Genomic DNA, 72,089 nt, shown 5'->3' on the forward strand with positions numbered 1-72,089 from the left:
TCCCTCCCTCCTTGCTTCCTTACTTCTCATCCTTTAGCCTACATCCCTTCAAGGGGGTCCAAGGCCTTTTCAGCATTTTCCCAGAACCGGGATGGGGTTAATCTTTCTGGGGCTGAGGGTTTTTCTGCTGGTCCTCCTTCGCAGAGTTGTTGTCAAGGAAAACCCAGATCTTATGGGCCTCTAAGCCTAGTTTCCAGGTTGCCAGGGGGAAGGGAAGGAGTGCATCAGGGGTTCAGTAGCCTCCCCTTCCTTGCTTCCTTCTTTTGAGGAGATTTTGAAGAGGGTCCAGGAAAGGCAGGCAAGGAAGGCTCTGCTTTGGAAATAGTCTCTCTGTGTATACTGTATATACACACATAGATAGATAGATAGATAGATAGATAGATAGATAGATAGATGTGTGTTTGCCTCTGCTGTTCTTACGGCTGGGAATGTAGCTGAGGACTGAGGAGAGATGAAAGGGTCAGTTTTGTGCAAATTCACAACTTTTGTGTATTAAAGAGTCCAGTGTGTTGAAATAGCAAAGAACTTTATTGAAAACACATAGTCAGGAATTCAGTGTTTAAGCCAGAACTGCCCGCTCCAAACCAAAGAATATATTGAAACCCTAAAACCTAAAACTCCACCTTCTACCAAACCTGGCCCCCACCTACAATTCCCACCATCTATCCCCCACTATTAACCAGCCCCTCTTTGCCATCCTTCTCACACACACAATCTCTCCCTGTCCCAGAAGCTTGCTCCCTTTCTATTACTACTGGTCCCCAACTTTCTTCAGCCAACATCCCACAGATTGTGAATGCTATCATTGCTATTCTAGATAGCTGCAACAAATCCCAGCCCCCCCCCCCATCTAGCTAACCTATACCATGATCCATAATCCCCAGCCAAATTTAAAACCCAAAGCCATACTAGTAGCAATGAAAACCTAAACTTATGAAAATAGAACATAAACAGACATATGGGACATAAAAACCGAACAAATAAAATCATGAGGGCCTTTTGGTTGGACAGTTAGATATTTTTGTATTCCTTCTTTACAATAATACTGTTTGTTCACTGCTTGGATTTGAGTGGATTCTCTCCTGTGTAGCCTCTCTGGTGATTGAATAGGCCTGACCTCCGAGAAAAGCATTTTCCACACTGCTGGCATTTGTATGGCTTCTCTCCTGTGTGGATTCTCTGGTGTCTCACTAAGTCTCCCTTCAAAGAAAAACATTTCCCACAGTGCTGGCATTTGTATGGCTTCTCTCCTGAGTGGATTCTCTGGTGTTTCATTAGGGTTGACTGCTGAGAAAAACAGTTCCCACAATGCTGGCATTTGTATGGCTTCTCTCCTGAGTGGATTCTCTGGTGTTTCAGTAGGGTTGAATGGCGAGAAAAACAGTTCCCACAATGCTGGCATTTGTATGGCTTCTCTCCTGAGTGGATTCTCTGGTGTGTCACAAGGATTGATTTACGAGAAAAACATTTCCCACAACGCTGGCATTTGTATGGCTTCTCTCCTGAGTGGATTCTCTGGTGTCTCAGTAGGTGGGACTGCCGGGAAAAACATTTCCCACAATGCTGCCATTTGTATGGCTTCTCTCCTGAGTGGATTCTCTGGTGTCTCAGTAGGTGGGACTGCCGGGAAAAACAGTTCCCACAATGCTGGCATTTGTATGGCTTCTCTCCTGAGTGGATTCTCTGGTGTGTCAGTAGGGTTGACTGCTGAGAAAAACAGTTCCCACAATGCTGGCATTTGTATGGCTTCTCTCCTGAGTGGATTCTCTGGTGTGTCAGTAGGTGGGACTGCCGAGAAAAACAGTTCCCACAATGCTGGCATTTGTATGGCTTCTCTCCTGAGTGGATTCTCTGGTGTCTCAGTAGGGTTGACTGGTGAGAAAAACAGTTCCCACAATGCTGGCATTTGTATGGCTTCTCTCCTGAGTGGATTCTTTGGTGTTTCAGTAGGGTTGACTTCTGAGAGAAACATTTCCCACAATGCTGGCATTTGTATGGCTTCTCTCCTGAGTGGACTCTCTGATGTGTCACTAGGACTGACTTCAGAGAGAAACATTTCCCACAATGCTGGCATTTGTGTGGTTTCTCTCCTGTGTGGACTCTCTGGTGTGTCAGTAGGGTTGAATGGCGAGAAAAACAGTTCCCACAATGCTGGCATTTGTATGGCTTCTCTCCTGCGTGGATTCTCTGGTGTGTCAGTAGGGTTGACTGGTGAGAAAAACAGTTCCCACAATGCTGGCATTTGTATGGCTTCTCTCTTGCGTGGATTCTCTGGTGTGTCAGTAGGGTTGACTGCTGAGAAAAACAGTTCCCACAACGCTGACATTTGTATGGCTTCTCTCCTGTGTGGACTCTGAGATGCCTGACAAGGACTGACTTGTAAGCAAAATGTTTCCCACAGTGCTGGCATTTATGTGACTTCTTTCTGGTGTGGACTCTCTCATGACTGACAAGTTCTTCTGTAAACAAGGACAATGAGAGACAAGACTGAATCTCAGCATTAAGAGAGGAAGGTTTTACCCCACGTTCACCCTTCCCTATGTGAGATTAAATTAATTTGGGCGCGTTACACATGCACCGATAGTACGTGCTTGGTGCGTACTAGGGTTAGAAAGAGGCATCTATTGTAGATGCCCCTGAACCCGGGCACCACCATTTTGACGTCGTGGATGCGTAGCGTCCGGATGTCGCGTGGCAGACGTGATGCCGTGACTGTGCGACTAGTGCCTCACGGTACCACTTCTACAGTGCTGAAAGAAGCGCCATTTTCGAGCTTCTATTTTGCTGCGTCTGGGAATCGCACGGTTTGGCCACTCCGGTTCCCGGACGCAGCAACTGGCGGCGCCGGCAAACCGCCACTTTCAGGAAGTCTGTAATGCGCCATAGTTGGTGTGAGTGACCCGAGCATAACCCTGTTCTGGATGCCCCAAATCCATATAATAATTGTATCCTTACTCCTAGGAGCTAGCAAAGAAGAGATTGTAGGGGAACTGCCAAAAGGAAATCAGTGGAAGCAGATAGTCAGACAGTTGAAAAATATTCCAATAAATATATGTAAAAATACTTTGATTGAAAAGTGGCATCATTTCCTGTGAGACTTCCATAGAGTGTTGAGTCAGAGCACATGGCATGATGCAAGTGAACTGCAGAGGATGCTTCATACTGTGAGGCACGAGGAAATGACTCACAACCAATACAGTATACAGCTCACATGTGGATTGATGTGGGTTGGAGTTGTGTGTACAAGAGATTGTGAAGATGATGAAAGTCAGAGAGGAGAGCTGGTACATAGTTGTTTTATATTGCAACTCAAGCTAAAGAACCTCCAAGGACTTGGAGGAAATCAACTGTGTCTGTGAGTTATTTTTAAGTGTGGAAAGTGGTTAGTGCATTGCCAATACCTATATCTGGAGATTTGCTTCTGTTCTGGCTGTGTTATTATTGAGCTCTGGGAGTGTTGCCTTCAGACTGTGCTATACTTTGGCTTTGAATGGGACCAGAATTCAGAGCCAAGAAGGACCTGAGAGCCGGTGTGATAATCCTTTTTGGCTGAAGTATTTCCACCAAGCACCCATTTCATTTAATTCAGTTTCAGACATTTTTTTCCCCACCCAGGAAACATCCTAAAGCAATTTAAGCCTTTTTGAATGCTCAGTTTCTGCCCACAAGCAACAATTTCAGTATAAATATACTGTTGTTCAGCATCAGTCCAGTTGCAGACAGACCCTCTGTTGATTTACATTGCTAAACACCTCTCTACACTCGCCAGCCCCACTTGCCATTGAAGTTACTGTCTTCTCTCCGAGAAGAGAGAAATAAAGCGAGAAGAGAGAAATAACGAAAGGGATAAGAGGGAAAGAGAAAGTGCTAATAGGCAAAGAGAGGAAAGGACACAAAGGAAGGCTCAAGGAGAAAAAAGTAATCAGGAGACAAAGGGGCTGAATACAGACCATCAAGAAAACAAGAAAGCAGAAGAGGGCGCCACAGGAGGCACATAAAAATTAGTGTAGAAGGCTAATTGGAATATAAGGACCCGGGCTGAAAAGCAAAGGAAAAATGGGATTTAAGTTAATTTCATGGAATGTAAAGAGAATAAGTCAGGAAAGGAAAAGAAGGCATGTAATGCATTACTTGGAGAAAAATAATTTTGATTTACTATGTTTACAGGAAACTAAAATGAAAGATGGGGACATAAAATATTTACGTAATAGGAAACTGGGAACTTTATTTTGTGCAACAGTAAATAAAAGGAAAAAGGGCATTGCTATTTTTGTAAATCAAGATATGAAGCAAAACTTGTGAAAAAAGATAAAGATGGTAGATTGCTTTGTGTAGAAATGCTACTGGATAATGTGAAATATGTGATATGTAATGTTTATGCCCCACTAGAAAGGAAAGAAATGTTTTATAAAAATTTGGCAGAGAATATAAGGGAATTTGAAAACGACAACTTAATTATAACTGGGGACTTTAATGGCGTGATAAACCCTTTGAGGGACAGAAAATCCCAGAAAAAAACAAACCAACAATTCCAAGGAAAGCTGCCTAAAAGTTTCTTTAATATGAAGGACGAATTTAATTTGATAGATGTTTGGACACATTGCAATGGGGATAAAGAAGGGTTTACTTTTTATTCGGATGCGCACAAATCCCTATCAAGACTAGACTTAGTGTTGCTTACAAAAACAGTGGCAACTAAGGTAAAAAAAATGGAAATATGGCCAAGGACTTTTTCTGACCATAATATGATAGAACTGGAATGAAATGAGAAATGGAATAGAAATAAAGGTTGGGGATTAAATGAGGATATTCTGGAGAATGAAGATTTTGTAAATAGGGTTAAAAAGAGTTGAAGTTTTTCTTTGAGACAAATAGTGGAAAGGAGAATAAAATGAAAGTAGTGTGGGATACAAGCAAGGTGTTTGTAAGAGGATTATTTATACAAAGAATGATGGAAATTAAAAGGAAAGAAAGACAAAAGGAGGAAAAAATTAGAAATGAGCTTAAAATGAAAGAACAAGAGCTACAACAAGTAAAGAAAAATAAAAAATTAGTAAATGAAATAAAGATTTTGAAAGGACAATTGGAAAGAAAAATAACAGAGGAGATTGCCGTTAATTTAAAAAAATTAAAACAAAATCAATTTGAAAACGCAAATAAAATAAGTAGGTGGATGGCTAATAGAATGAGAGAGAGAAAAAGATGATAAGGCAAATTAATCAAAATAATATAATTATAACGGAACAGGAGAAAATTAAGAATGCCTTTGTTTCATACTTTAAAAAATTATTTGAGGAACAGGAAGGGGGTGTACCTGTTGAGAAACAGATAACAGAACTGCATGAACACAATGAAATAAGAATAAATTTGGATCAGAAGGAGAAATTAAATGCGGAAATAACATCAGATGAAATAAAAAACGCAAAAGCCTCTGGGATAGATGGGCTTACATCAAAATACTATAAAGTTTTTGAAACAGAACTACAAGAACCTTTAAAGAAAGCATACAATTTAATTCAAACAGAGGAGAAACCAGAAACATGGGGAAAAACTTTAATATCTTTGATACCGAAAGAAGGTAAAGATGAAAAATTAATGAGTAACTATGAGCCAATCTCCTTAATGAATAACGATTATAAGATCTGGGCGTTTATTATGGCAAATAGACTTAAGATAATATTGAATGATATAATAAAAAAGGATCAGAATGGTTTCCTGCCTAGGAGGAAGATTAAAAATAATATAAGAACTATAATAAATGTACTGGACTATTATAACATGCATAATAAAAAAAGGTGGCACTGTTGTTTGTCGACGCGGAAAAAGCGTTCGATAGTATCAGTTGGAAATTTATGTTTAATTTATTAAAGGTAATGGATTTAGGGGAAAACTTTATTAAATGTGTGGAGGAAATATATAAAAAGCAAACAGCATGCTTAATAGTTAATGGAGAACTAACGGAGGAATTTACTATAAGATGGGGGACAAGACAAGGATGTCCGCTGTCACCCTTACTGTTTATAATAGTATTGGAATATATGTTGAATAAGATAAGGAAAAATCAGAGGATAAGAGGAACTAAAGTACGAGGAGAAGAAACTAAAGTACAAGCTTATGCAGATCATTTGGTGGTAATCCTTGAAGATCTGATAGTAAATATCGAAAGTCTGTTATTTGAATTAAATTGGTTTGGAAAATTATCAGGATTTAAAGTAAATAAAGGTAAATCGGTGATAATAGCTAAAAATATGAATAAAGAGGAAAAAGAAATGTTAAAGAAAAAAACAGGATTTGAAATATTGAACAAGGTAAAATATTTAGGAATCTGGATTTCAAATAACAATATGAATCTCTTTGATAATAACTATAAGGCAATGTTGAATAGATTGAGTAGATGGGCAAAACTAAATTTGTCTATCCTAGGTAAGATAAATGCAATAAAAATGTCCACCCTACCAAAGATTTTGTTTATCTTTATGAATTTACCAATAACTATTAATAATAAAATTATAGATCAGTGGAATAGGGAATTTTAAAAATGTATTTGGAAGGGAGGTAAGGTGAGAATTAGGTGGAATAATATAAAGGAGAAGAAAGAGAACGGGGGATGTGCCATGCCAGATATTAAAACATATAGGTGGGCGTGTAATATGCTCTGGCTGGAGGATTGGATTAAGCTAAAAGATAAAAGTATATTAAATTTGGAAGGAGCAATTATTTGTTTTGGCTGGCACGGATACCTCTGGTATAATAAAGCTTTAGTACATCAAGATTTTTACTACAATCCAATTTGGAGGGTATTAATAGAGACATGGAATACAATTAAAGCCAAATTTTACTTTAAAATACCAGGATGGGTGTCAACTCATGAAGCCTTTGCTAATAGATGGGATGTACAAAATACTTGGTTAAGATATGATGATGTAGTAAAGATAATGAAAAACAGGAGTTGAGTATAAAAACTAGAGAAGAACTAATTAAAGAAGGTAAAGAAATAAATTGGTACAGTTACCATCAAATACCATCAAAGAAGATATAAAAACAACGGGAATTGAATTAAAACCAGTAGAGTTGGACAAAATAATAATGGAGGATGGAGGAAAGAAAATAACAAAATATTACAATTTGTTTAGAGAAAGAGAGTTAGAAAGAGAGCCAATAAAACAATATATGATTGATTGTGCGAAAGATCTTGGGCATGAGATACCACTAGAAGCGTGGGAAAAATCCTGGAGGAAAACAAATTCATTTACAAGGTGCGAAGATCTTAAAGAAATTTTTTTAAAGATCAGTAATAGGTGGTACTACACGCCTGCTAGGCTAAAGAAGATGTTTAAAACTGAAAGAGACATTTGTTGGAATTCCCAAAAGGAAAAGGGAACAATGATCCACATGTGGATGAAATGCGAAAGAGTTAAAAGTTTCTGGGAGGACATACATAAAACAATACAACAAATATAAAATACAAGAAAAAACCAGAGATTTATCTGTTGAATATTACACATTATTTGAGGGCAGAGGATGAGAATAAACTGAGGAGAAATATGTTATATATGATAACTCTTGTCAGGATGGTTATTGCAAAATACTGGAAAGCAAATGTAGAGTTACAAATAGACGAATGGTGATTAAAATTAAACGATATTAGAAAGTTAGATATACTCTCATGTAAACTTGAAGATAAGAAGAAAGATAAACTGGAAAAAGAATGTGAACAAATATTGCTGTTTTTTGGAAAAAAGATGGCGTCTGCACAAAAACCTGGTTGATTTGATTATGTGAATATAGAAACAGATAGTTATATAATTGGACCAGGATGTGAATATATACTAGTTAAACAAGGTTAAAATGTATGATGAGATAATTTTTGGAGAATATGTATGGATATACAACCAGTATATAACCGATGGGAAAAGTGATAACAGGATTCTGTTTTATATACCATAAGTAGGAAATAATAATAATAATAATAATAATAATAATAATAATAATAATGACTTTATTTCTAGCCCGCCTTTCCAAAGATCAAGGCAGGTTACAGCACTTAGACCATCCAACAGTACAATCCATAAAATACAATAAAAACATCAATCAATATAACATCAGTTAAAACATACTACAATAAAAATAACTGTCCAAACTAGCACAATAGTGCAACAGTGAGGGGAGAGAAGGGGTTATCTCGAGGGTATTAGGGGTATGCCTGTTGGAAAAGGTGTGTTTTGAGCCCCTTTTTAAATTGGTCCAGAGAGGCGGCCGTTTAATATTTGGTTTTTTTGGAGGGAAAATGGGTTGTATATGGAAAAATTGCAAGAAGCAAAAGAAGACAAATAAGCAACACAAAAGAAGATTTGTAAAGACAGGAAGTAAAGATACGAAGAACAAATGGTGATGTAAATAAATAAATATAAGGTTCACCATCATTCATCTAGGTAATGTATTACCATTAGCAAAGCCTCACACTATTCACCACTCCCACCTTTGTTACCTACTTTGTGTGTGTGTGTGTGCACACGCGCGTGAACACATATATGTATGTGTGTGTGTGTTTTACTTTCCCCCTAAATAAAACACAAAAACCTATTTGAAATGCCTCTGGAGTTCTGTGTGTTTCCCGGCCTGGTATAGTTGGGATGAATCCTGAGGTCACTGTTGCCCTAATCTCTCCTTTGAGCTAAGTATGAATTTTCCCTAAAATCATAGCACAATGATGGCGATTTGGGACACTTGGAGGGCAGGAAGAGTAAGTGGAGAGGAAGGGGGCTGGGCAGCCCCCCTGCCATCCTCCCCACGGACCTTTCCCTGCCTTCCAAGTGCCCGTTTGGGACACTTGGAGGGCAGGAAGGTTAAGTGGGGAGGAAGGGGGTTGGGAAGCCCCCCTGCCTCCCTCCCCACAGACCTTTCTCTGCCCTCCAAGTGCCCCATTTGGGATACTTGGAGGGCAGGAAGGATAAGTGGGGAGGAAGGGGGCTGGGCAAAGGGCCACTTCTGGCACGTGGGGCATAGGTTCATCATCACTGTCACAGAACTTGTGAGTGTCCTCCCCAGACTCCAGCATTTCGAGTGACAAAGAGCCTCTGGAATCAACCATGGAGCTAAGCAAGCTCAGGTTGGAAAAGAAACATTAGAGCAAAAGGAATTTAATAATAATAATAATAATAATAATAATAATAATAATATGTTTTATTTATAGACCGCTATTCCGCAATGATCATAGCGGTGTACAGTAAAAATCATAATGCAATACAAAATACAAGGTGACAAAGGAAAAAATTTATGTGTTGCCATTTCCTCTCTTCATATGCATTGCTCATAATTGCTAAATGGAACCCTTAAATATGTCTGAAAACAAGGGTCTGAGCCGGTTCTCACCAGTTCAGTTCTTAAAATCTGTCAGGTTGGTGGCTGCCTCCCAATCCCCAAGGCCCCTCTCCTGGCCCTTCCCAGAGGTCCCTTCCTCTCCGCACAGAGCTAGGCGATCCTGGCTTTGCTCCTGCCTTCCCCTCCTGGCTCCCGGAGGCCTGAGCCCCTTCCCTTTCTCCCTCCACTCTCCAACCTTCCCTCTTGCCCATCTGCACTGCTTCAGCATTTCACCTTCACCATCTGTTCCCTGCCTTTCTGTTTTTCACATTTCCTCCTTCTCTCTATCACAGACACATACCCACAGAGTGTGATCCATAAAAGGGACACTTTGAGGCCCATTTGTTCAGAATGGATGGATAATCAATATACAAGTGATTCATTGGGAAAGGCAGAGCAAGGGGGCTGGGAACTGGACTCGAATTTTGGTGAGGATCAAGCACCAGAGAGCAGCCTAAAGACATATCTAAGACAGGGATGGACTACTGTCACATGGGGGGGTCATATTGGCTCTCAGGGGCACCCCCACATTGTATTGCCTAAAAATATGGAATAATGTTTTGCCCCTCAGTATCCCATTGCATCCCTTTGGGGAAGTGGAGGCCGTTTTACCACTATTGTGCCCTCTCTGATCCATTGCATGGCCAAGGGAGATATTTTCCCCAAGAACCCTCTCCAGAGCCTCAAAAGGATGGAAGAGGGACCAAAATGGGTAGGAAACTTGCTGAGCAATATGCTAAGTACCATTTGGGTGAGGAAAACATTAATCTCCATGCTTCCTTCCCACAAAACCCTAAATTTCAGAATTAAAAAGTCCTTTGCTTGAACCAAAAGGTTTATTGAGAAACTCCGGCAGAAGTATCCATTAACTTGTCTAAGCAGTCTTTGAAGAGTCAGAATCTTTTCCCTCCGTCGTTTACTATCTCCACACTCCTCCCTTTCCTCTCCCTTCAGCCCCTAACCAACCCAGCTGCCAAGGTACCTCTTGCCTTCTTCTTCCACTGTTCTCATACCCCTCTCCCCTGGGGCATGCCTGCCACCCAAATCTCACAAACCAGTCAGTTAATAGCCTCCACAACAGATTCCCTTCCTCCAAGCTGTTCTAGGCCCCATTATACTTACCAACAACTTAAAACTACTAACATTCAAACTACTAACAATTCCCCCCTAAACCGCAATACCATTGTGGATGAACCACAGAAGCTGGTTCTGACAATTGGCAGTTTACGATGGGGTATTAAGAATCCTTATAAAGTGTAGAGCAATAGTACCTCACTAAACCACAAATTCAAATAATCTACAGGATGTTGTTATCTCAATTAAACTACACTTGAAAGGGATCTAGGACTCCCAGTAGACCACAAGTTGAACATGGACCAACAGTGTGATGCGGCAGTTAAAAAGGCCAATGTCATTCTAGGCTGCATCAATATGAGTATAGTTTCTTGATCAAGGGAAGTAATAGTGCTACTCTATTCTATTTTCGTCAGGCCTCCCTTGAAATAATCCTGTGTCCAGTTCTGGGCACCACAATTCAAAAGTATGTTGAAAAGTTTGAACATGCTGAGAGGAGGGCAACCAAAGTGGTGAAGGATCTGGAAACCATTAAGCCCTATGAGGAATGGCTTAGAGAACTGGGTACGTTTAGCCTGGAGAAAAGAAAGTTAAGAGTGGATATGATATCCATGTTTAAATATTGGAAAGGGTCGTATTGATGATGCAGCAAGCTTGCTTTCTGCTGCTACAGAAAAAAGGAGACACCACAATGGATGCAAGCTGCAGGGAAAGAGGTTCCACTGAAATATTAGGAGGAATTTTGGGACAGTAAGAGCTCTTTGACAGTGCAATATACTCCCTTAGAGTTTGATGGAGTCCTCTTCTTTGGAGGTCTTTAAACAGAGGCTGGATGGTGCTTGGAATGTATATTCCTGCATGGCAGAAGAGGGTTGAACTGGATGGCCCTTGTGGTCTATTCCAATGCTATGATTTTGTAATTCTAGTGGAATCATAGCACCATGATAATTTAGGATAAAAGGGACCTCAGTCTTCATAGAAAGGAGAATGGATTACGGTTCCTTACCCACAGAGGCCACATTCTGATAATTCTCCATCATGACATAACTGTACATCATTCTCTGTTTCTTCGTTAACAGTTTCCATTCCTCCTCAGTGAAATATACTGCCACATCTGCAAAGGTCACCTGCAACAGAAAATAGCCCTCATCCAGAGAGTGACTAAGCAGAAGGGGAGGAAAGCACATGGTTCATCCCAAATATTATTTCATCATTTTACAATTCAGTCCAGGAAATAAACTTTAAATTCTGTCAGCAAGGAAAAAAAAACAACCTACTGCCTTTGAGATCCAGTTTGTCTCGAATCCTTTCAATATAATATACAATATAATAAACATTATAATTTAGGCCATGGTCTAAATAATAGAGGATGGATTAGGATACTCACTATCCCAACACATACAGTACATTTAGATACCAAAGAATTATGTGCATTTAGACATTTTTGCCACATTTCAGAGGCAAAAGTTAATTTTAAAAAACTGTTCTGGGGAGCACTGTGGGCTTGAGGGCCACTGGGCCCACCACATATTTAGACCCAGAGATGTTCTCCCATATCCCCCAACATTTCACAGATGGGAAAAGAAAGACACATATGGAAAAGCAACACCAAAAGGTGGTCAAGATGGCCAAAGTTGTTTATGAGGAAGATCACACAAGCTAGGAAGTGCACAGCAGTTTGCTTTTGCTTCAGGCTCCTGGGAAGGGCAATATCCTGCCTCTTTCTTTCCTTTCCTCTCCCCACTTTTGAATTGATGGGGGGCAAACTGAATGGCACTCAGGAACTGAAGTGAACTGAGAAGGGGGAAAGTAGGAGGATAAGAGAGCAACCGGGACATTTTTAAAAGCCCCTGAAAAAGTGGGGTGACAGAAGATTAACCAGGACTGTCTCTGCTAAATTGGGAGAGTATGTTCTCCACTTGCTTTCAAGAGCTGTCCCAGCAGTGACACAGATGAAACTAATAGTCAAGAACCTCGACTCACCAAAGAGTTCTTGTATCTCTGCATCCTCTTTCTGTTAGAGCCCAACTCCCTCCGCTTGGCCTCTGTGTCGGCCATCAGGTGGGCAGGGGTCCTGGTGGTCTTGCACTTGGATCACTTCCAGCAAAAGGTGCCCCAAAGCTGTGTCCAAGGGGGCTGAGATGAAGTTCCTGAGAAAAGAGACCAGAGATTCAAAAAAGGACGCAAATTGGATCTCCTATAAAGAATCAATGCAAATAGATAGAACTGGTTATAGAATAATGAAACGAGAAGATCCTAATGATCAGGGCTATGATCTTTGATGGTTCTTTGACAGACAATTAAGAGAGCTCTTCCTAATGGATAAAAACAATATCCAATCTATAACTGAATGAATGTTGAATAAAGATGCCTTATTAGTAAGACTTTATAACTGTATTCTTAAAATCTATACAGAAGAAGTTATTAAAGAAAATATGATCAGATGGTCTCAAAACTTTGGTTTTGCAATTGAATTAGACCATTGGGAGTACATTTGGAAAAAAACAGATTGAACTACACTTGCAGCCAAAACATCAAAGAGAGTGATTATAAAACATTTTTGATGGTATTTAACACCAGAGAGAATAAGAAAGATGTATAAGTATTGCAGTAATTTTCATTGGAAATGTGAAAAGGAAGAGGGCTCAATCTATCAAATGTGGTGGATTTGTGGGAAAGAGATACAACTTTGGATGTTGATTTAATTTGAAATTAAGAAAGCTGTAACTTTATCTTTTAATTCTCGCCTGAAATTCTTTGCTTAATAAAACAGAACAATCCATAGGAAAAAACATGGTTTAATATTATTTTATATGTTGTCATCTGAAAGAAAAGTGTATGCTGAGAGATAGAAAACTAACAAAATACCTTGAAAAGAAGATTGGATATTTAAGCTGCTGGACATGATGGAAATGGACAAACTCTCAAGAGGAATTAGAAAGGAGCCGTCAAATTTATATAAAGGAGACTGGAATAATATAATTGAATATCTCCAGAAGCATGGAGGGAAAATGCTACTTTAGAGACAGAACTAATTTAAGTTGAAGTATTTTAATTTATTCAAAGAAGACAGCTGTATAACAGAAGTATGTTGGGAGGTTAAAAACCCAATGATGTTTAGTTTAATCTCATGAGAGCGATTTTGTATCAACTGTTTTACAATTTAAATGAGGACTGAAAGAGAAAATAAATGATTTGTAAGGATAAGTAGAACAATATATATTTGCTTTTTACTTATTAACAGATAATTAAAAAACAAATGAGATAGAAATGAAAGTTAGTCTGGTAGTTTGGAAGCAGCGGATGGTAAATGTGAGTAATAGGTTTGTCTTTACCGCTCAGTGCTATGGAATCCTGGGATTGTACCTTTGGACACTTAGCCTTCTCTGCCAGAGAGCTCTGGTGCCACAACGAACTACAAATCCCAGGATTCCACAGGATGGAGCCAGGAGAGTTAAAGCGATTTCGAACTGGATTATTTCGGCAGTGCAGATACAGCCTGAGTCGGTTGTAAAAGGGTCGAAGCACCCAAGTATGGTTTTTACCTTCCTAATAACGGTTTTCGTTTAAAAAAAAAATACAGTGGAACCTTGTTATACGCGGGGGATCCGTTCCGGATCCCTCCGCGTATAACAAATTCCGCCTATGCTCGAGCCCCATTGTTTCCAATGGGGCTTGTGCACGGCGGCACAGCGGTGCATGAGGCGCAATGGGCGCGCGCGCCCATTCAATTGAATGGGATGCGCCACCCCTTCCGCCCCACGTGCGCCCGCAGCTTTGAGCGCGTATGCTCAAAGCCGCGTAAAAAAAGCGCGCGTATAGCGAGGCGCGACTGTAAGCAGTTTGCTTTTCTGTCTAATCCTTATTTTTGTTGTTCTTGTTTCTTTCTACGTTTATTTGGTAAAAATATGAGATGCTCTGGTCTGCCTCCTTCCTTCTTCCCTGAAAATCTCTTAATAAGGAAACTGGGGAGACTTTAAAACTTCCCAAAGGAGCTCCTTTTAGCCTTTTTTGGGGGACAAGCCTCCTCTTACAAGCCTAAGCCCAATGTTTGTGAATAAGAAGAATAAGGCTTGTATTAAAACTATCCTCCCCATTTCTGATCCCTTTTAAAGCCCATGTTCCGCAGAAGGAGCAGAGCTGTGTAATAAGAAAACCCTCTCAGAAAAGAGACACAAATGTAATACAAAGGGACACACTTCCTTCCTTTTGGCCCCAGGAGCCTGGCCTCCTTCTCTCTCTGGAGCCTCAGGAGAGAAAGAGATGACTCTGTTCAACTGAGGCTCAGAGAAGGTTCCGGAACAATATTCTCCACAGTCACAAGCAGCACAAAATGGTCCCTGGAACACAAAATGCCCACCAGAACACAAAATGGCTGCCAGAACACAAAATGGCAGCTGAAGCATAAAATGGCTGCCTCTGCCACAGCGCTTGGCTGTTGGAAGTTTGAGGGAGGGAGAGAGAGAGAGAGAGAGAGAGAGAGAGAGAGGGGAAGGAGGTCCTGGAGGGAGGGGGTCTTGGGAGATACAGAGCCTCATGGGATATTCAGGGTTCACTTCCTAACAAAGGGGTTTCTGATCTCATAAAGGATTTGTGGCAAACTGGATCTGAAAGGCAGTAGTAGCCTTTTCTCTTCCCAATGGGATTTACAGTGTATTTCCTGGACTGGATCTCCCAGCATCCACATGGCCAGAAAGAGGAGCGGTCCTGCCTTGCAGTAAGCACCCTCCAATCCCTCTGAACCAAGGACTACAACTCCCATGTCTTTCTTTCTTTCTTTCTCCCTAGCTGCCTTGTGTTAGTGGTGTTACAGCTCTTGTTGTGTTTGTCTGCCTCCAAGTTGTTTCTGACTTATGGCGACCCTAAGGGAAGCTCTTCGCAGGCTTTTCTTGGCAAGATTTGTCCAGACGTGGTTTTGCAAGTGCCTACCTCTGAGGCTGAGAGAGTGTGAATTCTTGCCCAAGGGACCCAGCTGGTTTCATGGAGGAGTGGGGCACTGGATCCTGGCCTCCAGAGTTGTAGCCAAACACTGAAACCACTGCACCACACTGCCTCCCATTCCCATGTACAACCTGTGAAATAACTGCAGACTTTCTTCTGTTGTTCATTTGTGTCTTCAAGTAGTTTCCAGCTTATGGCAACCGTAAGGAAACCTTACAATGGGGTTCCCTTGGCAGGTTTCTTCAGAGAGGGGTTGTCATTGCCATCCTCTGAGTCTGAGAGAGTGTGACTTGCCAAGGGTCACCTAAGTCCAAAACACCCTGAAGCAATAATCCAATCTGAGACCGCTTTAACTGCCCTTGCTCAGTTGAAATGTAGTTTTGTGAGACATTGAGCCTTCTCTGTCAGAGAACTCTGATGCCACAATAAACTCCGATTCCCAGGATTCCCTAGCACTGGGACAGCGCAATTAAAGCGCTCTCAAATTGGACTATTGCTGCCATGTGTTTTGGACCTTTCTTGGCCGCAAACTGTCCATAGCCTGCAATGCATCTCCTGATTCTGTTGGCAGTCCCTCCCTCCCAACACTTTCTCATTTTCCCCCAAAACCAGCACAAAGCTGGCAGATGGAAAGAGGTTTTAAAGCAGCATTTAAATCTTTCATATTTGTTTTAAAAGACTAAATGTCCCAAATGCTATTATCAGTTTTGTAGCTATTATTACAGAAAGACGTAGAGTGCAAACTCCTCAAGTACCTTGATTTTCCGGAGTGAGATGGGATTTTCCAACTGACTCTCTGTGATGATCTCCGGTGGTCCAAGCAGCCAAACTGTAGCCCTGTAGTAATAGTAATAATAATAATAATAATAATAATAATAATAATAATAATTTTATACCCCTCTCTTCAGGCAAAAGGCTATCAGAGTGGATTACAAGTTGTTAATTAGACATTTAGACATTATGGCTCTTAGCCCAGCAGACCCTTAAATTCCTGAAATCACGCTGCCATCATCCAGTGAATTATAAAAGGACTTCCCTTAACCTACACTGGGACCGGTTAAGGAACCTTATTTCTCCTTCTTTACTGATCTTCCCAAGCACCAACTGAGCCAAAAGGAGCGTCGAGTAGTAGATACTCCAAGGAGAGATCCATTATAAATAACAAAATATAACTAAAATATAAGTTATACAAGATATTAAGAATCTTGCAGGTACAATATTTGTAAGTATATAATATTCAATTCATACAACCTATAAAATATTAAATACTGTAGACCTAAACGTCCAATTCTGAGACTAAGTTCCAAGATCCGCTCTTTAACTCTCTCTCTCTCGATCTCCAACCGACACAATTCCCCCAACTGTCTCTTGGTCTCTCAGGCCTTATATCTCCTTCTCACGGAAGCTTCCAGAAGAACCTTTATCTTGCTCTCTGATTGGTCAAGAGAGCCTTCCGTAGCAGTGATGTCACTCTGCATTTGCATAAACCTCCCTTTTCTGCCTGAAGAAGACCTCCATTGACTGGAGCCCAGTCATTACACTTGCCCAAGGCAAGGCTTGCACCTATTTCCCAATGTTGTTCTTGGGGTCTACCTCCCAGTTGTTTCCAGGTCTTATCGTAACCTTATGGGAGTCTCTGAAGGGGTTTTCTTGGCAGGTGTCTTCAGAGTGGGTTTCTCATGGCCATCCTCTGAGGTTGAGAGAGTGTGACTTGCCCAAGGCTTCAGTTCTTTTGGAAGCCTTTTTGCTTTATCTCCTAGAAGGCAGCTGAAGTGTTGCTTCTTGCTCTGAAGAAAGAGAGGGACGTTCTGGCATCCATGTCAGTGCAACTGCTGGGGTCCAACAACCACTAACAGCAACTCAAACGAGTCCTGGGGTTAAATCAGACCCTTGTAGCAGAGCTGGCAATTTCCAGAAGCTGAAGCGTGGCTCCAAAGTCCAATTGGGATGACAGCAACTGGATGTCTTCCAGAAACTGAAGCAATGCAGGAATGTCCGGGGACTCATAGCAAACCGATGCTGTAGCTTCTTCTGATAAACCACCAGAGAAACAAAGTCCCCAAAGTGCTCTTTATTCATAGTGCTATAATACAAATCCAGATCTCTAAAACTCCAAACCATACCAATCCAACTCCTTCCTCAAACCCACAAGCTATCCCTTGTAACCGCTGGGTTTATATAGTCTCCAGACCATGTGGTCTCCCAAACCCAGTGAGTTCAGGTGTGTAACCATGCCATGTGTCTCCTGTGCAATCCAGACACATGTTTCATCATCCATGGCTACGTGCACTTGGACACTGAAGAGTCCTTGAGCCAATGAGCTTCAGCTGTGTTGTTCAGCCTTGTCCTTCTGCTGAATTCTCATGGCCAAACACACACATATCAAGCATTTCCCTGTGTGCTGTGTTTTAACCCTTCAAATCCCTGACAATCCAAAAGGCTAAGATTCTCTGGAGTTACGTCTGATAATATGTATATATAGGAATACAATACCTGTTCATTTATTAAAAGGTTTATAGTGCACCCCATATCATAGAGTCTCATAGATATGCCCCTTAATAGCAGTTAACCAAATTAAACAGTATATAAAACAAAAACATGAAAGAAGCGACAAGAGGCCTCCAGGCTGCACCTTATTATTATTATTATTATTATTATTATTATTATTATTAACATTTATTTATGAAGTGCTGTAAATTTACACAGCGCTGTACATACAATCTTTTAGTTAGACGATTCCCTGCCCTCGGGCTTACAATCTAAAAAGACATGACACAGAAGGAGAAGGGAGTGGTGGAGGGAAAGGGTAAGAGGTCCAGCAGTTCCTCTCTACCTCCAAGGCCTGGACCAAGGCAGATGGACTGGAGGGAGGGCGAGGCTTCATAATGGATGGTTAATCATTTTCCAGGGAAAATACATACTCTCAAGTAGGATAATACATATACAGTACATAGCAATACAGGAAATGGTTCAATAAACAGGCACCACAAGAACATCAAATAGTAAGCGACAATTATGCAATGCCTGGGAACGCTTCTCTGAACAGGATGGTTTTCAACTCCGTTTTGAAGCTGGTAAAAGAAGTGATGGCTCTTGCTTGTGGAGGAAGAAGGTTCCAGGAGTGGGGGGCAGCGAGTGAAAAGGGGCAAATCTGGGATGGGGCAGAGGAAATCCTGGGCTGAGACAGCAGACCTTGACTACTAGAACGGAAGGCCCGAGTGGAAAGGTGAGGAGAAAGAAGGTCTGATAAGTAGGGAGGGGCCAGTCCATGGAGGGCTTTAAACGTGGACAGCAGGAGCTTATACTGAATGCGGAAAGGGAGGGGGAGCCAGTGAAGGGATGCCAACACAGGGGAGATGTGGTCAGAGCGGTGGGCGGATGTGATAATGCGTGCAGCTGAATGCTGAACAGAGATTAAAGGACGGAGGTGAGAAAGAGGAAGCCCAGCCAGGAGGGCATTACATTAATCAAGTCGTGAGACCACTAGGGCATGGACCAGGATCTTGGCAGTAGAGGCGGAGAGATATGGTCGGATTTTGGCAATATTGTACAAAAAGAATCTACAAGCCTTGGCTGTGGTCTGGATCTGAGGGATACACGACAGAGAAGAGTCAAAGATAAAACCAAGACTGCGGGCTTCCTGGACTGGTTGAATGGAAATGTTGTCCACAGAGACAGAAAAGGAGTGTTGAAGGTTGGGCTTAGGAGGAAAGACAAGAAGCTCCGTCTTGGACATGTTGAGCTTCAAACGCTGATGGCACATCCACTCCGAGACAGCTGTGAGGCAAGACGAAACTTGCTGTTCAAGCCTTGGAGAAAGGTCAGGGGTGGAAAGATACAACTGGGTGTCATCGGCATACAGATGGTAGGAAAAGCCAAAAGAGCTGATGAGTTTCCCTAAGGACAGTGTGTAGAGAGAAAACAGAAGGGGACCCAGAACAGAGCCCTGGGGAACTCAGGGGAACACCTGGCCCTTTCGCGTTGGTGGCGGCAGTGGAGCTGTGGCTGCAAGAAGGCCAAGCCTCAGACGCCTCTCCACCGTTGCCAACTCCTGTGGTGGTGGCAGAGAAGAGGCCGAGGAGAGTGCCAGAGGCCTCCTCTCCGCCACCACCTCTGCCTCTGCGCAAGGGCCGGGTGCCGGGCTGGCGGCTTCTTGGCCTCCAACACCCGAACCTGGCCCTTTTGTGCCGGTGGTGGCAGCGAGGAGGGAAAAAGTTGGGGTGGGGAGGAGAGGGACTTTTTCCCCCAATGTCGGCGTGCGTGGACTTGAGCATACGCGGATTTTGGTATACGTGGAGGGGGGGGGTCCGGAACGCATACCAGAAGCCCACTGTATTCGGAAGCAAAGGAGGGCCAAGAGAGCCCTGGAGAGCCTTGCCTTGGGGTGGCTCTGTATCTCTGGTGCCGCAATAAACTACAAATCCCAGGATTCCACAGGATGGAGCCAGGAGAGTTAACGCAGTTTCGAACTGGAATATTTCTGCAGTGCAGATACAGCCTGAGCTGGTTGTAAAAGGGTAGAAGCACCCAAGTCTGGTTTTTACCCTCTTAATAATGGTTTCACTTTCAAAACTAAGCACTTTGTTTTTCTGTCTAATCGTTATTTTTGTTGTTGTTTGTTTGTTTCTATATTTGTTTGTTTCATTCTTGGTAATATTTTTGTTGTTGTTTGTTTTATTTATTCTTGGTAATATGAGATGGTCTGGTTTGTCAACTTCCTCCTTGCGTAAAAATCTCTTAATTAGAAAACTGAAGAGACTTTTAAAACCTCCCAAAAGAGCTACTTTTGGCCTTTTTTGGGGGACTAGCCTCCTCTTAGAAGCCAAACCCTGATGTTTGTGGAGCATAATAATAAGGCTTGTATTAAAACTCTCCTCCCCATTTCTGATCCCTTTTAAAACCCATGTTCCCCAGAAGGAGCAGAGCTGTGTAATAAGAAAACCATCTCAGAAAAGAGACACAAAAGACACACAAACGGACACACTTCCTTCCTTTTGGCCCCAGGAGCCTGGCCTCCTTCTGACTCTGGAGCCTCAGGAGAGAAAGAGAAGCCTCTGTTCAACTGAGGCTCAGAGAAGGTTCTGGAACAATATTCCCCACAGTCACAAGAACCACAAAATGGCCGCCAGAAGACAAAATGGCTGCCTGTCCCTCAGCATTTGGCAGATGGCAGTTGTAGGCCTTCAGGGAACCCAAAATGGAGGCTGAAAGGGCCCCAAAGTCAGAAGGGACCCATACAGGATTTCCAAACCTTAACAACACCTAAAATGCCAAATCAAAAGAACATTCCCAGAGTTCCATAGCACTGAGCCATGGCCATTACACTGGTGCAGGACAAGAATGCCCAACGATGATGGCATTAATGATGATTAAGGTCTGGCAGCAGCTCTATCCTCCCCGCTCAGGCCTGATATCATCATCATCATCATCGTCATCATCCTCCTCCTCTTTGCTACAGCATGAGAGCCACCATTAAAAGCATTGAAATCCCTTTGGGGAGTCCCACTCTGCCACCTTCAGAGAGAGTGGGCCTTGCCTAGAAGGACTGTTGGGCCTCCTTCCTCCCCTCCTTAATGGCAGTGGCCAAAGGAAAGCACCAGCAGCAGCAGTAGACCCAAGCCAGGCCCAGCCAGACCTCAGTGCAGCAGTGAAGCCTAGTAGTTCCAGGCCTTCTCTCTCTGCTCTCGCTCCACTCACTCTTTCTCCTTCCTGTCTGTCTCTTTCCTTCTCCCTCTAAAGCTCTGCTCCTTTCTCACTCTTACGCACACAGAGCTAAATAGAGAAGCAGAAGCTCCGCCTCTTCTTGATGCTGGCCAATGGGGGCAGAGCAGCTGGAAGACCCCACCCACTGCCCCAGACTCACATTTTGTGTTCTGGAGGCCATTTTATGCTGCTTGTGACTGTTGGGAATAACGTTCTGGAACCTTCTCTGAGCCTCAGTTGAACAGAGGCTTCTCTTTCTCTCCTGAGGCTCCAGAGTCAGAAGGAGGCCAGGCTCCTTGGGCCAAAAGGAAGAAAGAGTGTCTCTTTGTGTGTCTTTTGTGTCTCTTTTCTGAGAGGGTTTTCTAACACAGCTCTGCTCCTTCTGGGGAACATGGGTTTTAAAAGGGGTCAGAAATGGGAGGATAGTTTTAATACAAGCCTTATTCTTCTTATTCACAAACATTGGGCTTTGGCTCCTAAGAGGAGGCTTGTCCCCCCAAAAAGTATAGTTCAATCTTTTTTTCCATGTCTACTCCCAATGGTCTAATTCAATTGCAAAACCAATGTTTTGAGACCATCTGATCATAGTTTCTTTAATAACATTCTCTTGTGTACAGATTTTAAGAATACAATTATAAAGTCTTGCTAACAAGGCATCTTTATTCAACATAATTTCTTGTTCTAGATCAGATTCTGATTTGGCAATACCGGATTGTTTTTTATCCATTAGGAAGAGCTCTCTAATTGTCTGTAAAAGAACCATGAAAGATCACAGCCCTGATCATTAGGATCTTCTTTAAGATGAATGTACTCCCCAAAATGATTTTCCTCTTTCAAAGCTTACCTATTATAATTAGTGATGTCCCGTTCAAACAATGGGAGAGAGATCTATCTAAATTTATTTGGAATGGGAAAAAGCCCAGAATTAAAATGAAAATATTGTATGATTCGGTGAATAGAGGGGGAATGGCACTTCCAAGTTTAAAATGGTACTACCAAGCATGCTCTTTAGATTGGATTCTGGATTGGGTAAGGTTAGAAAATAAAAGAAATTTAAATTTAGAAAAATTCGAATTAAAATTTGGCTTACATGGATACTTAATCTATGACATAATAAAATTAGATAAAAATTTTAATAATCGTATTATCAGAAAATCTTTATTACGGATCTGGCAAAACTTTAAGAAAAAGTGGTGTCCTAAATCCCGTTATGGGCATCGACAAACGAGGCTATGTTTGGGAGGGAGCAATATAAAAAGGATGATTGAGTGACTTACAATGATATTACTAAAATGGTTGAGGGAAATAGGATTATGAAAACACAGGAGGAATTACAAGATGAGGATATTATTAGTAACTGGTTTGCCTACAAAACAAATCCGGGAACGCTTTCTAGTGGATACAAAAGAGGAAGGAATTGGGGAGGGTGATCTAAATCTAGAAAAGATTATAAAAGACCCCCCCCCAAAAAACCCAAATTTCAAATTTATATAAATTAATATTGGAATATGAATTAGAATCTGAAACAGTAAAAGAATTCATGATTAAATGGGCCAAAGATATAAATGAAACAATACAATTGGATGAATGGGAAAATCTTTGGAGGGGAAAAATAAAAAATATGATAAGTGTTGACGTAAAAGAAAACATATCTAAGTCCATGTATCGGTGGTACCTTACCCCACTTAGATTGGCAAAAATGTTTTTAAAAAATAAAAATTTGTGTTGGAAATGTAACAAAGAGACAGGTAGCTATTTACATATTTGGTGGAATTGTCCGACAGCGAAACAATTTTGGAAAAAGATACATATCGAAATGAAAAAAAATTTGGTTTAAAAGGAAGACTGACTGTTAAATTTTACCTCTTAAATATATTTGACATCAAGGAATACAGTAAAGAAATACATGAAAAAGTATTATTGTACGCTTTGGCCGCAGCTAGAACTATATCCGCGAAGAATTGGAAGAAAGAGGAAAGTCCTGGAGTAGAAGAATGGAGATGGAAAATGTTAGATTTGTTTGAGATGGATAAACTGACACATTTGGTTAATGACAAAATATGGAAGAATTTAATGAAGAATGGGATATTTGGAAGTCATATCTGATTAGTGTGAAAGAGGATAAAATGTCTACTATAATAGAAACATAAGAAAAAGAATTAATAGCAGTGGAAATGTAAAACCAATACTATTGACTTTTAGAATGTAGAACGTATAGAAACTGTTTAGAAAAAGGGGTGCAAGTCATAAGTAAGAGTGGAAATGTTTAAGGATGGATAAGCTAATAATAACAGGGGAAAGTAGAAAACGCTAATGTATTAGGATGTTTGAATAGTTCTAGTGGCCATTTTGTGCTGCTTGTGACTGTGGGTTATAATGTTCCGGAACCTTCTCTGAGGCCTCAGTTGAACAGAGGCTCCTCTTTCTCTCCCTGAGGCTCCAGAGAGAGAAGGAGGCCAGGCTCCTTGGGCCAGAAGGGAGGAAGTGTGTCCCTTTTTGCCTCTGGCCCTCCATTTTGGGGCGAAGGAAGGGAGGGAGGGAGGGAGGGACCTGTGGGGGTCTGAGGAAGGGAGGCAGGGGACCCAGGGCCAGTGGGGAGGCTGGGCTTTGCGGGCTGGGAGAAAGAGGTGGGAAAGAGACCCTCCCTTTGGGCCCTAGCTGGGGAGGGTCCACTGGTCCTTGCCTCCCCCTTTGGGAAAGGAGACCCCCTCAGCCCCCTGGACTCACTCCTGCCACTCATTCCTAGAATGGCTGGGACTCAGAGGGGTTTCCTAGGCATTGTCACCTTCTGCCCTCCATGGCCATTGGCACTGACCTTTCCCCATTGCCTTCCCTCCCTCAGCCCTTGGACCTCCTCCTCCTTCGCACTCAGAGCAACCCTTCTCTACGGCTGAGGAGACGGCCTCTGACCCAGGAAAGCTCCGGCCATAAAGGACTGTGGAAGAGGCCTTTCTGGGGCTGCAGGAATCAGGGTCTTTGTTTTGAAGGTAGGTGTTTATTCCTGGAGCTGAAAGGGGACCTTTCTTTAAATCTTTCAGTCCAGGATTGTGTGGAAGGGTTGCCGCTGAGAGAATGAGCCCATGATTTGCAGGCTTAAATGTTAGAAAATGACACGTGTGTGACCACAAGACCAGCTGTGAGCTAAGTATTGTAAACAGTCAAATTCCAGTGGCAGTTAACAGTCGACACTTGCATTATGGAATGTTGATGCTGCCAGTCCTTCTGAGAGAGTGTGTCAATTATGACAGTTGGATGTTAGAGTAACTGCCTCTCTGTTTTGTTGTTATTGTTGATTGGTTGACAAAGTAACTTATTTATTAAAGCCCTCGTGTAGGGTGAAAGCTTGAAGTGCTATTGTTCTTATTTCTCAAGCTGGGAGCTCAAGGCCGTTTGCAGTGGTGAAGAAATATTTTCCTTGAATATCTTTGCAGACATCTCTTCAGATTCCCTCTCTGTGGCGTCCTGTTGACGTGGTTCAACTTTTTCAGGTGGTCATGGTGGACAGAGCGCATCTTTCCACGCCCCAAAAATAAAGCCCCAAATTCAGTCTCTGGCAGCATTGTCTTCCCAGAAGGTGGATGTGAGATTTCCAGACCCCAGACACACAGTGCGCCAGTGCGTCCTTTGTGTGGGGATTGTGTGTGTACATGCTGTTTACTAGAGCTTTGTAAGTTACTAGTTTCACTGGGTTTATAAAATGAATTTACATATCCCCAAAATGAGTATAGAAATAGAAAGAAATAGATTAAATGGACCGATCACAGCAGCAGAAATCATTGAAGTAATAAGAAAAAGTTTAAAAAAGGGAAAACACGAGGACTGATGGCTTCACCGTCAGTTATTATAAAGTATTTGAGGATCAATTGTTAACACCACTCAAATTAAAATTAAATGCCATCAAAGAAAACCATTATCCTGAAACATGGAAACAATATAATATAACTTTGCTGTTAAAAGAAGATAGAGATGCAACTGAGGTAAAGAGCTATAATTTCTTTATTAAATATGGATTATAAACTATTTTCTATGATTTTTGCCGATAGACTCAAAAAATTTCTTAAAGACTGGATTCAAAAGGACCAATTGGGATTTCTCCCTCACAGACAACTCAGTGATAACATACAAAGCATCTTAAATACAATTCAATATTTTGAAAGGCACAACAAAAAACTTGCACTTCTCTTTGTTGATTTAGAAAAGGCCTTCAATAACATAGGCTGGGATATGTTATTTGCGACACTTGAAAAATTGAAATAGGAGCTTCTTTTTTAAGATGGATAAAGGCAATGTATAAAGATCAAAGAGCCAAACTAATTATTAACTATAAAAAAAACAGAGGAATTTAAGATTTCTAAAGGTAAATGGCAAGCTTTCCCACTTTCACCCCTTTTGTTCATTCTGATCCTTGAAGCACTGAATAATAGGATAAGATTAGAAAATAAGATCAATGGGATAAAAATTAAAAACAACTGAGTTTAAAATGAGAGTCTTCTCAGACGACATTTGTATTCCCTGGAGAACCCAGAAAAGAGCACAAGGCAATTGATGGATGTAATAGTGGGTTTCAAATACGTTTCAGGACTAAAAGTAAACAGAGACAAAATAACATTACTAACAAAAAATATGAGGAAAAGGAAGAACAAATGCAGGAAGAAATTAGTGGATTTAAAGTGAGAAAGAAAGTTACATATTTAGGAATAAATGTAACAAATAAAAACTCATATCCATTTTACAATAACTATGAGACACATGGAAGGAAATCAGAAAAGACCTAGAAAAATGGGGGAAATTACACTTATCGCTATTAGGAAAAATATCACTGATCCAAATGAGTTTCCTTCCTGAAATACTGTTTCTGTTCCAAGCGATACCCATCATCCAGAATGAAAAACCATTGAATCTATGGCAAAAGGAAATCTCACAATTTATTTGGAATTAAAAAAAGAGCCAGGATAAAAATGAAAATACTTTGTGATGACAAAAGTAGAGGAGGACTTTATTATGCTGCTTGTTGTTTAGTTTGGACTAGAGAATGGCTTATGTCAGAGAATGAACAGTTGTTATGTCCGGAGGGTGAACATTTAAGATTTGAGTGGCATGGATTCATAATTTACGGTAAAGAGAAAGTTCATAAAGAAAGCATAAATAATTTCGTAAGAAAAGCTCTATTGAAGATCTGGGGGAAACAAGTGTAGAATATGTCCCAAAATACCTTTATGGTGTTTGCCGCATGAGGCTCTTTTTGGGAGGAAAAGTATCCAGAAAACTAAATGTTTAAGATACAAGGATGTACTGAAAGAATTGCAAGGAAAACTAGAGATCAAAACACAAGAAGAACATAGATTGTCACTGGTATCTTTATCATCAAATGAGGGAGAGGTTTAAAATAGATGTGAAATTAGAAGGAATACAAAATGAAAAATGGGAATTGTGGAAGCCATGCTCCATGGTCATTCCATGCCTGATGAGAGCGTTAGGTGCGAGGCATTGGAGAAGCCTCCAGCTGTGTTTCTCTAGCCAGAAGCCTAAGGAAGGCCTTCTCCTCTGAGGGCCACTGGGGAGGTCAGGAGGTTTCAGCAGATGATGCGCTCATTTCACATCTAGCTACAGGGACATAGCCAGGGTCCTCTCCAATTCCCCATCCCCTGACCCCCCTCCACTCTCACAAGGCATGGAGTGTCAGGACCATGGTCAACAGGTCTGAGAAAATGACATGCATGTGGCCACTAGGTGGAGCTGTTGTGGAAGTCATTGACAGCTCTAGTGGCAGTTAGATGTGTCAGCATTTAAACAGTGCACCATTGGAATGTTGATGCAACTGTCAACTGTCATTCTCAACTGTCACTGAGGAAGAGTCAGACAGTGTGTGCCTCAGAGTGGGTTGTTACTGGTGTGGATGGTGGAGGGTGTCGATGTATATAGTGTTGTACACAGTGGAACTTCTTATATGAATAAGAGCCTCATCTGAGAGAAGACTACAGTGTCTCTCTGCTCATTGAGAAAGCGACAGGTGTTTCTTTAGCTCACAAGCTACTGACTGCAGTCAAGGTGGAGAATGTGGCGCCATACGTTAACATGTTGCCTCACGTGCTGCATAACATAGCGACATGAAAAGCATTTTAACATGGAGTATCTGTTGTGTAGGGGAGCTGAAGTTAATCTATGCTAGGTCCAGGGGGCTTTGTTTGGTGAAGAGGGAGGAAGGAGATACCCACCTCTGCATTGGATCAAAGGAGGCATATGTCACCTGTGTGTCTCACTAGCAGCATGCTGTTCTCTATGTCTTTGAGTGATGCAGGATTTCTTGACAAACCAAGCCTAACTCTAGTCTCTTTTCTCAGAAACTTCATCTTGGCCTCCTTGTACACAGCTAAGGGGCATATTTTGCTGGAAGAGACCCAAGTGCAGGGCCACCATGACCCCCCCTTCCCACCTAATGGCCAACACAGAGGCCAAGCGGAGGGAGTTGGGCTCCAAGAGAAAGAGGCTGTCCAAGAACAACTCTTTCGTGAGTCGCCATCCTGACAATTAGTTTCATTAGTGTCACTGCTGGGCCAGCTCATGAAAGCAAGTGGAGAACATCTTGTCCCAGTTTGGCAGAGAAAGTAATGGTTAATCCTCTGTCACCCCACTTTTTCAGGGGCTTTCAAAAATGTCCCGGTTTCTCTCTCCTCCTCTCACTTTCCCCCTTATCCTCAGGTCTCTTGGGTTGCTAAAAATGACTTCTAAGGGGTTTGCACCCCATCAACTCAAAAGGGGGGGGAGAGGTGAGGAGATAAGTAGCAAGGGTCTTCCTTTTTGGCTCAGGAGGTGGAGGCAAAAGCAAACTACTGTGCCCTTCCTAGCTTGTGTGATCTTCCTCATAAACAACTTTGGCCATCCTCACCACCTTCTGCTTCTGCTTGTCCACATGTGCCTTGCTTTTCCTGTCTGTGAAATGTTGGGGATATGGGGGACCATATCTGGATCTAAATTGGGGGTGGGCCCAGTGGCCCTGAAATCCAGAGTCCTCCCCAGAACTGTTTTTTAAAAATGAAATTTGCCTCTGAAATTTGGGAAGAAATGGCTTAATGCACCTTAATTCTTTTGTGGCTAAATGTACTATATGTGTTGGAATAGTCAGTATCCTAATCCATCCTCAGTATCCCAGCCATGGCCTAAATTATATTGTTTATTATATTGAAAGGATGCAAACCAAATTGATCTCAAAGGCAGTAGATTTTTTTCTTGTTGACAGAATTTAAAGTTTATTTCCTGGACTGAATTCTGAAGTGGTGAAATGATATTTGCAATGCACCATGTGCTTTCCTCCCCTTTTGTTTAGTCACTATCTGGATGAGGGCTATTTTCTATTTCAGGTGACCTTTGCAGATGTGGCAGTATATTTCTCCAAAGATGAATGGAATCTGTTGACGAAGAAACAGAAACTTTTGTACAATTATGTTATGATGGACAATTATGAGAATGTGGCTTCTGTAGGTAAGGAACCTGAATCCATTGCTCTTTCTATAAAGACTGAAGGCCTTTTCATACTATATTATCATGTCGCTATGGTTCCACTAGAATTATAGAGTCATAGAGTTGGAATAGACCACAAGGGCCATCCAGTTCAACCCCCTTCTGCCCTGCAGGAATACACATTCAAATCACCCCCAAAAGATGACCATCCAGCCTCTTTTTAAAGCCCCCTAAAGAAGAGGACTCCGCCAAACTCTAAAGGATTATATTCCACTGTCAAAGAGCTCTTACTGTCACAAAGTTCCTTTTAATGTTTAGGTAGAACCTCTTTCCCTGTGGCTTGTATCCATTGTGGTGTCTCCTTTTCTCTGTAGCAGAAAAAAGCAAGCCTTCTCCTTGCGCAAAATGACACCCTTTCAAATACTTAAAAATGGATATCATATCCACTCTTTATCTTCTTTTCTCCAGGATAAACATAACAAGCTCTCTAAGCTGCTCCTCATAGGGCTTGATGGTTTCCAGACCCTTCACCACTTTGGTTGCCCTCCTTTGGACATGCTCCAATTTGTCAACATCCTTTTTGAATTGTGGGGCCCAGAAATGGACACAGGATGATTCCAAGTGAGGCCTGACCAAAGCAGAATAGAATGGCACTATTACTTCTCTTGATCTAGAAACTATTCTTATATAGATGTAGTCAGGAATCACATGGGCCTTTGTAGCTGCCGCATCACATTGTTGGCCCATGTTCAACTTGTGGTCTACTGGGAGTCCTAGATCCCTGTCAAGCCTAGTTTAATTGTGATAGCAACATCATGTAGAATATTTGAATCTGTAGTTCAGTGAGGCACTATTGCTCTTCAGTTTCTAAGGATTCTAATTACTCCATCCTAAACTGCCTATTCTAGGATTTTGTGGAAAGAAGTCATTGAGAGTAATGCTTTTCACACCCAAATGGTACTCAGCACACCCTTGAGCAAGTTTACTACCTTTTTTGGTGCCTCTTCCATCCTTTTAAAGCTCTGGAGAGTCTTCTTGGGGGAAAGACCTCTCTTGGACCTGCAGTGGCTCAGGGAGGGCCCAACAGTGGTAAAATGGCCTCCACTTCCCCAAAGGGATGCTGTGGGATGCTGAGGGGCAAAATATTGTTTCATTCCCCCCCCCCAGCAATACAATGTGGGGTTGCCCCTGAGATCTCCTCCAAACCCCATCAGTAGTCCATGCCTGTCTTATAAATGTTTTAAGGCTGTTTTAAGGCTGCTCCCTGGTGCTTGACCCTCACCAAAATTGAAGTCCAGGTCCCAGCTCCTTTGCTCTGCCTTTGCCAATGAATTATTTGTATATTGATTATCCCGCCTTTCTCAATAGATGGGCCTCAAAGTGCCCCTTTTATGCATCACACTCTGTAGGTATGTCTGTGATAAAGAGACAGACAGAAAGTGAAAAATGAAAGGCAGAGAAGAGATGCTGAAAATGAGATGCTGATGGGCAAGAAAGAAGGTTGGAGAGCGGAGGGAGAAAGGGAAGGGGGTCATGCATCTGGGATCCAGGAGGGGAAGGCAGGAGCAAAGCCAGGATTGCCTAGCTCTGTGCGGAGAGGAAGGGACCTCTGAGAAGGGCCAGGAGAGGGGCCTTGGAGATTGGGAGGCAGTTCTGACAAATTTTCAGAACTGGTTTCAGTGAACTAATGAGAACCGGATCAGGTCCTTGTTTTCAGACATATTAAGTGGTTTTATTTAGCAATTATGAGTAATATTTCGGAAGGAAGGAAAGGAGGACACAATTAGAGAAAAAGCACTTTTATTTTCCTACCTGAGCTTGCTTAGCTGCATTTTTGGTTCCAGAGGCCCTTTGTTACCCAAAATGCTGGAGTCTGGGGAGAACACTTGCAAGTGCTATGCTTTGGGGGGGGGGGGGGGGATTTGGTACTTGTCTCAAAGAAGAGACATAATTTTGTTCAGGCAACAGTGACCTCGGAGGTCAGCCCAACTATACCAGGCACACAATCTCACATAACTCCAGAGGCATTTCAAATGGGTTTTTATGTTTTATTTAGGGAAAAAGCAAAATACACGCTTGCACGCGCGCGCGCACACACACACACACACACAAGCATTCGTACATACACACAAGAGGTAAGTAACAAAGGTGGGATTGGTGAATAATGTAAAGCTATATTAATGGTAATACATTTCCTAGAATGTTCTTGATTCCAATTGCTGAGGGTCCTGCAAGGGAACGGAAAGTGGGTTTGTTGAGTATATTGAGGAGCTTAGCCATGTAAACCAACAGAGTGTCTCTCTGCAACAGGACTGACGCCAAAGAACATTAAATATCGGGGCGGACATTTATACTGAAATTGTTGCTTACGCACAGAGACTGAGGGTTCAAAATGGTTTAAATCGATTTAGTATGTTTCCTGGTGGGGAAAAAATTGTCTGAATCCAAATTAAATGCAATGGATGCTTGATGCAAATACCTCAGACAAAAGGGATTAGCACACCGGCTCTCAGGTCCTTCTTAGCTCTGAATTCCAGTCCTGTTCATAAGCCAATGTACAGCGTGATCTGAAAGCATCACTTCCAGATGCAGCTCAACAATAACATAGCAAAGTATGGAAACAAATATCTAGATATAGGTTTTGGCAATGCACTGAATACTGTCCAGACTTCAAAGTAACTCACAGACACAGTTGATTTCACCCAAGTCCTTGGAGGTTTTCTATCCTGAGTTGCAAAATAATACAAATATTTGCAAGCTCTCTGACTTCCATCAAATTCACCATCGTACACACAACTCCAATCCAGTCCACACCAATCCGCATGTGAGCTGTATACTGTATTGGCTGTGAGTCATCTCCTGGTGCCAAACAGCATGAAGTGACCTCTGCAGTTAGATTGCATCTTGCTTTGGGCTCTGACTCAGTACTCCATGGCAGTCTCACAGGAAATGATGCCACTTGTCAATCAAAATATTTTTAATCGTGTTTAATGGAATATTTTTTCAACAGCCCTTTGACTATCTGCTTCGACTGATTCCCTTAAGGCAGTCCCACTACAATCTCTTCTTTGCTCCTGTCAGTAGGGATACGATTGTTCCATGGATTTGGGGACATCTGCAATAGTGTCATGCTCAGGTCACTCTCAGCAACTTTATTAATTTAATATCAAATAGGGAGGGTTCAACAAGGGCTAAATCTTGAGGTAACACCCTCCTCTCTTAATTCTGATATTCATTCTTGACTGTGATTGTCCTTCTTTACAGAAGAACTTGTGAGTCATGAGAGAGTCCACACAAGAAAGAAGTCACATAAATGCCAGCACTGTGGGAAAAATGTTGCTTGCAAGTCAGTCTTAGTCAAGCATCGGAGAGTCCACACAGGAGAGAAGCCATATAAATGCCAGCATTGCGGGAAATGTTTCTCTCAGAAGTCAAGCCTAGTGACACATCAGAGAGTCCATACTGGAGAGAAGCCATACCAATGCCAACATTGTAGGACAGGTTTTTCTTCAAAGTCACACCTAGTGATACATCAGAGAGGCCACACTGGAGAGAAACCATACAAATGCCAGCGTTGTGGGAAATGTTTTTCTCAGAAGTCAGACCTAGTGAAACATCCGAGAGTCCATACTGGAGAGAAGCCATACAAATGCCAGCATTGTGGGAAATGTTTTTCTCGGAAGTCACACCTAGTGACACATCAGAGAGTCCACACAGGAGAGAAGCCATACAAATGCCAGCGTTGTGTGAAATGTTTTTCTCGGAAGTCAATCCTAATGATACATCAGAGAGTCCACACAGGAGAGAAGCCATACAAATGCCAGCATTGTGTGAAATGTTTTTCTTGGAAGTCAAACTTAGTGAAACATCAGAGAATCCACACAGGAGAGAAGCCACTCAAATCTCAGCAGTAAATTAACATTGTTTTTGTCAATAAGGAATACAAAAAGTATATTTTCAATCCAAAGAAAAGGCCTTTCCTTGTGATTTTGTCTGTCTATATGTCTGTTTATGTTTTAAAGTTATAGTTTGTTAATTTTAATTTCTATTAGTATAGATAATTGCTTCAGGTTATAAACTTGGCTGGGGATTATGGGTCATGGTATAGGTCAGCTAGATAGGGGGTGCTGGGATTTTTTTACAACTGGCTAGAATAGTTATGGGAATGATAGCTTTTGGAAAGTGTGGGATGTTGTCTGAAGAAAGGTCGGGGCAGGTATTAACAGAAAGGGGCTAGTTTCTGGGAATGGCAAAATTGACCTTGTTCCCTTTGGGGCATAGACTGTGCATCTGTGGAGGTGGGAGCTAGGTTTGGTAGAGGTGGAAGTTTAGGTGTTGGGGTTTCAATGTATTCTTTGTCTTGGGGAGGACAGTTCTGGTTTAAACACTGAATTTCTGATTATGTGTTCTCAATAAAGTTATTTGTTGTTTCAGTGTGTTGGACTCTTTGATGCACAGAAGTTCTGAATTTACACAAAATACACTTTATTCTCTCATCAGTCCTCAGCTCCATTCCCAGCCATAAGAAGAAAAGAGGCAAACACACACAAACACATACCAAACAGACAGATCGAGCTCTATGTACAAAGCAGAGCCTTCCTTCCTTCCCTTTCCCTCCTGAGTCCAGCTCCTCCTTGGGCTCCATTCTGGCATCCTCCAAGTCTCCTCAAAGGAAGGAAGGAAAAAAGAGAGGAAGGAAGGAATGAAGGGTGCACTCCTTCCTTTTCCGCAAAGGCTGCCAACGGAATAAGCCTCAGCAGCAGCAGGGCCCTGGCGATCCCTGCGCATGCTCAGGAGGGGCCTTTGGTGCATGTGCATATGCTCAGTCTCAGGCCCTGAAGCCATTGCTGCCCTCACAGTCTGTTCAGAGGGAGGAAGAGATGGAAGTGGAGGCGAGAAATGTATGAGAAAAAGGGGGCAGGGGGCACCTGAGGAGAGGCACAGCCATGGGGAGAGGGGGCAGGGTCCTTTAGATGTAAAAAGGGCTTTGAGGAGCACCTCCCTCCTGGAAAGTGGGGCAGAAGAGAGACCCTCCCTCCCTTCCTCCTCATTTGGGGGGAGATAAGGTCTCGCAAGCCCCCCTCTTTGGTCTTCCAATGGGGGCACCCTCTTCATCTCTGGGAAGAGGGGAGGCTCCCAGTCAAAAGACTTTTGTGACAAATAAAAAGCATCAGATAGCATAGGCTTCCATAGCATTGAAAACAACAGCTTTCTGGGGGGGGGGGAGGGGTTTTCTCTGGGGGAAGGGGGCTCTGTCTGTGGGGGAGAGAAGAGCCCAGATTTAGGCCAAAGCCAAGAGCAGGCAGACGGAGGGAGCTCAAAGCCCCTTCTGGGGAGAGGGACACCCCCTGGAAATTAGGCTTAGAGGCCCACAGGATCTGAATTAGCGCCCCCCCCCCCCCATACACACACATCCTTTCCTTACCCTTCACAACGACCCTGTAAAGCTCAGTGATCTTCCTCTGGGAACATGCAGAAAGGACATGGAAGCCATTGTTAGTTCTTTGCCTGAAAGTCCCCTTCCTTGAAGGGATGGAGGTTAAAGGAAGGAAAGAAGGAAAGTGCCAAGGGAAGAGATAGCATAAAGGGGCTGCTGAAAGACAGAGGGCATCTGGATAGGAATCCCTCAGCAGGCATTTAGGGAAAGAGGGCTCTGCCTCCGGACAGAGAGACGGAGAATGTGCTCATTTGGGAAAATGTTAGGGTCCCTCTATTGGGCCACATTCTCCTCTGCCCTGGGGCCTTCTTTTGAAGCCCCATAGACAGGGAAGATCTAGACCATGCCCTCCCAGGAAAGGAAGGCCCCTCCCTTTGCAGGCCCCATAGACGGAGGGAAGATAAGAAGATGATAAAGAGGGGAAATCCCCTGGAGTGGATGGATTTACAGCTAGATATTATAAAATATTTCAAGGGGAACTAGTGGATCCACTATATAAATGGTTTAATCCTATTAATGCAGAGGGGATTCCAGACTCATGGGAGCTAGCGAGTATCACTTTAATTCCCAAAGAAGGAAAGGACAGCTTGTTAATGACTAATTATAGATCAATTGATTATAAGATATTCACACAAATACTTGCCAGCAGACTGAAGGGAATTTTGAATTCAACAATTGGGAAGGAGCAAAACGGGTTTTTAAAGGGCAGACAGATTAGGAATAATATCAGAACGATTATAAATTGTCTTGAATTTTACCAGGTCAATAATGAGAAAAAATGTGCCATCATTGCTATTGACATGGAGAAAGCCTTCGACGGCATGAGATGGGATTTTTTGATAGAAGTGGTAAAAAGTATGGAAATGGGAGACAATAAGGCAAATATATAATCGGCAAAGAGCTTAATTATCAACGGAGAAAGATCCCAAGGATGTATGATCAATAAGGGCACAAGGCAAGGATGCCCGATATCACCGCTCTTATTCTTAGAAGTGATAGAAATCTTGATTTCCTCTGTTAAAGGTAATCCAAATATAAAAGGGATTAACAGGAAAGGAAAGGGAACCAAGATAAGAGCGTTTGCGGATGACGTGGTAACAGTTTTGGAGGACCCAAATCGGGGCAGAGAACCGCTGCTACAGGAGCTAAACAAATTCGGCAAATTCACAGGACTGAAAATCAATAAAGACAAGACAGTGTTGATAACTAAAAATATGACTGGAGAAGAGGTAGAGGAATGAAAGAGGAAACCGGGCTTCCAAGAAAGAAAGAAACTGAGCTGCTTAGGAATTTGGATCTCTAAAGACAATAATTATTTAGGGGTATGGAAAGACATAAGGGAAAATTTAAGGAGAGGAGACTGGTTAAATCTTTCACTACTAGGCAGAATTGCCGTAATCAAAATGGCACTTCTACAGAAAATTATGTTTCTGCTACAAAATTTGCCAATAGAGATTAAGGATGAAATATTGAAAGGTTGGGAAGCCGAGCTAAAAAAATCCATATGGAAAGGACACAAACCTCGGATTAAATGGGAGGAGCTCAAAGATGCTTCAGAGAGAGGGCTATTTGCTCCCAGACTTCAGATTACATTATTGGGCATGTAATCTAATTTGGATCCAAAACTGGATTAAATCAGAGGACAAAGAAATGCTTGATCTAGAGGATGTGCAGTTAAGATTTGGTTGACAGGCCTTCTTATGTCATGAGAAGCTGGGGATGAATAAAGACTTCAATAATCATCCAATGAGGAAATCTTTACTACTCACTTGGAACAAGATTAAAAAGACATTTTAAGCTACCACTTCGGACTTCGGCCCAGAAGGCACTCTTCGGTAGATGGATAAGCATCAGTAATTGGCTCACTTACAAACATTGGCTTAAGAAGGATCAATCAGGGAATTGGCCGATAAGATCTAGGGAAGATATTAACAAGGATGGACATAATAGACAGTCGTTTAATTTCTACCAGCTAAAACAAAGACTTCTGGTAAACAACAAAACAATAGGGATCGAAGCTAGACTAAACGGATTGGATGATTTGTTCTGGCAACCTGATAAGAAAAAGATATCCAAATGACACAAACTACTGTTGAGCAGGAATATGGAACAGGAGACTGTAAAAGAGTATATGGGGAAATGGGCGCAGGATATGGGATGCAAAATAGAAATGGAAGAATGGCAAAACGCCTGGAATAGAACAAATAAATTTACAGTAGCGCAGGATCTAAAAGAGAATCACATGAAAATAATGAACAGGTGATATTACACCCCATGGAAGCTAAACAAACCCTTATAAATTAGCACAGGGGAATTGTTGGGGGTGTGATTGTGAAAAGGGAAACATCTATCATATATGGTGGCATTGCAGGGAAATCAGACATTTTGGAAGAAAGTACATGACTCAATACAGCAGATATTGGGAATAAAATTCCCAATGAGCCCTAAGTTGTACTTACTCAATATAACTTCGATTTTAAGCCCACAGGATGAAAGACAATATTGGAGGATTATACAATATCTTGTAACAGCAGTTAGAATTGAAATAGCAAAGTTATGGAAGTCAGATGAGACTCCAAGACGGGAAAATTGGATGCAGAGAGTTAATGATTACAGGGAATGGGACAAACTCTCTTGTAGGGCTCAGAATTAGGATATGGAAAAAGAGAAGAGGAATGGGGAAAAGAATGGAACTGAAATCTGAAGCTCATTGAGGTCTGAATTAACTGGAATTGAATCTACAAAGTCTGTTCTTTAAACATTTCTTTAAATGTGTATTTTTATTTCCTGCTTAATTATAGGTCAGTAGAAGAAAGTTTGAGTCTCCTGCTTAAAGTAAAGCATGATAAAGAAGGAATCGAATACTGCAAAGTTATGCATACGGTATTTTGACAATAGATAAGAACATAAATGAAAACTGATATTATCAATAAGCAATTGGGATATATTGTGTTCATACGTTTTAGAGTTGTGCATAAAATGTGTGTTTAAAAGCAGGGTTCGGTTATAATATGATGAAAGTGAGCTCTTTGAAAGGCCAAGAAGACAGAAAGGAGAAAGCGGGTCCAAGAAAATGGAAAGATTTGTGACAGTGATGTTATGGATACTGGATTTGTATTGTTTTTTCTATTTTTATGACTCAGTAAATAATAAAGATTATATAAATGTCAAATTTGCAATGAAGATTACTATGTATTGTGGAAAGAAATGGTAATATCTGAGGGAATATGTAAAAAGGATTTACATTGAAAAGGGGAGGGAATAATTACAGTTCAAAATAAAATTGGAATAGGTTAAGTATGAAGACAAATAGAGAATTATGGACTCTCATCCATAGGGTCGCCATGAGTCTAAATCGACTTGAGGGCAGGTAAGAACAAGAAAAGATGTAAAGACTAATTAGCCAGAGATAAAAGAGGATTATTTAAAGAAAGGAGCTAGCTGTCGCTTTAGGTTTGGAAGTTTATTCTAATGTATTTTGCATTTAGAATTATATGTATCTATGGTATTCCTATGTATGTTTGGTAATTTAAATGTTCTTCATTTGTTTGTTATAAGTTATATGTATTTTTTTTAATTCATCTTTATTTAAGTTTCCAAATACATAAAACACGACCAATACATAATCCAAATAAAAATTGCTTGTAAAAGCAAATTTGAGTCTTGACTGGTCATTTGGGACCCTCTTAAGTCTTCCTTTTCCGTCTTCTGAATCTGAGCCCATTTGAATGTCCTTCGCCTTGAAACCTCCCTCCAAAATATGAAGTCTAGCTGTGAATTATTCCTTTACAATTTAAGTGAAAAAAGAAAGAAACTGCAATTTTTCCATTCGATTTTACATAGAAAACTTGTCTACTTCTCTTAGTATTTTGTAAGGTTAACAACAACTGAAGAAATATATATTTATACAGATGTTCACATCAATTTCATTGTATGGATCTCTCCCTATTGTTTTTAATATACACAGCGATTCATTCAATCATCCTCTGTTGACCTGGGATTTATATAAGAAAGCAAAAACAAACAAAAAAAAAAACAGAATATTCTTATATTCAATTTTTAACATGCATAGCATAATGTTCTTAAAGATCCTTAAATTTCATTCTCCCAAATCCACTGAGAAGAGTAAAAAGAGAGGACTTTGATTATTCCTCCACTAGCGACAAGTTTAATTCCCATTCTTTTCCCCACTTTATCAAAACTCTCTTCCACTCCTCCTTTCTTCTGCCTTTATCATGATTTTGGGCTGTATATGAAAGTCTATCCAATGCCCTGGACTCATTTACTTTCAGCATCCAGTTTCCCCAAGTTGGTCTCTTATCAGATTTCAATAATTTAGCTATTTCTGTTCTAGCTGCCGTAACAAAATATGTCTTTTAATACAATAAAGATTTAAAAAAGAAACCTTCTGGGTGACCTTGGGGAAGTCGCACTCTCTCAGCCTCAAGAGAAGGCAATGGCAAAGCTCCTCTGAACAAATCTTGCCAAGAACAACCCAGGATAGCGTCACCATAAGTCAGAAACCACTTCAAGACACACAACAAAAACAACGGTTGTGTTAATGGTTAGAACCTGCCTTGTGTCCCAAATCAGGGGAAGCAGAATATTAATGAAAATGGCAAGACTAAGAAGGGGTCCCAACTCCTGAGAGCAGCCCCCAAGCAGCCCTCTCCTGCCTTCCCCCCAAATGCACCTGAGAGTTTCCTGGGACAGCAACCAGGGCCTCCCCAGAAGATCCCAAAACCAGGACAGGTTTCATGCAAGAGAGTAGAGGAAGATGGGTTGCAAAATATGTCTCTGGCACATTTCTTGAATTAGGAAGTACTAGAGTATCTCAGATGACAGCCTGCTCCCTTGCGGCTGAGGAAGACCTTTTGTCTTGAAACGTCCTCCATCAGTTCCCAAAGACAGGGATAACAGCACTTTATTCAGCTTCATATCATCTATTTTAGCATGTCACCTAGAGCAGAGATATTGGAGGGAGTTTGTGTCTTGTAATTGTTCCTTTTGTTGTTTTGTTGTAGCCCATTCTTAATTATATGTATTGTCATTGTACTGAAGCCTTTGTGTAACTGTACTCACAATTGCCCTTGTTTATATACAGTCATTCTGTATTACTTACATTAGTAGGTTATTCATAGTAATAAACTGAAATTAGTTTTTACATTATCATTGTTTAGATGTTATTCTGCATTACATCAGTATGTTATTCAGACTAGATAAATTGAAGCTGATTTGTGTATTGTAATTGTTCTTTGTATACATACCTTTTCCTCTCATTACATAGCATTACTTTCTTATTACATGTTTCATGTTCACTTAGAATCATAGAATCATAGAGTTGGAAGCGACTACAAGGGCCATCCAGTCCAACCCCATTCTGCCATGCAGGAACTCTCAATCAAAGCATCCCCGACAGATGGCCATCCAGCCTCTCTTTAAAGACCTCCAAGGATCACTGCACTCCAAGGAAGGAGTGTGTCCCAATGTCGAACAGCCCTCACTGTCAGGAAATTCCTCCTAATGTTGAGCTGGAATCTCTTTTCCTGTAGATTGCATCCATTGTTCAGAGTCCTAGTCTCTGGAGCAGCAGAAAACAAGCTTACTCTCTCCTCAATATGACATCCCTTCAAATATTTAAACAGGGCTCTCATATCACCTTCTCTTCTCCAGGATAAACATTCCCAGCTCCCTCATAGGGCATGGATTCCAGATCCTTCACCATTTTAGTCGCCCTCCTTTGGACACGCTCCAGTTTCTCAATGTCCTTTTTGAATTGTGGCGCCCAGAACTGGACACAATATTCCAGGTGGGGCCTGACCAGAGCAGAATAGAGTGGCACTATTACTTCCCTTGATCTAGACATTATACTTCTATTGATGCAGCCTAAAATCGCATTGGCCTTTTTAGCTGCCTCATCACACTGTTGACTCTTGTTCAACTTGTGGTCTACTTGGACTCCCAGATCCCTTTCATAAGTATTTTAATTCATCCAGGTCTCCCCCATCCTATATCTCTGCACTTCATATTTCCACCCTAAGTGCAATACCAAACATTTCTCCGTGTCGAATTTCATTTTGTTAGCTTTAGCCCAGCTTTCTAGTCTATTCAGAACATTTTGAATTTTGATCCTGTCTTCTGGGGTAATTTGGTTTCATCTGCAAATTTGATAAGTATGCCCCCAATTCTGTCATCCAAGGCCTTGATAAAGATGTCGAATAGCACTGGGCCCAGGACAGAGCCCCACTGGACACCCAACTGGTCACTTCTCTCCAGGATGAAAAGGAGCCACTGTTGAATATCCTTTGGGTTTGGCCAGTCAACCAATTACAAATCCATGTAACAGTTTCCTTGTCCAGCTTGTTTCATGTTTTTGTTTTATATACTGTTTAATTTGGTTAACTGCTACTAAGAGACATATCTATGAGAGTCTATGATATGGGGTGCACTATAAACATTTTAATAAATGAACAGGTATTTCAATCCTATATATTCATATTATCAGACATAACTCCAGAGAGTGTTAGCCTTTTGGATGCCAGAAGGTTCCTCTCATTCTTCAGAGCAAGAAGCAACACTTCAGCTGCCTTCTAGAAGATAAAGCAAAAAGGCTTCCAAAACAACCGAAGCCTTGGGCAAGTCACACTCTCTCAGCCTCAGAGGATGGCCATGGGAAACCCACTCTGAAGGAACCTGCCAAGAAAACCCCTTCAGAGACTCCCATAAGGTCACCATAAGACCTGGAAACAACTGGAAGGCAGACACCAAGAACAACATTGGGAAATAGGTGCAAGCCTTGCCTTGGGAAAGTGCAATGACTGGGCTCCAGTCAATGGAGGTCTTCTTCAGGCAGAAAAGGGAGGTTTATGCAAATGCAGAATGACATCACTGCTATGGAAGGCTCTCTTGACCAATCAGAGAGCAAAATGAAGGTTCTTCTGGAAGCTTCCGTGAGAAGGAGATATAAGGCCTGAGAGACCAAGAGACAGTTGGGGGAATTGTGTCGGTTGGAGATCGAGAGAGAGAGTTAAAGAGCGGATCTTGGAAGTTAGTCTCAGAATTGGACGCTTAGGTTTATTTATTATTTAATAGCTTATATGAATTGAACATTATATACTTACAAATATTGTACCTGCAAGATTCTTATTCTTATTCTTCTTATTATTCTTATTAACCTTTATTTATATAGCACTGTAAATTTAATATCTTGTATGACTTATATTTCAGTTATATTTTGTTATTAATAGTAAATACCTCCTTGGAGTATCTACTACTCGACGCTACTTTTACACGTGTCTTGGATCGGTTGATGCTTAGGAAGATCAATAAAGAAGGAGAAATAAGGTTCCTTAACTGGTCCCAGTGTAGGTTAAGGGAAGTCCTTTTATAATTCACTGGATGATGGCAGCGAGATTTAAGGAAGTTAAGGGTCTGCTGGGCTAAGAGCCATAATGTCTAAATGGCAAATTAACAATTTGTAATCCACTCTGATTGCCTTTTGGCTGAAGAGAGGCGTATAAAAACATTATTATTATTATTATTATTATTATTATTATTATTATTATTACAGGGCCGCAGTTGGCTGCTTGGACCACCGGAGATCATCACAGAGAGTCAGTTGGAAAAGCCCATCTAACTCCAGAAAATAAAGGTACTTGAGGAGTTTATACTCTACGTCTTTCTGTAATAATAGCTACAAAACTGATAATAGCATTTGGGACATTTAGTCTTTTAAAAACAAATATGGCAGATTTAAATGCTGCTTTAAAACCTCTTTCCATCTGCCAGCTTTGCTCTGGTTTTGGGGGGAAATGAGAAAGTGTTGGGAGGGAGGGACTGCCAACAGAATTAGGAGATGCATTGCAGGCTATGGACAGTTTGCGGCCAAGAAAGGTCCAAAACACACGGCAGCAATAGTCCAGTTTCAGAACGTTTTAACTTCCCTGGCCCAGTGCTAGGGAATCCTGGGAACTGGAGTTTATTGTGGCACCAGAGCCCTCTGACAGAGAAGGCTCAATGTGTCACAAAACTACATCTCCCACAATACCCTAGCACTGAGCCAGGGCAGTTAAAGCAATCTCAGATTGGATTATTGCTGCAGTGTGTTTTGGACTTAGGTGATCCTTGGCAAGTCACACTCTCTCAGCCTCAAAGGATGGCAATGGCAACCCATCTCTGAAGAAACCTGCCAAGGAAACCCCATGATAAAGTTGCCTTAGTGTTGCCATAAGTTGGAAACGACTTGAAGTCACACATGAAGAACAGAAAAAAGTGTGCACTTATTTCTCAGGTTGTACATGGGAATGGGAGGCAGTCTGGTGCAGTGGTTTGAGTGTTGGGTTACAACTCTGGAGGCCAGGGTCCAGTGCCCCACTCCTCCATGAAACCAGCTGGGTCCCTTGGACAAGAAGTCACACTCTCTCAGCCTCAGGGAAGGCAATGGCAAACCTCCTCTGAACAACTCTTGCCAAGGGGTTCTTCAGAGACTCCCATAAAGTCACCATAAGACCTGGAAACAACTGGAAGGCAGACACCAAGAACAACATTGGTAAATAGGGGCAAGCCTTGCCTTGGGAAAGTGTAATGACTGGGCTCCAGTCAATGGAGGTCTTCTTCGGGCAGAAAAGGGAGGTTTATGCAAATGCAGAATGACATCACTGCAACGGAAGGCTCTCTTGACCAATCAGAGAGCAAGATGAAGGTTCTTCTGGAAGCTTCCGTGAGAAGGAGATATAAGGCCTGAGAGACCAAGAGACAGTTGGGGGAATTGTGTCAGTTGGAGATCGAGAGAGAGAGAGTTAAAGAGCGGATCTTGGAAGTTAGTCTCAGAATTGGACGCTTAGGTTTATTTATTATTTTAATAGCTTGTGTGAATTGAATATTATATACTTACAAATATTGTACCTGCAAGATTCTTAATATCTTATATGACTTATATTTCAGTTATATTTTGTTATTTATAATAAATACCTCCTTGGAGCATCTACTACTCGAAGCTCCTTTTACACATGTCTTGGATCGGTTGATGCTTGGAAGATCAGTAAAGAAGTAGAAATAAGGTTCCTTAACTGGTCCCAGTGTAGGTTAAGGGAAGTCCTTTCATGATTCACTGGGTAGATTTAAGGAAGGTAAGGGTCTGCTGGGCTAAGAGCCATATTGTCTAAATGTCTAATTAACAATTTGTAAGCCACTCTGATAGCCTTTTGGCTGAAGAGAGGGGTATAAAAATATTATTATTATTATTATTATTATTATTATTATTATTATTATTACAGGGCTGCAGTTTGGCTGCTTGGACCACCGGAGATCATCACAGAGAGTCAGTTGCAAAAACGCATCTCACTCCAGAAAATAAAGGTACTTGAGGAGTTTGCACTCTACGTCTTTCTGTAATAATAGCTACAAAACTGATAATAGCATTTGGGACATTTAGTCTTTTAAAAGCAAATATGGCAGATTCAAATGCTGCTTTAAAACCTCTTTCCATCTGCCAGCTTTGTGCTGGTTTTGGGGGGAAATGAGAAAGTGTTGGGAGGGAGGGACTGCCAACAGAATTAGGAGATGCATTGCAGGCTATGGACAGTTTGCGGCCAAGTAAGGTCCAAAGCACACGGCAGCAATAGTCCATTTTGAGAGCGCTTTAACTGCCCTGGCCCAGTGCTAGGGAATCCTGGGAACTGGAGTTTATTGTGGCACCAGAGCCCTCTGACAGAGAAGGCTCAATGTGTCACAAAACTACATCTCCCACAATACCCTAGCACTGAGCCAGGGCAGTTAAAGCAATCTCAGATTGGATTATTGCTGCAGTGTGTTTTGGACTTAGGTGACCCTTGGCAAGTCACACTCTCTCAGCCTCAGAGGATGGCAATGGCATCCCCTCGCTGAATAAACCTGCCAAGGAAACCCCATGATAAGTTTGCCTTAGTGTTGCCATAAATTGGATTAGACTTGAAGACACACATGAAGAACAGAAAAAAGTCTGCACTTATTTCTCAGGTTGTACATGGGAATGGGAGGCAGTGTGGTGCAATGGTTTGAGTGTTGGGTTAAAACTCTGGAGTCCAGGCTCCAGTGCCCCACTCCTCCATGAAACCATCTGGGTCCCTTGGGCAAGAAGTCACACTCTCTCAGCCTCAGAGGAAGGCAATGGCAAACCTCCTCTGAACAACTCTTGCCAAGAAAACCCCAGGAGAGGCTCCCCAGAAGTCGGCAATGACTTAGAGCCACTCCACAAAAAACTACAAAGCCTCAAGAAAGAGCCAGTGTGATTTAGTGGCTGGACCATTAGACTATGACCCTGGAGCCCAAGGTCCGAATGCCCTCTTGGCCACAGAAATCCACTGAGTGACCTTAGGCAAGAAGTCACACTCTCTCAGCCTCAGAGGGAGGCACTTGCAAAACCACTTCTGGACAAATCTTGCCAAGAAAAGCCTTCAATGGACTTCCCTTAGGGTCATCATAAGTCAGAAACAACTTAGAAGCACACAACGACAACAAGAGCAGTAACAGCACTAACACAAGGCAGCTTGGGAGAAAAGAAGGAAGGAAGGAAGAAGGAAAGTAACAAAAAAAAAAGAAAGAAAGAAAGAAAGAAAGAAAGAAGACTTGGGAGTTGTAGTCCCCTGTTGAGAGGGATTGGAGGGGCTTTACTGCAGGGCAGGACGAGTGTTGGTAAGAAGCCTTGAACTTATTTCCCGGCATGTTTTACCAAAATCCATGGAATCCACCCCATATTACACGGAATATTCAGTCAAAATCCCTTGAAAGTTCCCGTAATGTTAATAATAATAATAAAAATAATAGGATTTATTTATATTTTTATTAATATGGTGGATCTTTAGCAAATAAATGTAAACCTAATTGAATAAAAATAATTGTAACTTATTTCAACTCTCAAAATTACCATTGGACCAAACAAAGAATCTTTCAGTCCTTCTAATACCTTTAAGATACTTATTTGGAAATGAAGGGGGGCCAGGAAGATTTATGTAAAATAGAAACGTGTTCGGCTGCAACCACACTGCAGAAATAATCCAGTTTGACACCCCTTTAATTGCCCAGGCTCGGTGCTATGGAATCCTGGGAATTCTAGTTCTGTGAGACATTGAACCTTCTCTCTCAGCAAACTCTGGTATGATAACAAACTACAATTACTGGGACTTCATAGCACTGGGCCATGGCAGTTAAAACGGTATGAAACTAGATTGTCTCTGGAGTGAAGATGCAGCCTGAGTTGGTTCCAAAACACACTGCAGAAATAATCCAGTTCAAGACCACTTTAGCTGCCCTGGCTCAGTGCTAGGGAACCCTGGGAATTGTAGTTTTGTGAGAGAGAGCTCTGGTGCCACAATAAACTACAATTCCCATACATCTGAGGAAGTACGCTTAAGTCTAGGAAAGCTCATGCTGCCAACTTTTCTTTTAGTGAGTCTCAAAGGTGCTACACGATCTATCTATCTATCTATCTATCTATCTATCTATCTATCTATCATCTATCTATCTATCTATCATCATCATCATCACCATTATTATTATCATTATTAAATTCAAATGCAGCTGAAAAAGTGGACTTAAATTGGCAATGCTGATATACTGTAGAGACTCTTTCTCTGGGGCTGTGATCTGGAAGTGTGGAGGCAATTCCCTTGTCAAATCAGGGAATCCTGGGAATTGTAGTTTGTTGTGACACGTATGTATATATACAGTATATGTATGTGTATATATGTCTCTGTGTGTGTGTGTGTGTATATATAATGTGTGTATATGTGTGTCTGTATGTCTCTCTCTCTCTCTCTCTGTGTATCTGTGTGTGTTTATGCATGTTCAACTGAGGACTCAGAGAAGGTTCTAGAACATACTCCATAGTCACAAACAGCACACAAAATGGCCGCCAGAACACAAAATGGCCGCCAGTGTGGCTGGGGCTCCAGGGTCCCTCAGTCCCTCCTGCCTTGTTCCATATTAACTGCAGGAGGAGCCTGTGAGGGTGGGGCAGGGGGCGGGGCCTTCCAGCTCCTCTGCTCCCATTGGCCAGATTAAAGAAGGGGAGGAGCTTCTGCCTCTATTTAGCTCTGCAGGCGGAGGAGTGAGTGAGAAGGGGACAGAGGGAGGGAGGAAAGGAAGGAAGGAAGGAAGGAAGGAAGGAAGGAAGGAAGGAGAGACAGAGACAGAGACAAGGAGGAAGGAAGGAGGCAGAGAGAGAGGGGAGAGGGAGCAGAGGGACAAGGCCTGGAAGTTGTAGGTTTCACTACTGCACTGAGGCCTCCAAGTGCTGAGCCAGAGGTGGCCATTTTGTGTTCTGGCAGCCATTTTGTGTTCTGGCAGCCATTTTGTTCTGCTTGTGACTGTTGGGAATAATATTCCGGAACCTTCTCTGAGGCTCAGTTGAACAGAGGCTTCTCTTTCTCTCCTGAGGCTCCAGAGTCAGAAGGAGGCCAGGCTCCTTGGGCCAAAAGGAAGGAAGTGTGTCCCTTTGTGTCTTTTGTGTCTCTTTTCTGAGAGGGTTTTCTTATTACACAGCTCTTCTCCTTCTGGGGAACATGGGTTTTAAAAGGGATCAGAAATGGAGAGGATAGTTTTAATACAAGCCTTTTTCTTCTTCTTCACAAACATTGCGCTTTGGCTTCCAAGAGGAGGCTAGTCCCCCAAACAAGGCCAAAAGTGGCTCCTTTGGGAGGTTTTAAAAGTCTCCCCAGTTTCCTTATTAATAGATTTTTAGGCAAGAAGGAAGGAGACAGACCAGAATAACTCATATTACCAAGAATGAAACATAAAACAAACAACAAAAATAAGGATTATAGACTAAAACAAACTACTTAATTTTTTAAAGGAAAACCATTATTAGGAGGGTAAAAACAAGACATGGTGCTTCTATCCTTTTACAATCGACTCAGGATGTATCTGCACTGCAGAAATAATCCAGTTTGAAACTCCTGGCTCCATTCTATGGAATCCTGGGATTTGTAGTTTGTTGTGGCATGAGAACTCTCTGGCAGAGAAGGCTAAGTGTCCTAAAGGTAAAATCCCAGGATTCCATAGCACTGAGCAGTTAAAGCGGTCTCAAAGTGCCTTATTTCTATAGTGTGCATGCAGCCTTCTTGTGAAAGGGGCTGATGCTGGGGAAAAGCACTGGGGACCTCTGCAGGTTTCAGCAGATGGTTTATTTATTTATGATGCACTGATTTCACATCTATCTATGGGGACATAACCAGGGGCCTCTCTAATTCCCCATCCCCTAATCCCCCCCCCCACTCTAATAAGGCATGGAGTATCTGTTGAGTAGGGGAGCTGAAGTAAATCTGTGCTAGGTCCAGGGAGCTTTCTTTGGTGGAGAGGGAGGAAGGGGATGCCTACCTCTGCATTGGGCCAAAGGAGGCATTTGTCACCTGCGTATGTCTCCAGCAGGATGCTGTTCTTTGTGTCTTTGAGTGCTGCAGGGTTTCTTGCCAAGTCAATCCTAATCCTGGTCCCTTTTCTCAGGACCTTCATCTCGGCCTCCTTGTACACGGCTTTGGGCCTCTCTTGCTGGGAGTGACCAAGTGCAGGACCACCAGGACCCCTGCCCACCTGATGGCTGAAACAGAGGCCAAGCGGAGGGAGTCGGGCTCCAACAGAAAGAGGCTCCTGAGGTACAACAGCTCTTTGGTAAGTTGCCATCCTTACTATTAGTTTCATCTATGTCTCGTCCGGCTAATGAAAGCAAGCGGAGAACATACTGTCCCAGTTTGGCAGAAAGAGTCCTGGGTAATCCTCTGTCACCTCATTTTTTCAGGGGCTTAGAAAATGTCCTATTTCTCTCTCCTCCTCCCACTTTCCCCATTCTCCTCAGGTCAGTTCAGTTGCTGAAAAATTTGTTCCAAATTCAAAAGAGTGTTCATCCCTTCCACTCAAAAGAGGGGAGAAGGGAGGAGAGGAGGAAGCAGGGTCTTGCCCTTGCCAGGAGACGGAGGCAAAAGCAAACTGCGGTACCCTTCCTCGCTAGTGTGATCTTTATCATACAACTTTGGCTGTCTTGACCACCTTCTGGTGTTGCTTAGCCACATGTGTCTTGCTTTCCGCATCTGTGAAATGCTGGGGGATATGGGAGAATATGTCTAGGCCTAAATTGAGGGTGGGCCCAGTGGCCCTCAAACCCAGAGCACTCCCCAGAACTGTTTTTAACAATGAAATATACCTCTGAAATTAGGTGAGATATGGCTAAATGCACTATAATTCATTGGTGACTAAATGTACTATACATGTTGGGATAGTCAGTATCCTAATCAATCAATAATATTCCAGAAATGGCCTAAATTATATTCTTTATTATATTGTATATTATATTGATAGCATTCGAGACAAACTGGATCTCAAAGGCTGCAGCTTTTTTCTGGCTTGCAGAATTTAAAGTTTATTTCCTGGACTGAATTCTAAAGTGATCAAATAATATTTGCAATGCACCATGTGCTTTCCTCCCCTTTTGTTTAGTCACTCTCTGGATGAGGGCTATTTTCTGTTGCAGGTGACCTTTGCGGATGTGGCGGTATATTTCACCGAAGAGGAATGGAAAATGTTGACGAAGAAGCAGAAACTTATGTACAGTAATGTGATGATGGAGAATTATGAGAATGTGGTCTCTGTGGGTAAGGAACCTGAATCCATTGCCCTTCCTGTGAAGACTGAGGGCCCTTTCATAATTCACTGTCAGAGCGCTATGATTCCACTTTAGAATTATAGAATCAAAGAGTTGAAATAGACCACAAGGACCATCCGGTTCAGTCCTCTGCCATGCAGGAATAGACATTCAAAGCACCCCCCAAGAGATGGCCATCCAACTTCTGTTTAAAGACCTCCAAAGAAAGAGACTCCACCAAACTCTGAGGGAGTATATTCCACTGTTGAAGAGCCCTTACTCTCAGGAAGTTCCTCCTAAAGTTTAAGAGGAATCTCTTGTCCCTGTGGCTTGCATCCATTGTTCCATGTCCTTTTCTCTGAGTAGCAGAAAGCAAGCCTGCTCCATCCAGAATATGACATCTCTTCAAATATTTGAACAGGGCTGTCATATCCACTCTTAACCTTCTCTTCTCCAAGCTAAACATACCCAGCTTCCTAAGTCGTTCCTCAGAGAGCATGGTTTCCAGACCATTGACCATTTTGGTTTCCCTCCTCTGGACATGCTCCAGCTTCTCAATCTGTTTGAAATGTGGTGCCCAGAACTGGACACAGGATTATTGCAAGTGAGCCCTGACCAAAACAGAATAGAGTGGCACTATTACTTCCCTTGATCTTCACACTATACTCCTATTGATACAGCCTAGGATCACATTGGCCTTTTTAGCTGCTGCATAACACTGTTGACATATGTTCAACTTGTGCTGTACTACGATTCCTAGTTCCCTTTCACACGTAATTTAACTGTCATAACAACTTCCTGCGGAATCTTGGAATTTCTAGTTTTAGTGAGGCACTATTGTTCTCCACTTTGTAAGGTTTCTAAATATCCAATCCTAAACTGCCAATTCTGGAATGTGGGACGCAAGCGCTATGCTTTTAGGGGAGTTTGGTACTTAGCTCAATAGAAATAAATAGTTTTACTGGGGCAATAGTGACCTCTGGACTCAGCCAATCTATAGCAGTTCCTGAATCAAACAGATCTTCAGTGGGATTTGAAATATTTTTTTGTGTTTTATTTAGTGGGAAAGCAAAACACACAGACACATACATATAAGTGTTCACGCACACACACAAGAACTAGGTAACAAAGGTGGGTGTGGTGAATAGATGTAAGGCTTTGATAATGGTGATACGTTATCTATCCAGATCTTTATTCCAATTGCTGAGGATTTGAAATAAGGAGAGGTCCGTAGTTCCCATGACAATTGGGGTTGGTGAGTGCATTGAGGTGTTTAGCCATGAAAACAAACAGAGCGTCTATCTGTAACTGGACTGACACCGGAGAACAGCAAGTCGGGGCTGATATTTATACTGAAATTGGTTTCTGCTTGGGAGCAGAAACTGTGGGTTCAGAAAGGTTTGTATCACTTTAGAATATTTCCTTTGTGGGGGAAGAATGGTATGAAACAAACTGAATGCAATGGGTGTTTGATGGAAATACATCAGACAAAAGGGATTAGCTCACCGCCTCTCAGATTCTTGTTGGCTCTGAATTTTGATTGCGTTCACAAGCCAATGTACACTACAATCTGACGGTGATGCACCGAAATACAGCTCAAACATATCATAGCAGAGTATGGAAGCAAATATCCAGATATAGGCATTGGCAATGCAATGACCACTTTTCACACTTAAAAATAAGTCACAAACACAGTCGATTTCATTGAAATCCTTGGAGGTTCTCTATCTTGAGTTGCAAAATAATACAAATATTTGCAAGCTCTCCTCTCCAACTTCCATCAACTTCACCATCTCTTGCTCACACAACTCCGATCCAATCCACTCCAATCCTCATGTGAGCTGCATACTGTATTGGTTGTGAGTCATCTCCTGGTGCCACATAGCATGAAACATCCTCTGCAGTTAGCTTGCATATGCCATGTGTTCTGACTCAGCAGTCTATGGCCGTCTCACAGGTTATGATGCCACCTGTCAATCAAAGTATGTTTGCACATGTTTAATTAATTTTTTTCCCCAACAGTCCTTTGACTATCTTCTTCCACTGATTCCCTCAAGGCAGTCCCCATACAGTCTCTTCTTTGCTAGCTCCTATGAGTAAGAATGCAACCATTCAATGGATTTAGAGGCATAAGCAGCAGGGTCATGCTTGAGTTACTCACAGCAACTTTATTAATTTAATCTCTAAGAAGGAGGGATTAATGAGGGCTAAATCATGTGGTAACACCCTCCTCTGTTAAGTCTGATTTTCAGTCTCATCTGTAATTGTCCTTCTTTACAGAAAAACATTTGAGTCATGAGAGAGTCCACACAGGAAAGAGGTCACATAAATGCCAGCACTGTGGGAAACATTTTGCTTATAAGTCAATCCTAGTCATGCATCAGAGGGTCCACACCAGGCAGAAGCCATACAAATGCCGGCATTGTGGGCAACGTTTTTCTTGGAAGTCAAACCTAGTGATGCATCACAGATTCCACACTGGAGAGAAGCCATACAAATGCCAGCATTGTGGGAAATGTTTTTCTTGGAAGTCATACCTAGTGACACACCAGAGAGTCCACACAGGAGAGAAGCCATACAAATGCCAGCATTGTGGGAAAGGTTTTTCTCAGAAGTCAAACCTAGTGACACACCAGAGAGTCCACACAGGAGAGAAGCCATACAAATGCCAGCATTGTGGGAAAGGTTTTTCTATGAAGTCATACCTAGTGACACATCAGAGAGTCCACACTGGAGAGAAGCCATACAAATGCCAGCGTTGTGGGAAATGTTTTTCTCGGAAGTCTAACCTAGTGATACATCAGAGAGTCCACACAGGAGAGAAGCCATACAAATGCCAGTGTTGTGGGAAAGGTTTTTCTCAGAAGTCAAACCTAGTGACACACCAGAGAGTCCACACAGGAGAGAAGCCATACAAATGCCAGCGTTGTGGGAAATGTTTTTCTCTGAAGTCTGACCTAGTGAAACATCAGAGAGTCCATACAGGAGAGAAGCCATACAAATGCCAGCGTTGTGGGAAATATTTTGTTACGAAGTCATACCTAGTGACACATCTGAGAATCCACACAGGAGAGAAGCCATACAAATGCCAGCGTTGTGGGAAATGTTTTTCTCGGAAGTCAATCCTAATGATACATCTGAGAATCCACACAGGAGAGAAGCCATACAAATGCCAGCATTGTGGGAAATGTTTTTCTTGGAAGTCAAACCTAGTGAAACATCAGAGAGTCCACACAGCGGAGAAGCCATACAAATGCCAGCATTGTGTGAAATGTTTTTCTTCAAAGTCAGACCTAGTGGCACATCAAAGAGTCCACAGAGGAGAGAAGCCACACAAATCCTAACATTATATTTGTCAATAACGAATACAACAAATATATTTTCAATCCAGCAGTGCAAAGAAAAGGCCCTTGTGATCTTATTTGTAAAATTTGTCTGTCAATATGTCTCTATGTTTTCAAGTTGGATCTTGTTAAGTTTAGTTTTTAATTGCCAATAGTATAGATAATTGCTTTGGGTTGTCAATTGGGCTGGGGATTGTGGGTTGTGGTATAGGTTAGGTAGATGGGAGGTTGGGATTTGTTGCAGCTGGTTAGAATAGTTATGGGAATTATAGCTTTTGCAATGTGTGGGATTTTGGCTTAAGAAAGTTGGGGGCAGGTATTAACAGAAAGGGCTAGTTTCTGGGAATGGCAAAAGGGGGCCTTGTTACCTGTGGGGCATAGACTGTGGGAATTGGAGGTGGGGGCTAGGTTTGGAAGAGGGTCATGTTTTAGGATTTAGGGGGTTTTATGTATTGTTTGGATTGGAGTGGTCAGTTCTGGCTTAAACACTGAATTTCTATGTGTTCTCAATAAAGTTCTTTACTGTTTCAACACACTGGACTTTGATGCACAGAATTTCTGAATTTGCCCAAAACTGGCCCTTTCTACTCTCCTCAGTTCTCTTCTCCATTCCCAGCCATAAGAACAGCACAGAGACACAGACACAAACATACAGGATACACAGAGAGAGCTATATTTCCAAAGCAGAGCCTTCCTTTCCTGCCTTTCCCTCCTGAGTCCAGCACTGCACCTTGGCCTCCATTGCGGTCTCCTCAAAGGAAGAAAGGAGGGAAGGAAGGGGAGGCCACTGAACCCCGGTGCATACCTTCCTTTCCCACAAAGGCCGCCAGCGGAATAAGCAGCAGCATCTAGGACCTGGCAATCCCTGTGCATGCTGAGGAGGGGCCTTTGGGACTATATGCGCCTGCACAGTCTCAACCCCGGAAGCCATTGCTGCCCTCACAGTCTGTTCTGAGGGAGGGAGGGAAGTGGGGAGAGCCCTTGTTCATTCAGAGGAATGGCTGTAGGGGAGAAGCCCCTCTTCTCCCCCCAAAGAAAGGCAGGGGTCCTGCAAGGCCTCCTCTCCCTCTTTCCTTCCCTGCCCCCTCCTTGGGGGATTCCTTGGGTCCCGGGTACTTGGGGAGTTATTATGAGAAATGAAGGCCGGTGGGACCCTTGGAGAGAGGCATGGCCATGGAGGGGAGGGGGATCCAAGGGTAAAAAGGTCTTTGAGGAGCCCCCTCCCTCGTGGAAAGTGGGGCTGAGGAGAGACCCTCTCTTCTGATGCCTCATTTGGGGAAGAGTTTTGTGCCAAATAGAAAGCATCGCACAGGATAGGATTCAATGGCATTTTTCTGGGGGGGGGGGGGGTTTCTCTGGAGTCCTGGGGGAGGGAGCTCTGGGGGGAGGGAGAAAAGCCAAAATCCTCTTGGCCAAAGCCAAGAGGACGGAGACGGAGGGACCTCAAAACTCTGGCAATCCCCTGTCAACCTGCGAAGTAGGCTTAGAGGCCCACAGGATCCAGATTGGGCATCCTCCCTCACATACTTATCTTTTCCTTCACAACAACCCTGCAGAGGAGGACCAACAGAGAGACCCACAGCCCCAAAAACATCCCCCCCCCAGTTCTGGGAGCATACTGAAAGGGCTTTTGACCCCCTTGAAGAGAAGTTGTTATTATTATTATTATTATTATTATTATTATTATTATTATTATACTTTTTCCTCAATGGAATCAAAGAGGATTACAGTAATAAAATAACATACAATTTAAGAAATACAATTACAATTCCAAACCCCCAACCCTTCTCCCAATTATAAAAACATTAATCAACCCTTAAAAATCCTATTAAACAGAAAGAAAATTTAAAACTTTCATAACACAATACAGTAAAAAAGTTTTATTCGGGCAAGAAATGGGTCGTTTTCTGAAGGAGAGAGGGGAGGGCAGGAACGATATACATCAATAGCAATTTCCATCACACTAACGATGGCAAGGGTAAGGATAAGGGTCAGGGGGAGGGGGAGGCAAGTCAATAGATCTCATCTAGTCTGGAAAGAGGTCCGTCTTAATAGCCTTCCTGAAGGCTTCCAAGGTGTTAATAGGACGGATCTCATCCGGAGGTCGTTCCAGAGTGAACCAACACCTTGTATCTTGCCCAGAAACTAATGGGCATCCAGTGGAGGGATTTAAGAACTGGTGTATTGTGGGCAGTTCTAGAAGAGCCCGTAACCAACCTGGCTGCCATATTCTGTACAAACTGAAGTTTCTGAACTTGGCACAAGGATAGCTCCATGTAGAGTGCATTAGAGAAGTTGAGCCGTGAGGTGACCAGTGCATGTACTACTGTTTCAAGGTCTCCCTGTTCCCCGCCCCATGTCTCCGAATGATCTCACCCAGCAGCTGCATGTAAATGTTGAATAGCATTGGCGACAGAATCATGCTTTGAGGGACGCCCGACTTGAGCTCCCTCTTGGATGAAGAACTGTCCCCAAGTGACAGGAATCTGCCTGAGAGGTAGGACCTGAACCATTGGAAAGCAGTGCCCCAATTCCCAACTCTCCCATATGTTCCAGAAGGATACTGTGGTCAATGGTATTGAAGGCCGCTGAGAGGCCTTCAATAGCACCACCATGGTCACACTTCCCCTTTTCAAAGAGCTGTCGATTGTCAGACAGAGATCAACGACTAATGTGACCATGGCTGTCTCAAATCTGTAACCCTTCCTAAATCCAGTTTGAAATGGATGTAGAAAAATCCATTTCTTCCAAGACTGCTTGGAGTTGAATGGCGACTGCCCTCTCAATTACCTTGCCTAAAAATATTAAGATCCAAACTGGCCTGTAATTGTTTCTGTCCAGACGGTCAAGGGGAAGGCTTTTTGTAGAAGTGGTTTAACCACCACCTCTTTGAGGCAAGATGGAAGACAGCCTTCCCTGAAAGATGCATTAGTTATGTTTTTAGCAGCATCTTGATGGTATCTCCCCCTGGACAGCCAGCCAAGACGCACAAGGATCAAGAGAGCAAGTCTTCCTTTTCATACTCCCAAGGAGCTTGTCCACATCTTCTATACTAACTGACTCAAATTCATCCAGAATAACTGTATGGGTGGAGGCTCTGGATACCTCTCCTGTCGCCTCTGTCGTAAGGCCAGCATCCAAATTGGCTCTCATCTGAGAGATTTTGTCCGCGAAGTAGTTATTAAAAGCATCACAACAGGCTTTTGTAGGTTCTAATAAAGAGTTCAGGGTTCTGGAAGGTATATATTAAATGGGACAGTGTTGAAAAATATATAGTTTGGCAAATGGGTGATATAACCCAAGAAAATGGTTTAGTTCACAGAGACTGGAAGAATCTTAAAGTAAAAGTTGAAAGAATAGATGTGTATATGCAGAACATGTTCATGTCTATAAACTTCGCTGTCAAACATACTGGTGACAACCAGATGACAGACAAGCGTTGGTGGGACCCCAAAAGCCATCAACCAACTGGAAAAGGAGATTCAACAGAGGGGAAAAGACGAAAGATTGTGATGAACTATCTAGAGAACGGGATGATTTTGATAAGGGACACTTTACGGTCTACAGAAGAAGATGTAAAGATTGCTCAATGCACTCAAGGAATGTAGTCCAGTGAAACAGGAGGAAGCAAAGACTTTTTACTAGATGAGGTGTTAAGTCCACAGCCGGTAAAAAGAAACACGTGGTCAGTTACAAGGACTGATCCAGAGAAGACTCCTAAAAAGGACAAGGATATAATTGAGTTGATAGACTAGAAAACCAATATATTGTAGTTTGCCATTAGTATAATGGAAGATGAAGTGTTTTCAAAACCATACTGGGAACGGGGCAAAGTAGTTGGAGATGATGTTCCATCAATAAGAGAAAAGGGTTAAAAGATTAAATATGTTTGATAACAACATTTAAATGGAACATATAAAGATGTAAAGTTGGGGAAAATGTTATTTAAGTGTTATTAAAATATCAAAACCCAACAAGTGATAAGGGATATGGATATAATATGCTAAACTTACAAGAAAATGATGGTAAGTTGTTATAACAGGTAGAATTGATATTAGACATATGTTTAAAAGGGGAACATACAGGAAAATACCAAAGATATTTAAGTTGGTAAAGGTTATTGATAAAACAACTATATGAAGTATATCACATGTGTCACCTGATGTGTGTATAATGTTATATATAATGGGTAAGTATAATTGATAACTGGGAGTTCCTTGGACCATAGAACTGTTTGGTTCTGTGTCTCAATGAACCTATTAAAGGGGGGAGGCGTATGATGGACTGACTTACAAACCAGCCAATCAGAAGCCATAGACTCTAAGCCAATCAGGTGCTGGCTGAGGAGTTTGAAGCTTCCGCTTGGCAGTTGGGTGGAGTCAGTTAGGGTTTGCAATCCTGAGGGATGAAGCGGGAGTTCAGTGGGAGATAGTGATAGAGAGGATGGGAACAGTAGAGTCCAAGAGAGGAGTGGGTTCCCATAGTTCCTGAGGGATGGTTACTTAAGGAACTGCTTTGTCCAGAGAGGGACAGGATTAGTTCTGGAGAGTCTGGAGAAGAGAGACTCAGTGGAACCAGACTCAGGAAGAGGGCTTTGGCTTACATCATTTCTTGAGTGATAGTATAGCCTGCGTGGCAGAGTTGTTATTATTATTATTATTATTATTATTATTACTATAGAGTTAAAACCAGACATGTATATATGTAACAAAAGAAGACATAGTAACAATTCCATCTCAAAGATACCTTTGTCTGTTGTGTTTTAAAAATAAACTTACATTGTTGTTTAACCAGCCGCTTGGTCTGTGTTTTAAAATCCATCCACACGACTGTCCTTCAAACACCCAAAGAGGTGTCAGGTCAAAATAGAAGAGAGGATTGTGAATCGTTACATCATCTATTAGAGATTTAAATCTGATTCTAGATCTTTTCCCTGCCCAGATGGATTTTTGCAGGTCCTTCTGCCGTTCTAAAAATGGTTTGTCATTAAGAAGGATAGGTATAGTCTGAAATGAAAACAGTAATTTAGGCGGTACGTTCATTTTAAGTGCCGTGATCCTTCCCAAGAGGGATAGGTTGAGTTTAGCCCATCTATTGGGATCTTGGTTGATATCACCCCATATTTTCTCGTAGTTGTTTTTAAAGAGGTCTCAGTTTTTAGAGGTGAACTCAACACCTAGATATTTGACCTTTTTTCTACTTTAAAGCCAGTCACTTCTTGTAGATTTTCCTGATCATTCTTTTGTTAAATTCATTGGTAAAATATTTGTCTTATCCCTTTTAATCCGGAAACCTGAATGCTGTCCATATTCCTTTAATTTATAAAGCAGGGGATTAACACTTTCTATTGGGTCAGATAAGTATATCACCACATCATCCGTGTATAGTTTAAGTCTGTACTCTTCCTGTTTTATTTTCAGGCCTTTGGTCTTCTTATCTTCTTTAATGCTAGGACTCAGAGTATCTAAAGGGGCCATAAATAACAAAGGTGAGAGGGGTATCTCTCATTACAGGTAACGCCTTCGCTTTTCCCCCATCAATAATAAGCCTCGCTGTTTGTTTTCTATAGATTGCATCTATCCAGCTGATAAAGTTATCTCCTAGAACCATTTTTCTTAAGGTTTCCAGAATGAAGGTCCAATTAATTTCATCAAACGCCTTTTTGGCATTAAGAAAAATTGTAGCTGCTTTTTAATCTATTTTCTACTCATAGATTTCTCTAATATCTAGTAAATTCCTCGTGTTGTTTCTAAGGTGCCTTTTTTGGAGGAAGCCCATTTGGTCTCCGTTTAAGATATTTTGTAGGGTTTTAAAAAATCTTTCTGCTAAGACCATTGCGAAGATTTTATAATCGTTGTTAAGGAGAGAAATCCTTAACAGCTCCTTACTTTCTTTAGGAATCAGTGCAATATCAGCTCTCTTCCAAGAGTCAGGCGTTCTTCTTTGTGAGTCTATCCGTGATTTCTACTAGGGGTTTAATTAGCTCTTTCTGTAAGCTCTTGTAATACATTGTGCTTAGGCCATCTGGCCCTGGCGCTTTGGATGTCTTGGTTTTACTGATTGCTTCTAGCACCTCAGGAGCCGTTATTGGTTTATTAAGTTCGATTCTCTGTTCTTCATCAATCTCTACTATGTCTTTTCTGTCCAAAGAATCTTGTATCCTCTCCTGGGAAATATATTCTTCTTTGTATAGATTTGTGAAATATTTATATAAACATTCTTTCATATGTTTTTGGTTGGAATAAATCTTGTCCTCTTCTTTAACCCTTGAAAAGATTTGTTTCTCCTTTCCCTTTTTCAGTTTCCTTGCTAACCATTTGCCAGGTTTATTAGCATTCTCAAAGTGTTTCTCTTTGATGTATCTTGATTATTTCTCCTGGTCTTCTATTAGCCATGTGGATATTTCCTTTTGAATCTTCTTAATCTGTTGTTGAATCATTTTGTTTTGGGGTTTTTCTTTAAGTAATCGTTCCTTATCCTTTAACTTTTCCCGTAGTTCTTTCCAATTCTTTTCTCTATTTTTTCCCCTTTCGAAAGATTGTTTCAAAGAGAAACCCCTCATTGCCGCTTTGCTTGTGTCCCAGACGATCTCTGGGCTGACTTCCTCATTCAGATTTTATTCAAAGAAGGATTTAAGTGGTGTTTTTTCTTTATCTAGAAGTTTTCCGTCTTTTTAAAAAAGTCTCATCTAGTCTCCATATCAGTTCCTTAGGTTTATTCTTCAAAGACAATAAAATTGGATTGTGACCCGATAGGATTTTTGGTAGGGTTTCTACTGCTTCCACCATTGTGATAATAGTTGGGAAAGTCAAGAACATATCTATTCTCAACCAGGATTGATGGGTGTTTGAAAAGAACGTGAATCCTTAGACAGACCATACTTGATTCTCCAGTATCTTCTAATATGAAGGCTTATTTTAATTCAAAGAAAGATTTTGGCAGTTCCCCTTGCTTTGAGTATATTTTGTTGTCTGCTTTTCTATCTATCTGGGGACCTATCACTCCTTTCCAATCTCCCATCATTAAGGGCCTATCGCTCATACGGTCTGGCATTTGTCTTTTCCATTTTCCAAACAACGGGCCTTTATTGTCTAAGGGTACATAAATTCCCACCATTAGGATCCTTTGGTCTTGTAAAGTAACTTCTCCACCAACCAAGTATCCATTGGGGTCTGAGAATACCTCTTTCGATTCTCATTTATCCTTTACATAAATCACTACAGCTTTTCCCCTCTTTTTTGAGGCTGCTATGTATTCTTTCCCCAATTTGGCGTTTTTTAACAATCTTATATCCTCTTTCTTTATAGGGGTTTCCTGAAGGCAAATTACATCAAGTCTCTGTTTCCCTTAATAATGGAAAAGTTTACCTCATTTTTGGGCTGTTAATTCCTTTAACATTCGATGATAGGATGTCTGCCTTTTCCCGTTTCATCCTCATATTCTCCATCTATATCTTCCTCTCTTGTGTTTGGATCTGGTTTCCTAAGCAATTCTCCTTCTTCTATTTCTTCTTCTAAGCTCTCTTCCTCCTTTTCCTCTTCTCCTTTTCCCGGGTTTTTTTCTTTCTTCTTTCTGACTGTCCCCTTTATTAAGTTCTTTTTCATTCTCATGTAGAACATTTCTTGCTTTTTGTACCGAGTTGATTTGGTATCTTTTTTGCCTGAATTTAAAAGATAGGCCCTGAGTTAGTTCCCATTTGTAGTAGATTGCATTGCTGAGCAAAATCTTAGTCAGTGGTCCATATTCCTTCCTCTTCCTTAACAGTTTCCCAGAGATATCTTTAAACAATAAAATTTCATTTGCTTCAATTCTGAATCTTGTATGAAAGTGTTGTTGGAGAATTGCTTCTTTCATTTGAGTCCTAACAAAATAAATGACGATATCTCTGGGCAGTCTCTTCTGTTTTGCGACCCAGGAGCTTACTCTAAACATCTTGTCCACCTCAAGGAGAAAGGTTTCATTATCTAGGTCCATAAATTCAGCCAAGGCCGGTATTATCCTTTTATATAGATCTTCTTCTATTCGGGAAGACCTCTTATTCTAAGACATTGCTCCCTAAATCTTTGCTCTAATTTAATTTTTTCTGCTGTATCTTCAGTATGTTCTTCTGTTAATCTCTCTATCTCTTTTCCCAATTTTTAATATTCTTCCTCCAGGAATGTCACTCTTTCCCTGGTTTGTGTTAATTCTGATGTTATCTTTTCCAGAGAGTATTTATGTTAAGCAACAGGGTGGACATTAAACCAACAGAATCCCCAGACTTTCCCTAGTCTTTAAGCTGAGGCAAATACATTCGATGTGGTCCATCTTATGGATAGGTATCCTGGCCAAAGCAAGATTGTATGCATGGACCAAAGCGATGTCCCCTTACCTGCTCACTGACGGAGAACCCAACTGGTAAGGCCTGAGCCCAGGAGGCTGAGCTATCATCACCCAGCCAGGTCTCTGTGAAACAAGACAGGTCAGCCTCTTCGTCCAGTAGGCGATCTTGGACTATTTGCATTGTATTTTTGACTGACCTGGCATTACACAAGAGCAGGGAAAGGGTCTGTGGCTGGTTTGGTATGCTCTCCAGCCCTTTTGGGACAGCAGGGTGAATGGAAGGGGAGAGAGATATCTGTCAGGGTCCTAATTGCAGCCCCTCTTGCAACACAAAAGGCAGTACTTTGAAAAAGGAACAGCTTGTAATGAAGAAGATACATGCAACAGAAGTGACTTTTATGTCAGGAATGAAAGAGAGTATAAACTTATCACTTTTATATCCATATCAATTAACTCCACTCCATTAACCAATAAAGCTGATTAATTGGATAGCCCTTTCCCGCACAGTGTTCTCCCACCCTTTTCTGCTCAGTGTCCTCCCATCTGGGATTCTGGCAGCTTTTCTAAAAACAATTAAGCTCTCATGTGCCTTTTCTCAACCACTGCATCTGTGGCCTTGGACCACAGAACTCAGCCACACAACAGTTTAATTAACATTATGGCTTAACGATGTGTGTGTGTGTGTGTGTGTGTATAATGAAATCTCATCCATCCCAATCTAATATGATACCATATGAAAATATAATAAGCATAAATCCATAACAACATAATACAATATAAAAATACCAATAATTCTCTATGTTCCCCCTCCTTTTACAGAGACCAGTCTTTTAAACTCAAGCCTCTGTTGGGATGATTCCCACACATTCCAATCCTAGCAAACAATCACATTCTTTAGTCATGATCTCCTTACCTCTTTCTAGTATCTTTTATTAAAGCACATATTAAGTCATATTACTTTAACCCACCATAAATCCTGTCTATCTTGACTCTAATTTAAACCTAAACCTATAACACTTATGGCATGAATCCCTAAATGCATGAATGAAGGGATTCATGACATATTGTGACTTCAGGCTGGTGCTCCATACCTGAATGGGACTGGCCCATTGTGATCTCAGACCAATGCTCCTTGTCTGCTGCCATGAGATGGAACCATTGTGAATTTAGGCTAATGCTGATTACCTGAAGGATTGAGATGTGACCATTTTGACTTCAGTCTGATGCTCCTTGGATGAAGGATTGAGACAGTACTATTGTGACTTCAGGGTGGTGCTCTTTACCTGAAGGATTGAGACTGGCCCTTTGCAACCTCAGGCTCATGCTTCTTGCCTGAAAGATTGAGATGGGAGAATTGTCACTTCAGACTGGTGCTGTATACCTGAAGGATTGGGACTGGCCCATTGTGTGTCAGAAACAGGGTATAAGGGTTCTGTCATAAAGGGTAAAATATTAGAGTTTGATTATTAGAGTTAAAGTAGGAGTTATAGTTGTAGTTCATAGTAGGTAATGTAGAGTGATGGGTCATAGAAAGCATGTAGTGGGAAATGTTACAAAGACAGATGGAGTGGCTTTTAGATGAAGGAGGGCGTTTGGAGAGGGGCTGGGGCTGCAGTTGGAGAATGGTTATCAAGGAGGAGTGAAGCTGGCTTGGGAACACTGCTCTTCAAGGTAAGGCTGTCTGGGAAAAGGGAAGGGAAGTAAGACAACCTTGGTATCTATGTAACCTCCCCTTGTGTTGCTTTAGCTTGGGAATTGGGGGCTGGCTTAGGGAAGGGTTGAGCAAGTTTCTTTGGACCCCAGACTTGTCTTGGGAACACCGCTCTTCAAGGTGAGGCTGTCTGGGAGAAGGAAGGAATCTCAGGAAGAGTTAAAAGTTGAAGGAATTGGTTTCAATTGTTTTGAATATTGACAAATTCAAGAGAGAACATGATGTGATTTAAAAGAATGGGGACGGATTAAAAAAATCTGAATGAGAAGAAATATTAGAAATTAGAGAAAACAAAAAGGTATGATGGGCAAAATTTATAAAGTATTATTATTGTGGGACACGAGGCAAGAAACAGTGAAAGAAGTAATGCTCAGTTGGGCAAAGGACACAGGAGACGCGATTGATTACGATAAATGGGAAAGCATATGGAAGAAAGATATCAAATTTACATTGGCACAAAGTTTGAGAGAAAACTGGTTGAAAATGTACTTGAGATGGAATCTAACCCCAATAAAAATAGCCAAAATGTTTAAGAAAAGGAAGAATTTATGTTGGAAATGTGAAAAAACATCAGGCTCCTATTTTCATTGTTGGTGGAAATGCGGAAAAGCGAAAGAATACTGGAGGCAGATAATAGATGCAATAAATACGATACTAGAAATTACACCAGAAGAAACCCCAGGATGAATGTTATTAAGGATGTTGGAGGAGAATACAGATAAGAAGCATGGGAGGATATGGATGTCTATGTGAGCTAGCGCCAGGGTTTATACGTGAGGAAATGGGAGACAAAAGGAATACCAGAAACAGAAGGATGGATTAACTATCTCTATGATTTATTGCAGATGGACAAACTATCACGGATACTGAGAGAAAATTCGGGAGAAAGTATATCAGAAGACTGGAGGAAAGTATTAGGTTTCATTAGGAAGAAATGGGGAAATGATATTGATTATCTATTGACGATCCTTCTTGTTGCACTTTAATTTACTAACTATGTTATTCTACTGTGTATTTTTAATTTCATGATATAGGAAAATAATGTGTATTTTTGTTAGAGGGAGAAAGAGATAAACTAAGGAAGCAGTATAGAAACAAACAAACAACAAAAAAGCGATATAGCTTATTATAGAATCTCGACGATGACTAATATAGCGAAAGAAAAAGAAGACTGGAAAACCTAGTGGTTATTATCTATGTCAAAGATATCCGTATCAGATACAATATAGTAGTTGGAACATTTGGAAAGTATAGTATTGTTAAGACATTGAAAGAGGAGGGTATAAGCGAGAGAACAAGGTATAAGAGAGTATTTAGTTGGTTCATTCTCACAAAGTGGAGGAAGTCATAGATAAGTAGTAATGTGTGTGTTATGAATGTAAGAGTAGAGAGAAAGTGTTAGTGTTTAAGAAGAAAGGGGCAAAAGGCAAAGTAAGTGACTGAGTTACAAACAAGAATACGACAAGAAGAATCAAGGAAAGCAAAGGTTCAGGTTAAAGAATGAGAGATTACAGAAGAAAGAAAGAGAAAGAAGAGGATCAAGATAGAGTGAGAGAAATTTATAAAAACCAGTCAGCTTGTCTAAAAATTAATAGAGAACTAACAAAAGAATTTAATATAAGAAGAGGAAGGAGACAAGGATGTCCGCTCTCGCCATTATTATTCATAACTGTATTGGAATTTTTGTTAAATAAGATTAGAAATAATTCAAGGATAAAAGGACTTAAAATAAAGGGAGAAGAAACAAAGGTGAGAGCCTTTGCGGACGACCTAGTTGTGATTCTTGAAGACCCAATAAATAATACCGAACATTTAATGTGTGAAATAAATTGGTTCGAAGATTTAAGATCAACAAGGGAAAATCTATGATAATACCAAAAAAATTGAATTAAGCAAGAAAAAGAATTATTGAAACAAAAAACGGGATTTCAAGTCACAAATAAAGTAAAATATTTAGGAGTCTGGTTATCCAATAACAACATGAATCTTTTTGATAATAATTATAAAACAATGTGGAATAAGATATGTAAATAATTGTATAGATGGTCAAACCTAAATTTATCTTTCCTTCGCAGAATAAATGCAATAGAAATGGCCACACTCCCTAAGTTTCTATTCCTTTTTATGAATTTACCAATTAGTATAACCCCAAGAATCATAGATCAATGGAATAAAGAACTTAAACAAATTATTTGGAAAGGGAGTAAAGCAAGAATTAAATGGAACAATTTAAAAGAGAAGAAAGAGGATGTGCCATGCCAGATATAAACATCTTTAGATGGGCATGTAAGATGATATGGCTACAGGGGTGGATTAAATTAAATGATAAAACAACATTAAATGTGGAAAGACCAGACGATTTGGGTGGTACACGTTCCTATGGTGCAATAAAGCTTTGGTGAATAAAGACTTCAATAACAACCCAATTCGAAGAGCACTGCTGGAAACATGGAAATTGGTAAAAGCAAAATTTTATTACAAAATACCGGGTTGAATATCAACTCAGGAGCCTTTTGCTAATAGATGGGACTCAAAAAAAGATTGGTTAAGATATAATGATATAATTAAAATAAATGAAAAACAAGAAATTTGTATGAAATCTAGGGAGGAATTGATTCTGGGAAAAAAGAAATAAATTGCTATAGTTACTATCAAATGAAATATAGATTTAATGAGGACATGAAGACGGTGGGAATTGAGATACAACAGAATTTGACGAATTAATAACGAAAGAAAAAGATTAAAAAAATAGATAAATATTATAAATTATTCAGAGATAGAGAGTTAGAAAAAGAACCAATGAAGCAATATATGATAGACTGGGCAAAGGATATTGGACATGAAATCCCATTAGAAGCATGGGAGAAAGCTTGGGAAAAACAAACTCTTTCACCAAATGTCAGGATTTAAGGGAAACATTTTTAATAATCAGCAATAGGTGGTATTATACCCCGGCCAGAATGAAAAAGACGTTTAAAATAGAAAGAGATAGTTATTGGAACTGCCAAAAAGAAAAAGGAATGATGATCCACATCTGGTGGAAATGTGAAAAGGTAAAAGGGTTTTGGGAAGATATACACAGAATAATACAGCAAATTTATGGTACGGGGATTGTACCTTCTGAATATGACACATTTCATGAAGGCAGAGATGAGAACAAGCGATGGCGAATAATACTATACATGATGACACTGGCCAGGATATTGATAGCAAAATACTGGAAATCAAAGGAGAAGTTACAGGTAGATGAGTGGCTGTTAAAACTTAATGAGATTAGAGAGTTGGATAGACTTTCATGTACTCTGGAGGATAAGAAGAGAGACAGAATAGAAAAGGATTGGATGCAGATAGTGACATATTGGGAGAAAAGATGGGCTGAGGATAAAAACATGATCTGATATTATGCATAAATATGAGCAAAATTAAATATGTGAAGAGAGCCGGAGAATAAATATTTTTCAAGGAAATCAAAATTATAGGGATTATTAGATAAAATTAGGAGAATATGTTTAGATATACAACCCTTTATATAGTTAAAAAAAGGGGAAATGTGATAATTCAATGGGGGGATTGTATAACTTCATTGCAAGAAACAAAAAGAAGTGTGATAGGCAACACAGATAAGCTCTTTTAAAGCAAGAAGTGAAGAAAAAGAAGAGAAAGAAGATCAAATGTCTTCTGTGTTATTGAAGTTTGCATTTATGTGACTTGCATTGATGAACATATTATTGGAAAATTTAATAAAGATATAATGTAAAAAACAACAACAACAAAACCCAGCCCTTTCTGTCAGGAAGTTCCTCCTAATGTTCAGCTGGAATCTCTTTTCCTGGAGCTTGTATCCATTGCTCCAGGTTCAAGTCTCTGGAGCAGCAGAAAACAAGCTTGCTCCCTCCTTAATATGACACCCCTCTAAGTATTTGAACAGGGCTATCATATCACCTCTTAACCTTCTTTTCTCCAGGCTAAACATCCCCAGCTCCCTGAGTCGTTCCTCGTAGGGCAGGGTTTCCAGATCCTTCACCATTTTAGTCACCCTCCTTTGGACACACTCCAATTTCTCAATGTCTTTTTTGAATTGTAGGGCCCAGAACTGGACACAATATTCCAGGTGGGGCCTGACCAGAGCAGAATAGAGTGGCACTATTACTTCCCTTGTTCTAGACACTATACTTCTATTGATGCAGCCAAAAATCGCATTGGCCTTGTTAGCTGACGCATCACATTGTGGACTCATGTTCAACTTGTGTTCTACCTGGACTCCTAGATCCCATTCAGCCATTTGTCACCCATCCTATATCTGTGCACTTCATTTTTCCGCCCTAAGTGCAGTACCTTACATTTCTCTGTGTCGAATTTCTTTTTGTTCGCTTGGACCCAGCTTTCTTGTCTGTTCAGGTCATTTTGAATTTTGATCCTGTCCTCTGGGGTATTATCTACTCCTCCTAATTAGGTGCCATCTGCAAATTTGATAAGTATTCCTCCATTTCTGTCATCCAAGTCATTGATAAAGATGTTGAATAGCACTGGGCTCAGGACAGAGCCCCACTGGACACTCCACTGGTCACTTCTCTCCAGGATGAAAAGGAGCCATTACTGAGCATCCTTTGGGTTCGTCCGGTCAACCAATTACAAATCCATGTAACAGTTTCCTTGTCCAGCTTGTTTTCATGTTTTTGTTTTATATACTGTTTAATTTTGTTAACTGCTATTAAGGGACATAGCTATGAGATTCTATGATATGAGGTGCCCTATAAACCTTTTAATAAAAGAACAGGTATTTCAATCCTATATATACATATCATCAGACATAACTCCAGGGAATGTTAGCCTTTTGGATGCCATAAGGTTCCTCTCATTCTTCAAGAAGCAACCCCTCAGCTTCCTTCTAGAAGATAAAGCAAAAAGGCTTCCAAAAGAACTGAAGCCTTGGGCAAGTCGCACTCTCTCAGCCTCAGAGGATGGCCATGGGAAACCCACTCTGAAGGGACCTGCCAAGAAAACCCCTTCAGAGACTCCCATAAGGTCACCATAAGACCTGGAAACAACTGGAAGGCAGACCCCAAGAACAACATTGGAAATAGGTGCAAGCCTTGCCTTGGGAAAGTGTAATGACTGGGCTCCAGTCAATGGAGGTCTTCTTCAGGCAGAAAAGGGAGGTTTATGCAAATGCAGAATGACATCACTGCTACGGAAGGCTCTCTTGACCAATCAGAGAGCAAGATGAAGGTTCTTCTGGAAGCTTCCGTGAGAAGGAGATATAAGGCCTGAGAGACCAAGAGACAGTTGGGGGAATTGTGTTGGTTGGAGATTGAGAGAGAGAGTTAAAGAGCGGATCTTGGAAGTTAGTCTCAGAATTGGATGTTTAGGTCTATTTATTTCTTTAATAGCTTGTATGAATTGAACATTATATACTTACAAATTTTGTACCTGCAAGATTCTTATTCTTATTCTTATTATTATTATTAACCTTTATTTATATAGCACTGTAAATTTAATATCTTGTATGACTTATATTTCAGTTATATTTTGTTATTAATAGTAAATACCTCCTTGGAGTATCTACTACTCGAAGCTCCTTTTACACGTGTCTTGGATCGGTTGATGCTTAGGAAGATCAGTAAAGAAGTAGAAATAAGGTTCCTTAACTGGTCCCAGTGTAGGTTAAGGGAAACCCTTTTATAATTCACTGGATGATGGCAGCGAGATTTAAGGAAGTTAAGGGTCTGCTGGGCTAAGAGCCAAAATGTCTAAATATCTAATTAACAATTTGTAATCCACTCTGATTGCCTTTTGGCTGAAGAGAGGCGTATAAAAATATTATTATTATTATTATTATTATTATTATTATTATTATTATTTTTATTATTATTATTATTCCAGGGCCGCAGTTTGGCTGCTTGGACCACTGGAGATCATCAAAGTGAGTCAGTTGGAAAAGCCCATCTCACTCCAGAAAATAAAGGTACTTGAGGAGTTTGCGCTCTGCGTCTTTCTGTAATAATAGCTACAAAACTGATAATAGCATTTGGGACATTTAGTCTTTTAAAAACAAATACAGTGGTACCCCGGGATACGAATGCGCCGCCTTATGAAATTTCCGGGTTACGAAAAAAATCCATTCAATTAAATAGTTCCGGGTTACGAAGGTTATTCCGGGTTACGAAGAAAATTTTTGGTGCTTTTCGGCGCGATTTCGCACGAAATCGCGGCTTTCGCTATTAGCGCCTATGGGCTTTTCGGCTAGCGAAAGTTTCCGGGTTACGAAAGCGGCGGCGGAACGAATTAATTTCGTAACCCGGGGTACCACTGTATGGCAGATTTAAATGCTGCTTTAAACCCTCTTTCCATCTGCCAGCTTTGTGCTGGTTTTGGGGGGAAATGAGAAAGTGTTGGGAGGGAGGGACTGCCAACAGAATTAGGAGATGCATTGCAGGCTATGGACAGTTTGCGGCCAAAAAAGGTCCAAAAAACACAGCAGCAATAATCCAGTTTGAGAATGTTTTAACTGCCCTGGCCCAGTGCTAGGGAATCCTGGGAATGGGAGATTATTGTGGCACCAGAGCTCTCTGACAGAGAAGGCTCGATGTCTCACAAAACTACATTTCCCAGAATTCCTTAGCACTGAGCCAGCGCAGTTAAAGCGGTCTCAGATTGGTTTATTACTGCAGTGTGTTTTGGACTTAGGTGATCCTTGGCAAGTCACACTCTCTCAGCCTCAAAGGATGGCAATGGCAACCCATCTCTGAAGAAACCTGCCAAGGAAACCCCATGATAAAGTTGCCTTAGTGTTGCCAGTGGAAACGACTTGAAGTCACACATGAAGAACAGAAAAAAGTGTGCACTTATTTCTCAGGTTGTACATGGGAATGGGAGGCAGTATGGTGCAGTGGTTTGAGTGTTGGGTTACAACTCTGGAGGCCAGGGTCCAGTGCCCCACTCCTCCATGAAACCAGCTGGGTCCCTTGGACAAGAAGTCACACTCTCTCAGCCTCAGGGAAGGCAATGGCAAACCTCCTCTGAACAACTCTTGCCAAGAAAACCCCAGGAGAGGCTCCCCAGAAGTCGGCAATGACTTGGAGCACTCCACAAAACACTACAAAGCCTCAAGAAAGAGCCAGCGTGGTTCAGTGGCTGGAGCACTGGACTATGACCCTGGAGACCAGGGTTCGAATGCCCTCTTGGCCACGGAAACCCACTGAGTGACCTTAGGCAAGAAGTAGCACTCTCTCAGCCTCAGAGGGAGGCACTTGCAAAACCTCTTCTGGACAAATCTTGCCAAGAAAAGCCTGAGAAGGGCTTCCCTTAGGGTCGCCATACGTTAGAAACAACTTGGAGGCACACAATGACAACAAGAGCAGTAACACCACTAACACAAGGCAGCTAGGGAGAAAAGAAGGAAGGAAGAAGGAACATAACAAAGAAAGAAAGAAAGAAGATGTGGGAGTTGTAGTCCTTGGTTCAGAGGGATTGGAGGGGCCTTACTGCAGGGCAGGACTAGTGTTGCTAACAATCCTCGAAAATATTTCCCGGCATGTTTTACCAAAATCCACGGAATCCCCCCCCCCCCCCCGCCCCCAAATATTACATGGAATATTCAGTCAAAATCCCTGTAACGTTCCCGTAATGTTCATAATCATAATCATAATAATAATAGGATGTATTTATATATTTATTAATATGGCGGATCTTTTGCAAATAAACGTAATTGTAACTTATTTCAACTCTCAAAGTTACCATTGGACCAAACAAAGAATCTTTCAGTCCTTCTAATACCTTTAAGATATTTATTTTTACATGAAGGGGGTCCAGGAAGCTTTGTGCCAAATAGAAACGTGTTCGGCTGCAACCACACTGCAGAAATAATCCAGTTTGACACCCCTTTAGCTGCCCTGGCTCAGTGCTAGGGAGCCCTGGGAATTGTAGTTTTGTGAGACATTGAGCCTTCTCTATCAGAAAGAGCTCTGGTGCCACAGCAAACTACAATTCCCAGGATTCCCTAGCACGGAGCCAGGGCAGTTAAAGCGGTCTCAAACTGGATTATTTCTGCAGTGTGTTTTGGACCTTTGTTATTATAAATGCTCAAGATCCAACCCATACTGCAGAAATAATCCAGTTTGAGACTGCTTTAACTGCCCTGGCTCAGTGCTAGGGAACCCTGGGAATTGTAGTTTTCTGAGAAAGAGCTCTGGTGCCACAATAAACTACAATCCCCATGCATATGAGGAAGTACGCTTAAGTCTAGGAAAGCTCATGCTGGCAACTTTTCTTTCGTGTGTCTCAAAGGTGCTACAAGATCTATCTCTGTATCATCATCATCACCATTATTATTATCATTATTAAATCCAAATGCAGCAGAAGAAGTGGACTTAAATTGGCAACACTGATGTACTGTAGACTCTTTCTCTGGGGCTGTGATCTCTAAGTGTGGAGGCAATTCCCTTGTCAAACCAGGGGATCCTGGGAATTGTAGTTTGTTGTGACATGTATGTGTATATATGTGTGTGTGTGTTGTGTGTGTATATATATATGTGTGTGTGTGTGTGTGTGTGTGTGTATAAGAGCCTTGTCTCCCGCACGTCTGCCCTGGCTGAGCTTTTCCTGAGGGCGGGGGGGGGGGGCGGACGACCACTCTCCTCTCTCTGATTGCCTGAAAACTCTCAGTGTGACTCCCAACAGGACTGGTTGCTCTGTAGCCTCGCTCTCAGAGTCAGGGCCACTGGTGCCAATTTCGGGGGTTTGTCCCAGAAATTGGGTTGTTTTTTTTTTCAGGGCTGGAGCTGAAATGTGCAAAAGTCCCTGAATCTCCACGGAATAGAACCAGGCACAGAAATCACACGGAAAGCACTCAAAAATCCCAATTTCCGTGTGAAAGTCACAAAATTGGCAACAGTGTACCTCTGTTCAACTGAGGCTTCAGATAAGGTTCTGGAACATTCTCCACACTCACAAACAGCACACAAAATGGCCATTGGAACACAAAATGGCCTCCAAAACACAAAATGGCCACCGGAAAACAAAATGGCTGACAGAACACAAAAAGGCTGTCTCTGCCTGAGTGCTTGGCAGTTGGCATTTGAGGCCTTCAGGGGAGAGAGAGACTGAGGGAAGGAGGTCCTGGAGGGAAGGGGCCTTGGGAGATATAGGGCCTTCCTGAGATAATTGGGGTTGCTTCCTAACAAAGGGGTTTCTGGACCCATAAAGGATTTGGGGCAAACTGGTTCTGAAAGGCAGTAGCAGCCTTTTCTCTTGCCAATGGGATTTACAGTGTATTTGCTTGACTGGATCTCCCAGCATCCACATGGCCAGAAAGAGGAGGGGTCCTGCCCTGCATTTCATGGGTCTTAGGCTCTGGGAACGTGTGCCTTTGGCCAGCGTCCGTGTGGCTGGGGCTCCAGAGTCCCTCCTGCCTTGTTCCATATTAACTGCAGGAGGAGCCTGTGAGGGTGGGGCAGGGGGTGGGGCCTTCCAGCTCCTCTGCCCCCATTGGCCAGACTGAAGAAGGGGAGGAGCTTCTGCCTCTCTATTTAGCTCTCTGTGCAGAAGAGTGAGTGAGGAGTAGAGAGTGAGAAGGGGTTAGAGAGAGACAAGGACGAAGGAGAGGGGCAAGGCTTGGAAGTGGTAGGCTTCACTACTGCACTGAGGCCTCCAAGTGCTGAGCCAGAGGTGGCCATTTTGTGTTCTAGCTGCCATTTTGTGCTGCTTGTGACTGTGGGGAATAATGTTGCAGAACCTTCTCTGAGGCCTCAGTTGAACAGAGGCTTCTCTTTCTCTCCTGAGGCTCCAGAGTCAGAAGGAGGCCAGGCTCCTTGGGCCAAAAGGAAGGAAGTGTGTCTCTTTGTGGGTCTTTTGTGTATATTTCCTGAGAGGGTTTTCTTATTACACAGCTCTGCTCACCTGCGTATGTCACCAGCAGGATTCTGTTCTCTGTCTCTTTGAGTGCTGCAGAGTTTCTTTCCAAGCCAATCCTAATCCTGGTCCCTTTTCTCAGGAACCTCATCTCGGACTCCTTGTACACGGCTTTGGGCCTCTGTTGCTGGAAGTGACCCAAGAGTAGGGCAACCAGGACCCCTGCCCACCTGATGGCCGACACAGAGGCCAAGCAGAGGGGGTTGGGCTCCAAGAGAA

The 72,089-nt window shown here is 41.6% G+C and overlaps 2 protein-coding genes across 2 annotated transcripts; one reads left to right on the forward strand and one right to left on the reverse strand.

The window, feature by feature from the left end:
• Nucleotides 1-766: 766 nt before the first annotated feature.
• Nucleotides 767-11,655, reverse strand: LOC149290535 (uncharacterized). Its single transcript, XM_089489367.1, has 3 exons — nt 11,441-11,655; nt 2,317-2,459; nt 767-2,190 (listed from the first exon to the last, which is right to left on the reverse strand). Exons 1-3 carry the CDS (start codon nt 11,619-11,621, stop codon nt 1,054-1,056), a joined length of 1,461 nt encoding a protein of 486 aa, XP_089345493.1. The 5' UTR covers nt 11,622-11,655; the 3' UTR covers nt 767-1,053.
• A 19,434-nt stretch (nt 11,656-31,089) lies between these two features.
• On the forward strand, nt 31,090-51,928 carry LOC149290536 (uncharacterized). Its single transcript, XM_089489368.1, has 4 exons — nt 31,090-31,098; nt 31,965-32,373; nt 50,493-50,508; nt 50,878-51,928. The coding sequence occupies exons 1-4, from the start codon at nt 31,090-31,092 to the stop codon at nt 51,926-51,928; spliced, it is 1,485 nt and encodes a 494-aa protein (XP_089345494.1).
• The last annotated feature ends 20,161 nt before the right edge of the window (nt 51,929-72,089 follow it).

This window comes from Sceloporus occidentalis, unplaced genomic scaffold (genome assembly GCF_023333645.1).
Source record: "Sceloporus occidentalis isolate IW3139 unplaced genomic scaffold, rSceOcc1.0.p SCAF_39, whole genome shotgun sequence".
Lineage (NCBI taxonomy): Eukaryota > Metazoa > Chordata > Lepidosauria > Squamata > Phrynosomatidae > Sceloporus > Sceloporus occidentalis.

What these genes read in the sequence shown, in the direction of transcription:
- LOC149290535 (XM_089489367.1), bottom strand. Translation starts at nt 11,621, where the DNA reads ATGTGCTTTCCTCCCCTTCTGCTTAGTCACTCTCTGGATGAGGGCTAT. An exon ending in TCAGAATGTGGCCTCTGTGG is followed by an intron (nt 2,460 to 11,440) that starts GTAAGGAACCGT and finishes CCTTGTTTACAG; the next exon opens with AAGAACTTGTCAGTCATGAG. An exon ending in AGCCATACAAATGTCAGCGT is followed by an intron (nt 2,191 to 2,316) that starts TGTGGGAACTGT and finishes CTACTGACACAC; the next exon opens with CAGAGAATCCACGCAGGAGA.